The sequence below is a fragment of the Aplidium turbinatum genome, chromosome 9 (genome assembly GCF_918807975.1).
Source record: "Aplidium turbinatum chromosome 9, kaAplTurb1.1, whole genome shotgun sequence".
In the NCBI taxonomy this organism is placed as follows: Eukaryota; Metazoa; Chordata; class Ascidiacea; order Aplousobranchia; family Polyclinidae; genus Aplidium; species Aplidium turbinatum.
Genome location: NC_137480.1, coordinates 9,977,089 through 10,041,241, shown reverse-complemented (window position 1 = coordinate 10,041,241; position 64,153 = coordinate 9,977,089). Strand labels below are relative to the sequence as shown.

The window sequence follows — 64,153 nt, the reverse complement described above, 5'->3', positions numbered from 1 at the left end:
AAATGAAAACTTCGAAAACAAAAATGAACGGAGCACGTAAAAATTGCGAGATGAAACTACAGCCCTGATCAATTTTAAGAAGGCAGAGTATAGTTATATAGAGCCATAGTAGAACACTAAAAAAACTAGCTGCTGCTAACAAACTTGAAAAACTGCAGCTAAATTTGCAAATTAGTGTTTTTTTTCAGAATTAGTGATCCTCATAGTGATGCATGATTTAGAAAAACATTTCAAATTTTTTTTTTACTTATAGCAATAACGTAAAAAAATTGAGGGGTTACCGTAGTTCGCCCGCAAATAATGACGTTGGCCCAACGTTCTGTACAACTGCACACCAACATTGGAAAAACCGACTTTCTAATTCTAAGTTTTTTTGCATTTTCATTGTCCCATTACAATTGTAAAAGGAATACGATGAAGCAAACTTAAACAATTCTTCGAAGGTATCTTCAATTAAAATATTTCAAAAGTTGGCAAAACTACACTACCCTCAGCCAACCCGAACAACCGTCAGCCTACGTTGGGCCAAGGAAAAATGTTTACTGGGTTGTTAACAAACTTGCGACCTGCAAACTTGTGTCTTCTGACCTTACGACCTGTAAACTTGCGACCTGTAACCCTGCAAACTTGCGACCTTGTGACTTGTAAAGTTGTAACCTGTAAACTTGTGATCTGCTGACCTTTCTGCCACAATAAACTAACATAACTCAAGACCGTGTTCAGATTCAATCTAGGGCTAGGCTACTTGGCTTGTTTGAAACAAGTTGTTTCTCTGTCTGTTGTAGGTCACAAAACCGTATTAACTAAGCGACGCAGATAATAATCCGATCCCTGTTTGGCGCCAGTGAGAAAGATATTCTTTAACGTAGAATTTGAGTCAAAATTCTACACTGTGTTAACTCGATCTTGGCTGAACTTTGTTTCAAGTAGGCCGATGCCTTTACATAAGATTATCACCTCTCCCATTAAATTCTCATGTTGTAATTGAATATGAGCAATCATTCAATCAAGTTTATTTCTGTACAGCTCCACATTCACTTCAATGAACGAAAACAGAAAACATAACATAGCCTGTTAGCCTACTTTCATTCAATTAGTGGAAGCTATATAGCCTACATATGGAGGCGCCGAAACATAGGCCACATGCGATTATCTATAGGTCAGCCAAAGCAAAGCAAAAGATTCTTGTTTGAAATGAACTGTGATGGACATGCCTATAAGAATGGAGGCGTGTGATATTATCCTCTATCACTAGGCTCGACCGCAAAGGCAATCCGACTGTTGTCGAATATAGATGGAAATGGTTTATTAAATTGGAGCGAAATAACAATGATACTTGACGTTTTTGCCAACAGTCTCTCAAACCACAATCCCGAGTGATCAGAACAGGAGTGTGATCAAAGAAGTCGTTTTCTGAAATAACATAAAAGCACAAATCACGCATTTGCCTAAAACTACAGTACAAGGCAATAATGATTAATGTGAGTTTTTTACATTGCTACATCCATCGTGAATATGCGTCGACCTTTAGCGCTTCACGGACAGATAGTGTGAATTAAATCAGCAATAAATTCCACATAATTAAAATGTCCATACCAATTTTTGCCAAGTAAGCCGGTGAATTGCGACAACAGCAACAGTCTGAAATTCTTTACACAGGATTCCAATGCGGTTACAATTCAGCTATAACAAATGAAATTAACGCGTTACGATACGTCGAAAATACGTAGATCATGCACAATAAAGCTGTGTCATTAAGTAAGCCCTTTTACAAGTGAACACAGCGCGTACAAAACTGATAGTGATAGATATGTTCAGCTTAGATACGTCAGACTATTAACACATACAGTAGTAAAGGCTAAATTTACAAATTAGCAATCAATTTGTACGGTACTCACATGAAGCAATCTCTTTAAAGCTGCTTGCCCGAATTCTACAAATCTCGACTTACTAAATAAGTCCGAACTGGCTGACAAAACAACCCAAGTTCACAGATGAACAGAACTTTTGCCCAACGTTGGCTACAAACTGTCTGATAATATTTCAGGCACAAGTGGGCTTATTTAAGATAAATTTTTACATGTTTTGAAATTCCCAAATTATAATAAAGAAGCAACAAATCGAACACAATATTTTCGATGAATCATGGAATGTTGTTTCCGTACGCGATAAACTAAGATCCCAAGGGGCGATGATTTCAATAAATTGTTACGTCACAATAAACTTGGAGCCACCGTGTTTTGCAAGGGCATATGAAATCACCAAAATGTTTTCCAAAATAAAGTGTTTTTTCTATATAGTTTTAAGCTAAGCAACTTTCCAGTACATCAATTGCGGTTGATCAATCGCCAGGAGAAAGCTACTATGCCGTCAAAGAAGGGCATTTATCAATATACTGCCACTCGTAAACATGTGAACTTCAAAACTTAGAAAGTGAAGAGAAAATATCTTACAGGCGTCTTTTGTGATATGACCGAGGTTTTGGTCGTGACCAAAAAAGTTCGGCAGTCCACAACCTGTCCGCATCTGAAATACTGTAGAAGAAAAGTTCTACCAGGCAGTCATTTCAAGAGAAAGGCTAGCCTAAATAAGTAGGCTACTAGCCCACTCATCGACACAGGCTACCAGCAAACATTTGCTTTAACAATGTCCAATCAATGACGCCAATTCAATGCTCCACTGCACAGGCATAGGATGGTCGACTGCTTGAATACAAAGCTCACTGTAAACAGATAATAGCCAACAATTTAATACAATTGAACATTATTCAAAAAACAAAGCACCAGTGCATTATACTTAGGCCTATCTGTTTATGATATTCTGCAGTAACTTAACTGTTACTCTCAAGCCAAAAGCTCACTAATTCGTGGAAGTAGGCTATCGGTACATTTAAAACAACTGTTACAAACTTGGGCGACACCTGTCATGGATTTGGGTGACACCCGTTACAAAATCGGTGACACCTGCCACCGAAATCGGTGACGCCTGCCACAAAAATCGATGAAACCTGCCACCAAAATCGGTGACACCTGCCACCAAAATTGGTGACACCTGCCACAAAACCAGTGGCACCTGCCACCAAAATCGGTGGGACCTGTCACAACATCGGTGGCACCTGCCACAAAACCAGTGGCACCTGCCACCAAAATCGGTGGCACCTGCCGCAAAACCAGTGACACCTGCCACCAAAATCGGTGGCACCTGCCACAAAAACAGTGGCACCTGCCACCAAAATCGGTGGCACCTGCCGCAAAACCAGTGACACCTGCCACCAAAATCGGTGGCACCTGCCACAAAAACAGTGGCACCTGCCACCAAAATCGGTGGCACCTGCCACAAAAACAGTGGCACCTGCCACCAAAATCAGTGGCACCTGCCACAACATCGGTGGCACCTGCCACAAAAACAGTGGCACCTGCCACCAAAATCGGTGGCACCTGCCACAAAAACAGTGGCAGGTGCCGCGGCAGGTGCCACTGCCACAAATTTGTCACAACCTCGACTCCTTTTTGGTAGAACGGAACCCAATGAAACATTCCAAAAGCTCGAGGAACCCCTGTTCAATAACTTAATTGCTTTATGCAAAAAACATCGTTTGATTAATAAAATTAAATTAAAATATTCATGTTCAAATTTATTTATGTACAATAAAAATACAAACTGTAAAAAGTTACATTTATTCTCATAAAAAAATTCAATGAGAAACCTGAGCTTGATGTTTTTTGCACAAGTCGCAAATTAAAGTGTAGAAAATTTATCAAATAGTGGCAAACCCAATCAATATTTGATTATATTTAAACAGTATGCATATAATAATAAAATAAACTCTCGGAGTTGAATGTAAACTTGCGGAACCCCTGGACTTACTGGCGGAACCTTAGGGTTCCGCGGAACCCTGATTGAAAACCACTGAGGTAGACAGTAGACACGTATATCATATTAACAATGGCTTAATGTTAGTAGTTGCCACTACTACTTTGTACCGTACGAGTTTTAAAAAAATGCCTCTGTCTAGTAAGTAAATTTCAATTTCAAGGTTGATCTTGATCTTATTGTTCTTCAAGATCAAGATCATACAAAAAAAAGTGATCTTCAAGATCACGCCCATCTCTGTGTACCTATAAAAGTTAAAAGGTTGTTTTTTTTCAGTTGTGCTGTTTATGGTATCGTGATGTTGATAAGGTTGTGATGATCTTGAATATTATTGAAAGGAAAGGATTTTATTCTCGTTGCCACTTTTGTATTGTAATTTAGTCATAGTCACACTACCGAAACTAGAGCTTATATTATATCAAAAAATCAAAGTTTTGGACTTAGTTTCCCAATAGCACACCAAAATCTCTGAGTAGATTTTATTTAACATTCTTTGTTGGCCAGTGTAATTTAAGGAATTTGTGAATGAGACAATGTGTTTCATTTTAAAAGTAGCCTACATAAGGCAATGGCTGTAGTTACCGTATATAAATAAGGAGTAAGGACTATAGCCTCTGAGGTTATTGTCACTGTATGTTACTCGAGTATGACTTCAAGCATTTTTTTCCTGTAGATAAGGTAGGCCTAACCTCATCATCATCATCATTAATAATATTTTGAAGACATAGATTGATTCCAAGTAACTTTTTTCAGCGGTATCAATTTATCCATTACATATTTTGACAGAAGTTTTTATTTGAATAATCTAATCTTTCTAGGATTTCATTGCACTGTGCAAACCTGCTGACAAATGGATATATCTGTTCATAAAATGTCTTTGCAACAAACTTTAAAGGGAGTAGAAACAAAGATCATTTTTCTTGGTCCTGGTCCTCACAACCAGCAACAAACAGATGAACTCCGTAAACTAACAGATGTCAAGCAAAAGCTTTTGGAACAAATTCGAGGTGATTTTGTGTGTAATAATTGAAAGTTCACTATATAAAGTATTTTTTTATGTACGTATCGTATATGTTTTTTCACATGAAACAAGTTTGATAAATTGGTAAAAATCATTGGTTGTCCAGGCTTATGTTCAATGGTTGAAAAATTAGATTTAATGGACAGAAAGCCAATCTTCCATGTCAACCTTCAGCCATGCCTTTGAGCGTCCTGCTAAAGACTGAGCTACACGCTATTGTGAATTGCACCAGGCTACCGCCACTCCACTATTAAACTGTTATGATCTGAAATATGACCTATTTTTCATGCTGTGACATGGTGGGAAGCCTAAAACTTACCAGGCCCAAAACCTTTCCACTGGTGCATTATGTTTAGATAATTGCATAAATGTAAATCAAGTTTTGTACATATTGTATAATCAATAGGGCCATTTTTATTTTGACCTAAAAAAGATTTTTTTGACTTCATTTTGACCTAACAAAATTGCTTATTTGTAGGGGGCACAGTTCTACTTTGAATTGATACCAGTTACCCTAACATAATATTTTGTCGATTTTAGACCCAAACATGTTCAATAAAAGGGGCTTGTATATGATATACATTAAAAGTTTGCCTTGATTGCCATGCTTGTTGTCGCTCCAATCCAGCTTTATGAAGTTTACTTTTCCTGTGCCTTTCAACAAAATACTTTTTATCGCACTTCATTATAAACTCGCAAAAATTGCACCTTAAATCACCCCCGGGAGTTTGCATTAAATTGACCAGTAAAATCTCCACAAATCTGTCTTAACTTTTACTGAAGACGATTTAGCTTGCTTAGGCATTTTTGTATTACAGATTACAGAATGTCAGTTAGCTATTTCTAAAATCCAAACTGTTGATCTTCGAAAAGACCACGTTTGTGAAGAGGAAGTTTTTTTATAAAAAATTAAATGCGTCACAATGAATAAACAATGGACAATTTGCGATAAAAGTTACTGCTGATCCAAGTAGGCACTGTGACATATTTTCGGCTTTTATGGGTTTAAGTGTGTTGCAGTTCCTGATTTACAAAAATTACTCTCAAGATACACAAAAAGTTTGTCAAAAACCATATATATTATATATAATTTGACAAGTTTTGACTTTATTGAAAATTTTGACTTTACTGTCAATTTTGACTTTATTTTGACCTAAAAACTTCCTAGAAACAGTCCCCTAGATGCTCAAAACAATTTTATTTTTTGATTCGTGGACAGACTGGGTCCTTAAAAAATTTTGACATTATTGACTTTTGCGAGCCCTAATAATCAATCACTACACTTTCATGACCTATACTTTTTTAAAGTAAAAAATACCTACCCCGGTACAGAGGAAAGAATGAAGAATTGTAAAGCAAAGAGAATTTTGTTAATAGAAACCATCAGACATGTTTTTGTGAGTGTCATTGAAGGAAAAAAGTAAGAACTAGGAAGAAAACTGTGGTTTGACCCATGACATAAAATGAAAAAATTACTGGTTAAATAATGCAATACATACTGCATAATAACTTATATATATAACCAATAATGTGCAATAAAGTGTTTAAGTGTTTACACTAGTATTAGGGCAGGTAAACATTTTTCTCAGGCTACAGTTTGTCTTTTTATTGAAAGAAAAAAGTTGAAGTTTTGTGTACAATTTTCGGTTCATTTAATATGCATAAAAAAGAAAGTTAGATTACAGACAAATGTGCATATAAGTTATATACACTGTACTGTAAACATACTTGTAATCTGTAAGTTGCTGCAAAAGATGGAGTGTTACATCTTACATGCACAAATTGCACATGATATTGTGAGGTGTGAGCGTTCCTCTTGCAACACTTTTAATAGAAAGGGAATTAAGTGAGCGTTTCGGTGGTATGGCATAGCAGTTTGATAGTTAGAGAGAGAAGAGAGAAGTCATTTTATGATATGGGTTTGATTCAAACTCCTGCCAATTATTTTTTTATTTACCAGACAAAGTTCAAAGCAAGAATCATGTCTGGCTGAGTGCTAGATGGGTGTCACAATCAATGTGCAAGGCCTCGTGTCGGGCTGCTTTGCGTCTTGACAGAATGTGCTGTTTTCATTGTGGAATTTTGAGCGATGTGTTATTATCGGGTATTGACCTGAAGTAACCTTTGAATGAAAAATCTGTATTATGTAAGTAACGTATTTCTAGAATCGTCTGTAAGTATGCAACTCTGGAATGTTCTGTTGTTTTTCATGATTTCTGAGCGTCGTTTGTCATGACGTCATAAGGATGTTTATCAGTAAATGTCCGATTGCGAAATATTTACAGTATTATGTAAGAATCTTTTACCCTACGTGACATTCTTTAGACTTCTTTAAGCTTCTGCTTGTTGACATTTATTGCAACTTGACAGAGCAATGTGACATTACATAACCTTCTCGATGTTACTAGACCGAAACAACTTTCTATAAATACTGGTGTAGTTTGCGTAATGATTATTATTGATGATGATTATTATGAGTTGATTATGAGAGTTGTGTTATGGGTTGTGGATTGGTAGTTGGTGCAGAAATTATTGTTGATTGAGAGTTGAAGTAATCGAATACAAGTAGATGAGAATTGGTGCTGATATAAATTGTGTTGGAAATTAGAGTTATTTGAGAAGCCGTTCGTTAAAGTCGTTCAAGAAGTTAGATTATCATTTCACTAGTAGAACCATTCGACATTTAATTGACTGCTTTTCGGTTTGACCCATTAAACTACGTCATTGAACCTTTCCAAGTCTTTTTCCTGGTAAGAGATAGAAAGAAATCGTGACATTCTGGGGGCTCGTCCGGGATTAAACCGGAAAAAAAACCGAAGAATACCGAAGGATTTATTGAAAGAATAATAAATTATAAAAACGCCCGAAAACAAGATGGCTTGACACGATTGTAAATGACAGTGGCATGGGAGTGCATGAATTGAAGGAGGCTGCGTGGGATCGAGAGATGTGAAGAAAGATGACGTGTAGAGTGACCGAGAGTCGTAAACGACTGAACGGATGATGATGATGATAATAAATTAACAACAAGCTGTCAAAATGGCGGATACCGTCAAACATGAGATGATTGAAGACTTAGGGAGCATTGCTGAACGAATGAGGCTGAGTGACAATGAAAAGTCTCAGTTTGTGATGGAACAGTATCACAAGATAATGGACCAAAAAGCTCAGCGAGAAGCTGACGAAAGAGAAGATAGAAGGGCTGCTCGTGAAATAAGGAAAGCAGAACTTGAAGCTGAAGAGAAGCGAGCACAACTTTGAAGCTGAAGAGAAGCGAGCACAACTTGAAGCTGAAGTGAAGCGGGCACAACGCGAAGCAGAAGCTGGAGAGAAACGGGCGCAACGTGAAGCAGAAGCTGAAGAAAAACGGGCGCAGCGTGAAGCAGAAGCTGAAGAAAGAAGAGCGCAATATGAATTGGAAAAGTTAAGACTTGATTTAGAAAAACAAAAACTGGACATTGGTGAGCGATCTAATTCTACTAATGATAATGCTCGAGATGTTATTGTGGCGCAAGTTAGACGTCCAGATTTGCCATCATTTGTTGAAGAAAAAGATGAGTTGGATAGTTATTTGTTAAGATTTGAAAGATATGCTACAATAGCCAAATTAGAGAAGTCGACGTGGGCTACCCAGCTAAGCATGTTATTATCGGGACAAGCTCTTGATGTATATTCAAGACTTTCGCAAGAAGAGGTCATGAACTACGACAGATTGAAGTTAGCTCTGTTAAAGCGATACAATTTTACCGAGCATGGATACCGTCAAAGATTCTGTGAGGCAAAGCCTGAATGACACGAAAGCCCAGGTCAATTTATTGAACGTTTAAGAAACCTTTTGTTAAAATGGTTTGAACTTTCGGGGGCCGATCAATCATTGGACGGATTGGCAAACCTTATAGTTAAGGAACAATTCACAGATTCATGTTCAAAAGATCTTTCAGTTTATTTAATGGAGAGAAGTCCAAAGACTTTAGAAGACATAGCCAGTGTGGTGGAACAGTATTTAGTTGCCCATGATGAGAAGTTGTCGACCGAAGAGATGTTGTCATTCGATGATGACGAGGAGCAAACAAATAATTTTAAAGGAGGTGCGGTTCCAAGAGAAGTACGTTGTTTTAATTGTAATGGCTTTGGTCACAAGGCTGTTAACTGTCGGAGGAAGACTAACAGAAATCATCAGGAATCGAGAAAGTGGTGCAATCGTTGCAATAGGCAAGGACACGAAGCGAAGGAATGCAAGGACAAGTCGTTTTCTCTTTCCAATCAGTCTGGAAAGAATGAGAAAAACACAGAGGTTTATCGTTGCGATTGTGCTATAATGATTCATGAACCACAGCTTGAAGAGGGATCGGATGAAGATGATCAGTTGGAGAAGACAACGGGAAAGAAGACAAATGAAGATGTTTGCGAAAAAATAATACCTGAAGATTACCTGCCAGCAGTGGATGGAACAGTTCGAAACAAAATGGTAAAAGTTTTACGTGATTCTGGTTCTACGGGTATAATGGTGAGGAGAGATTTGGTTAAAGACAGTCAGTTAACGGGAAAAACTGGAATTGTAATGTCGATAAATAACACTTCAATCCAAGGACCGTTAGCGAAGATATATATCGAAACTCCGTATTGTAGTGGGACTGTGAAAGCGTTATGTTTACAAAACCCTTTAGTTGATCTTATAATCGGAAATGTTATTGAGAGAAATTCTGAAGTTACTTGTTATGCTTATGGCAAGAATGGTCACTTTGCTCGAGATTGTTCTGCAGATAATCAGCGACGATTTTACGATCACGAATACTACGAGCGCGAAGAATCGAGGAAAGGAGGCAGGCGACGACCATTTGGAGTTTGCTATAGATGCGGTAGACGCGGACATTTTGCCAGGGAGTGCGTTGCTGACGGCGGACATTCGAAAAACGGGCATTGCCGTGACAACCATTGCTACCGATGTGGGGAGATTGGACACATAGCCAGGAGCTGCCCTTTTGATGAAAAGGCTTGCTACAACTGTCACAGAGAAGGTCATCTGGCCAAGGACTGTCCGGAGAGGAAGTGTTTCCGATGTAAGAAGATGGGTCATCTTGCTCGCCGGTGCACTGAAGTCATTGAGGACGATGAAAACTTTCACAGTAAACGTGACTATTGTTTTGAGAAAAGCTATCGTTGGTAGTTCATGCAACGATGGACTTATGAGAATTGATTTATTGAGTAATTAATTGTTTTGTGGTGTGTTTTGTATTGATTGTGTTGTTATATTGTTTGCAACAATATTCTAAGGGGGGGCGTATGTCACAATCAATGTGCAAGGCCTCGCGTCGGGCTGCTTTGCGTCTTGACAGAATGTGCTGTTTTCATTGTGGAATTTTGAGCGATGTGCTATTATCGGGTATTGACCTGAAGTAACTTTTGAATGAAAAATCTGTATTATGTAAGTAACGTATTTCTAGAATCGTCTGTAAGTATGCAACTCTGGAATGTTCTGTTGTTTTTCATGATTTCTGAGCGTCGTTTGTCATGACGTCATAAGGATGTTTATCAGTAAATGTCCGATTGCGAAATATTTATTATGTAAGAATCTTTTACCCTACGTGACATTCTTTAGACTTCTTTAAGCTTCTGCTTGTTGACATTTATTGCAACCTGACAGAGCAATGTGACATTACATAACCTTCTCGATGTTACTAGACCGAAACAACTTTCTATAAATAGTGGTGTAGTTTGCGTAATGATTATTATTGATGATGATTATTATGAGTTGATTATGAGAGTTGTGTTATGGGTTGTGGATTGGTAGTTGGTGCAGAAATTATTGTTGATTGAGAGTTGAAGTAATCGAATACAAGTAGATGAGAATTGGTGCTGATATAAATTGTGTTCGAAATTAGAGTTATTTGAGAAACCGTTCGTTAATATCCTTCAAGAAGTTAGATTATCATTTCACTAGTAGAACCATTCGACATTTAATTGACTGCTTTTCGGTTTGACCCATTAAACTACGTCATTGAACCTTTCCAAGTCTTTTTCCTGGTAAGAGATAGAAAGAAATCGTGACAATGGGTTACAATGACTGCAATCAGCTGGTTTATAGGAAAAGTTGTCTTATGTTAAAGTGTGTACTGGTCAAAGCACTCGATCTGCTGTAGTGATCTTCATATTACAAATATGCGTACTGTAAATACTCAGTCCTCGAAATTAGCGGCGGCACTCGGCAATTGCCGTGGTAAATGCCGCCGCAAAATGAGCACATAATTAGAACAAAACTTGTTCAAAATTTCTTCCTGTGTTATTTACTCGCAGCGGGAGTTTAATCAGCAGAAACATCGCACCAAGACCTCACCTTGGACTATTTTACTTGCTGTGAACACTCACGCAGTCTTCGAAAATATTATATTTTATAGCATATTTTTACTTGGCAAGAACTTTGCCGAGGCCAAACGGCAAAAGTTGAAATGCGCCGGCAATTGCTCTGAACGTTTATTACGAAACAATTGTACCAAAACATGTGAAACGAGAAGGGAAAAGTATACTAGAGTAGTCTCTCACGACCGCATCGTTTGATTTGTTGTGATGTAGTAATACTGTACTTAAAGTAGCAATAAAGCGAGCAACGCAATACGCACGCTGTTACGTTAATTCACGTAAAATAGCTCAGGGAAAAAGTAAGTTAATTTTGGGTTGATTCAACGTTCGAGTCAGCACAGATCGATTTACAATTTTCCCGGCCGGTTATATTGCGCACTCAGACAGCAAAACCATTATTTCTACATCGATTCAACGTCTACAGACGCAAAATCAATGCCAAAATAACGAATTATGCTGCCTGGGTAACAACAATGCCCAATAAGAAATTTACGTTTGTTTTTCGACATCTAGCGACGTTGAACCATCATAAAATAACGTTAATTGCTCAAACAGGTACCGGTAACAAATTAATAGCTCCCTACGAGAAGATTGGCTCGATTTATGTTTATCCTAACATAATTTCGGCACAATTGGGATACTGCGTGCGAGCAACACAAAGTCTGTTTGATAAAGAACTAGTCGGATATCATATATAAATCGGAATCATCAGATGCTGTATCGGAGGATGAGGTTGTCGCGTCGTCACTGGAATACTTGAAGACGCAAAACTGCACGTTCGTGAACGCGCAATGCCATATGATCGGAAGCATTATTTTACTGCCGAAGAACCATTTATCCAATTTTGATCTACTTTTTTAACTTGACCCCTTAGCTTTTCTAATTCCGATTTGTTTCCGTCATAAAATTCTTTATAAATTTTGTAAAATACCACACTAACTTTTTCCTTCTGTTCCCTCTGTTTGATAACCTATAGCAGGTAAATTCTACTTTTTAACTGTATCCTTCACCATGATTTATATTCGCAACGACACCGGTAAACAATAAGCATTCGATGTAACAATAACTTTTTCGTAACAATTAAGCCAGTATTTAAAAGGTTGCAAACCTTTTACAGTTCACAAGAGCATTGTCAGCGCGTAAAATAGCTTGCGTGATGCTCTCCGCTACCGCCGTATGAAACACGAAGAATAAACGCATAAAATTTCGTTTGTTTAAACTTTAAAGCATACGGCAATTGCCGCCGCAATCCCAGGTTTGCTGGTTTGGCGACGGCAATGTTTTTGCCGTCGTAGATGGAAGCTAATTTGGAGGGCTGAATACTCAATGGGTTCCAATGAGATAGAAGGTGTTACGGAGTTCTGCTATCTTGGAAATATGTTAAAAATGCAAAATTGCACTCACTGGCGCCGTCTTACGGCCGGGGTGGTCACGCCACCCCGTAACCGTTATGGCGGGGTGGCAGCCACCCCGTTTAGGTTACATTACTTACTGCAAATAAAGTAATTTGAACGGACGTTTAAATCTTTTTTGATCATTGATTTTCGCTTCAAGTCAGCGTAAAGCAAGAGGTGAACCAATACAGTATTGCGAAGAAAATGATTGTTTTTGTCACAAGCATGATACTTGCGTAGCATCAAGCAAGCTACGTGAAGATTACGCAACACGTGACTACGAGTTTTTTCCTTGTTGTTGAACTTGCGATCGTTTTATTTGTTACTTGTCATAACTCATTGTTACATTTGTTAGGTTTACAATTGGATTTATTATTCAATAAAATACGATCTTTCCATTGTCTCCCTCAAAAATCTTTTTTTGAAAATTTTTAAACTGCTCATAATATTGCTATAAATTATGACAGCTATAAAATACTTGGAAATAAAACTATCTCGATGATTGATAGCTCCACCCCTAAATGAATATCTGTTTTCAAATTTCATTAAAAAAATGCAATTTTCGAAACTTTTTGAGTTTTATTTAAAAAGTGCACTTAGTAATGTAGCAGTTTTAACGTTCTGCAAATTTACACGTTTACATGATTCTATTCGAGGAAAGCTACACCCCCTGCCAATTCCCAACAATAAAAGCAACCTTTTTCAATTACTCAAGATTTTGCATTTTGAATTATTTTCCGATTTCAATTGGAGTGTACTGTCATCTACTTCATGCTTTAATTTCTACTTTGTTATCTACTTCATGCAGTAATATTGCGTGTCAATGCGTGACAAACTGTGAGGCGGGAATTTATTGGTCTGACATAGGAGTTGCTTGTTACATCATAGAAAAATTTACGAAAAGTCGTCCAGTAAAAGTTTTCGCCGACTTTCCAGACTCAGTTTTATTCAGCTTAAAGATGCCACCGAAAAAGCGTTCAAAATTGCAGCCCTCCATTGAGTCATTTTTTGTTGCATCTAGTCAGGATTTCAGCCAGCATGAAAGTGACCAAACGCCTGAACGAAACGAAAGTGTGCCACTGCCAAAAGACGTTAGCACGATCAGGGAAGTTTTTAGGTCTGCCATATTGCGCTATCCGCCACCCCGTGCAAAAATAAAAGTCGGCGCCTATGATTGCACCAGCTGAGCAGTGATGGCAAGGATACGTGCGGGTTGGAGAAAGAAAGAATTATCAGGCACAGTTTGTGGCAGAACGCTTTCTCGCTGATTGAAAGGAAGGTTGTACAAGGTGTGTGTAAGAAGCGTGATGTGTTATTTATGGAAGTGGATGCTGGGCAATAAAGAGGGCAGATATTAGGCGAATGCAAACGACAGAGATGAGGATGGTTTGTATGATGTGTGGCAAGACACTTCTCAACAAAATTAAACGTGATGTCTTGAGAGAGTGGACTGATGTTGAAAATATTGAAGAGTACATGCGTGGTCATCGTCTGAGATGGCTGGACGTTTTGAACGTATGGATGAGAACAATTTGACAAAGCTAGGTAGTGATAGGAAAAATGAGAAAAGGAAGACTGAAGAAAACGTCGGGTGACACCATGAAAGATGACATGACAAAAAGAAACCTGAAAATTAAAGATGCAAACAATAGAGAGATGGAGGAGTTGCTGCAGACAACTGGCCGACCCTGATGTTTTAGTATAAAGACCAGGCTTCTTTGAAGCAAAATGGATGATGGTAATGATGTAAATACTCAATGAGCCTGGTTTTGGCATGTGATTTTTTTGTTGCATATTGCAGGTATCGTTATACTCATTTTGAAGGTGTTATTAAGTTCGGAATTGCTTTTGACTTTTGTGGGATGGCTCAACAACATTGGATTGTAATAATTTGCATGTATCAGTTTCATATTTTCTTTAAAGTGTATTTTGCAATGAGCTAAAAATTTAGAGATTGTTAATACGGTACCGTATATTATTTGTCCTCTTTTTGATTTAATTGTGTAGTTTATTTCTGTTTCTAAGCTGAAAACTACTTAACAGTTGCTTCCGCTCAAGAAAAGACAACTCAGCAAGCAAATCCAGTACCATCTTCATCTCCAGCAATGCAGCAAAGTAGTCCAATGCTGGCATCAACCTCATTGTCCACGCCACATGCTGCCACAATAGCCAAGGCACAACCTCATGTTGTGTTGAGCAAACCAAGAACTCCGGTTCCTCCATATATGATTCAAACACAAGTTAAACCGGATAACAAGGTTTATAAGTGCATGATGTTGCAAGTACCAGTATTATAAGATGATTTTCGTGTGTAGAGTTTCAGCATATGAAGGCCATGGCTTCCAGAAACAAAATAGAACTAGCCTACCATTGTTGTATTAAAACTATCGAAAATGAATGATTTTAAGGAAGAGTTATATCACTCCCCTTTATTGCTTATTGAGATTAAAGCTCAGTGCTGACATTTTGAAATAGATGTATTATTGCACTCTTACAACTGTGTGTACTTGCGGCTGCATGGTGTCACAACGGATGGACATAAGATTGGTTGAGAACTTTTTGATACAGTGCTGTCGGTTTATATGCGATTTTTAAATGTTTTAAAGGTTTCAGCATTAAACTATTATCCGCACCATAGCGACCGCTTTTCGTCGTTCAAGGCAAATATCGACTTGTCCAGGCAACGGCAACGATTTTATTATCTTCACAGATTTTGAACAAGTTGAGATTACAAGAGCTGGTGAAAGAAGTCGATCCGTCGGAGCAACTTGACGAAGATGTGGAAGAGGTGAACCAACGCTGAATGCTTTGTGTCGCGGATTCTTCATAAAACACATTATGTCTTTTTTCATAATATAAATCAGCCCAATGTCGTTCATATTTGTGACTTGCATATCTATGGGTTTTTAGTACAGTAGCACCGTACCAAACTGTTTTTTTTGTTGTACTAAATTGCTAAGTTTTTCAAATCCATGATCTACTATCTCAGATAATAGCCCTTTTGAAGCCACAAGCAACTCTTAACGTGCTATCTGATCTGTGTTTCCAGATGTTAATGCAAATCACCGATGACTTCATTGAAAGTGTTGTATCTGCATCGTGTGACCTTGCCAAGCATCGCAAATCAAACACACTTGAAGTTAAGGATCTCAAGCTGCATCTAGGTTTGTTTCGAAGCTTGTCGTTTGTGGCCTGGTCCACAGATAAGTAACAGTGATGGACCATGACGTAGTGACATTCTATCGTTTATTGGAGCGGGAAGGATAAAAAGTGTAAAAAGGCAATGTACCGTTCTTAGCCTATATGATTTGTTGATCATGCCGTGATACCAATTGTTCAGTTATATAATTGTTTAATCTAAAAAACATGCTTTTGCTCCATTTTGACATGTTATGAAATAAGCACCGTAGAGATGACATCTAAAGTTCATTTACACCATGTTGTGTCACAATGCTATGTCACGTTTAAGTTAGTTTGAAACTTATTTACTAAGGTTTGATTTGATAAGTCATTGTTAAAAATCATCAACCTTTTTTTGTTAAAATATATAATGCTTTTATTTCTTCAGAAAAACGATGGAATATCACGATTCCTGGCTACGGCTCTGATGAAGTAAAACCTTTCAAGAAATCGACCAGCACTGATGCTCATAAACAGAGACTAGCTTTAATAAGAAAAGCCACCAAGAAGTGATTCTGCTGACATTCCTGTCTTTTTTTTGTAATAATTTAGGGAATACCCTGCAGTTTGGTTGACACTTAACCTGCAGTACGACAACTCCTATTTCAAATCAGGTTTTAAATATTATCGAAAACTAACGTCCTTCAATGGTTTGGTAAGAAAGTCTGAATAAACCTGCGGTGGCATTTTGTTTGAGTTGTATGTTTGAAAATGATGTACGGTAACTGAAAACATTGTTATTCTTCGTAGAATTTTGATGCGCTTTATGGACATATAATTTCATGCTTTATAAATGAAGTATTGCTTTTGATAGTTGTTTAAGGTTCTTTTTTTCTTCACTTACCATATGGCTTTTTTCATGAATATTATTATGTAACGCTATCACAATTTTAACCTCCTTTGAAGGCGTCAAATTGAACAGCCCCAAAAACTTTTACAACCTTTATATATCTGCTGTGTGAGCAGCACTGTAAGCAAGTTATAGCTATAAGCGTCGTTCACGGGTCCACGTCTTTTAGGCGTAGACAGTTAGGCGCCCGTCAAATAGGCGCGCACACTGTGGCGTCAGGATATTTAGGTGCGGAGCACTGTGGCTCCCGTTCATTTAGGTGCTATTCCTAGTAAAGTCTGCAAATTGTATCAGCTCAGCTTTGGCAAAACCTAGTCGGGGTTTTGACGGAAAACTAAGTTACTCTCGCTAGGGTGTTCAATTTCGATTATTTGAATATTCGAAATTCAATTTATTTTCGAATTTCGATTTCGAATATGACAACTATTCACCAAACTGCAAAATGTGATTTTATTAAAAGAAACGACATGAAAATTCGCTAAAAAACGCGAAAAAAAGCCATGAAAATTTGCGAAAAAAGATCACAAAATAACGTCTACAGCTCCAGGCCCATGTTGGTGTTTATGAACACAAGCTGATCGCGACATGGTCACCCGTCAGCCGGGATCTCAGTTTCGTGACGGTCAGGCCAGCTTTTGAAAACGATCGCTCCGCTGGAGCTGAGGTCGCTGGAATCCCAAACACTTCAAGTTCATTTTCACAGCGAGCGATTCACTGCCGCGACATTTCACTGCAGAGTGCAGAGGTTTCGACCCGAAAGCGACATCGAGTATGTTTGCAAGCGCATAAAGCTAAACGCACGCTCCGTCTACGTAGCAAATTATGTTGTTTTTGGGTGCATTCAACATCTGATGACATTGAATCGACACAAAATGGTAGATTTTTGCTATGTCCCAGGCAGCAAATCAGTCATTTTTAGATTGATTCAAAGTCTGCAGACATTAAATCAATGTAAAAATGACAGATTTTGTTGTCTGGTGTTGGATTGTAGCATCGCAACTCGTTCTAGTGATTATTTATCGCGAAGCTGTTGCGGTTTGCATTCAAAAAGTGTTTTCCTGCTGCCGATCGCTAGTTCATCTATTGTTTTATGTATCAATACAGCATAAAAAGTTGCCCCCACACAGAAATATGGCCCGCAGGCAGCCGGGGGCCAGGGAGGCCTCGCCCCCCCCCCTGGAAAAAATTTCGCCCCCCCTTGGCAAAATCTCAACACTTTTGAGCAACAGCTACAATTATAATGATTTTGCCCATTTAAATTTTTTCGGGCCCCCCTAAAAAAAAGTTGCCCCCCCCTTGCTCTTCGGTCTGGCTACGGCCCTGCCCCCACGGCTTAGGCGCCTATGGATTCGGTAAAAAATGGATAAAACTGCGACAAAGCTCACCCTACACTTTCTGCTATTGCACAACCTAGCTATCTTCATTCTTGAGAAATTGGCATTAAAAATGCCAACCTGGCATCCCTGGTGCAGGACTGGCCGTTGGGCCCGCGAGAGCGTGTGATAGTCACGTGATCGACGATGCGCATGCGTCGAAGTCTTTTTTCGCTTGCAAAATGCGACAAGACAGATTTCGCGCCACTCGCGTTACTTTCAACCGCGTTCAGCCGAAAGGGTTCGGAAACTTGAATAACACTATGTAACACAAAATTTGTCCTTGGGTTAAAACTATTACAGTATTTTCTGATTTAATGTGGCCTAAATCAACAAAAATGAGCATTCATAAAGTTCAAACTTCGGTTTTGACTTAATGAGATTCATTTATTGAATTTTCTGGCTAATTGTGCCTTTTTAATGCAATAGCTCCCACTATATAATATCTTTTTAAATCAATATAAAGAAGTTACATCTAAGATTACTTATTGTTGTCTGTGTTGTCATTCTAAAATAATGACGATGAACGTTGTTTCAGAGATTCTTTAAATACATAAACAAAACAAAAACATGTATAGAACGCGATTTTAATTTAGGCTACAAACATGATAGAAGACCTAAAGGCCTGAATACCCTGCTACAGGCCTTTGGTCAAAATTATTACAGAGCAAACTTATACCTCGTCACCTAAAGCACTTACAACTTATAACAAAATTGCAAAGAAATGTTTTCTTTTTAGATTGGCGATGATAGGCCTATATCATTTTTCTTTTTCATACTTTCATTGTAGGCCAATTGGCCTTTATATAGCGTTCCTCAAAAACCTGATATCTTGATTAAATCTTTCACGTTGTTTCTCTGAGGAGTCGCCCTTTTTATCTTTGAATTGATCAAGGTGAGCATGTAGTGCGTGTAGTTTCAGTGACATCCTGCATCCTATATTCTAATACGCATCCCTGCGGAGTTGATCAAAAAGCACCCTGTAGTTCTCTGTCTTGTGATTGCCCAAAAATCTGTTAACTACAGACATGAAACAGGTCCAAACTGTCTGTTAAACTTCAGACAGCATCTCGATCAAGAAAATAAATGGAGTTTATCAGTCACTTCACTTCAGATCACGTAAATACTCCAGCTTTGGTATTTGCATCTTGCAGTTTTTAAAACAGCTCTTTAATTGCTTGAATGCTCTACCCTCTGTAGAGTTGTTTAAGACCTAGTTTTACGTGCAGAGAAGACATCAGTATTTTGTTGCATCTACAAGAGGTTGTTGTTTTACATTATAAGGTCCAATCTCATAGCTGGTTCTTGGAGGCCAATTCCTCTTCTTGTAGTGAAAAACTGTGTTTCTGCTATCCCAGAGACAAAGACAGCATTGAAACTTGATAGAACCACCCTGAAGCGCCATTATGAAGGCCACTATCTTGAAATCACCAACGACCTCCCAATTGTAGGCCTAGAGGTCCTACTTCAATGCACTCATCACAATTTTGATGTTTTAATATTCTTCCTTCATATAAAATAAGTAAGCCAAAAGAATGGAGGGACACTTGTCTGCGTTACTGAACAATACAGCTGTGAGACTTCTACAGCTGTGAGATGAGCTGTCGATGAAGAGCTTCCAACTCATGATTGCAGGAAATGCCTATTTAGCCTCAAAAAGTTTTTCTATATCATGGCAGTAGCATAAACTGTCTTTAAATGTGTAGAACACTGAAAAACTTCTTTGTGAAATAAGTTGAACGCTGTCATCCAATAAGTCCCATTGGGGAACGTTCAAATATTACGTAACGCTTTTTTTCCGAATTTTTGACCCCCCCTCCCCCATGTAACGCCAACGTAACGCTTTTTCCATTCCCCCCCCCCCCATGTAACGCTTTTTCACTACGAATTCAGCACAAAAAACTACCATTCCGTACTCGAAAGCGTTGCGTAACGTTTTGCTTGAACCCCCTCCCCCCCGATGTGACGCTAACGTAACGCTTTGCATAAACCCCCCCATCCCCCTCGAAGGCGTTACGTAATATTTGAACGTTCCCTTGCTCTATTGTAGAAATGAGTAGCTCAGCATTGCACTTTGTCAATGACAATTTTCCGACACTATCGTGTATATCTTTTATTTGCGGTAGTAAGGGCACTTTTCACCAGTAACTCGGAGTTGAAGACAAGACAAACACACTGTGTAGGGTTGCATCTCGGAAAGCAGTAAATGTGAATAAATTGCTCAAGTAAGGTATGCGACTGCAAAAATGCTCAGCCTTTTTGTTTCATCACAAAAGCAAAACTTTGTAAGGCTTTGTGTCCAAACAGAATCCAATTTTTACTTAATTATACCCATTAGGCTATTAGGTAACTACCGTATTGCTGGAAGCAGCTAACAGTAAATTTTCAACGTTATGTATAATATGTATATGCCTATTTTCATGAGAAATGAGAAAAAATTCAAACTAATCTGAGGAACACAAACCTGAAGTTATTGTGGTACAATAAAGATTTTTTGTATTTTTTTGGCAAAAGCAAACAGAAAATAGCAATTATTTCTCAAGGACAAAATTTTTTTCTTTTTTTGTTACCATGTGTAATTTATTGATAAAGCTTTCGCCGACTCAAACCTGGACTAACAGCAAATAAATGCCGAACACGCGCATTAAAACAACATTTTGTGTGAAAAGCATTGCCGGTTTAAGCAGCTTCACTCACGGAAGCCATGACATATTTTTCTGTTCAATATAACATTTTGTGTGAAAAGCATTGCCGGATAAAGCAGCTTCACTCACTGAAGCCATGACTAACAACAAATAAATGCACGCGCATTAACAAAACAACACATTTTTCTGTTCAATAGAACATTTTGTGTGAAAAGCATTGCCCTACCTGCCAAGCTGATACAATCTGCAGACTTTACTACGAATAGCACCTAAATGAACGGGCGTCACAGTGCTCCGCACCTAAATATCCTGACGCCACAGTGTGCGCGCCTATTTGACGGGCGCCTAAAAGACTTGCTCCCTCGTTCACGGTGGCACTCACCTGTGTTCATTGAAAGCTACGGAGAAACTTTAAATTTGTCAATTTCTGGGGAAAGTCGAATCAATCATCGTAAAGTATCTTTTAAATAACCGATCTTTTTCATAGCGTATTTGTACATTTGAAGTGGTAGTAGATACTTCCATAGGCGTACCCCCTGGGACATTGTTAACAAACTCCGTACGATATCGTTGCACGGGTTTGTTAAGTATTTACTTATAGTGGCTGGCGATTCACGTTGGCTTACATGATACTGAAATACACGAATTGCAATTAACTTTCATTTCTTGCTGTTCACATTTCCTTTGTAATTTTCCAGTCGCGAGCAGTGGGAATGCTTGGAGGTTGAGGTTGTAACTACGCGCTATCATTGCAATGATCCCTACTATTGAGTGACGATTGAATACGTGAATTAAAAAAAGGCTCAATTCCTTTTTATCAAATTTCATTTTTTATGCTTTTCCAATTCTTGTTGTGTTCTAAATCAGGGGTCACCAAACTTTTTTCTCAGAGGGCCGGATTGCTGCGAGATTAACAGCTGCGGGCCGGATACAAATTGCGAAATGGTATACAACTATTTAGAATCTTCATTGACTTGAATTGAGCACAATAAATAACAAAGTCAGCGGTGGAATAGCAAAGTTGTGATGAAAATCGAAAGGTTGCTGGAAAAGTTATCCCCTGCTGTGGTACACTACAGGGCATCGTGCTCTTGAAAAAACATTACATATTTCCAAATTTGGCCTAGGTTGTCCCCATTTGTGGTGGCCTAATGATAAACAGCAGCGTCAGTATTTTGCAAAATGTTTGGGAACTTTTTTCCTTAACAGTTGTAGTGCAGCTGTTATTTCCGCAGCACGTGGCGGGCCAGATAAAATCAGTTCGCGGGCCGGTTCTGGCCCGCGGGCCGTAGTTTGGTGACCCCTGTTCTAAATGATAGCTGAAAAAATGTCTACAGTATTTTTTAAAGCCTAAACATGAAAAATACTCCCCTCAATATTTCTATTGATTTAAAAAAAGGTCCAACTCCAGCAATTGGGCCTCAATTTTTCCATAGTTTCTCCACAGATTTTGCACCAAAAGTGAATGATCAAATAAAACGCATGCATCTCAAATATTACTACAGTATCATAGCCGATGCGGCCTTTGATGAACTAGATGCTCGGTTCGTAAATTCTTCCAATGTTCCCTTTGTCGTGCAAGTGTCCCAAAGTGTTCTTGGTTGGCTGATTGATGTATTTCGTTGAAAATTAGATATAAATGTTGTTCGTTGCCTGCCACGAGCACGTCTCCCGAGAAGGCGACCGCTTAGACAAAGATTTTCGAATTCTTCTTTTCTGATTATGTGACCGAGAAATTTGAGTTGCCTTTGAGTTATGTTGTTCAATAGTTCCTTATCTTGATGTACATGGTTTAAAATTTCTGCATTTGTGCTGTGATCAGTGTATGAAATCTTGAGCATTCTTCTGTAAAACCACATTTCAGCTGCTTCAATGTTACGCCTAGTTTCTGTGTTGAAGGTCCATGCTTCACAACCATACTGGAGAACAGACCACACCAACACTTTGAGAAGTCGCACCTTCAGAGGAATAGAAAGCTTGCGATCCAACAGAATAGGTCGTAGTCTATTAAATGCGTCTTTGGCTAGGCCTATATCTCAAACACACCTTTCTGTAAATTGGGCCATTTTTGAATCCACGTATTCAATTGTAAACTACTTTCAAATCAATACACCTTACTTTATGATTCTGTAGGTACCGTGCTTTAACATTGGGCAATTTTCCTTGCGAATCAGCTGATAGCAGTCATGTGACTCAGCACGTGATATTGTGAGGGTTCTTCTCCAAAGATTTTTGATATATACAAAGTAAACACCACCAACGTTGCTTAGTCGGTATTGGCAAGCGAGGTAGTCATTTTTTTGGCATGGGTTCGATTGCCACCCTCTGTCATTACACTTTTTTCTTATGTTACTAAACTGAGTGCAAGAAGGATCTTAGTGAGTTCATTTACGTGGGACCCTAAAGAAAGTTGTCCTACCTTTCCTGAACCGGTGCAATGGAGGCAACTAGTTCGCGCGGAAAACTGTCCTATGTTTACTTTATGGTTCTTCATACAGAGCAGCTGACTTGCATTGCTAATATTGCGTGTAATCAGAGGTGAGCACCCGCTACTTTTAAAGTAGCGCGCTACCCGCTACTTGGGCCAAAGTAGCGCGCGCTACCGCTACCAATCTACAAAAGTAGCGCGCTACCCGATACTCGGGCCAAAGTAGCGCGCGCTACCGCTACTTCTTCCGCTACTTTTGTCTAAAATGACACTAGGAAACACTCAAGTCCCTAGTGACGCAAAAATGACCTTGAAAACGAATGTTATCATTCGTTTACGCTGTCATTTTAACGTCGTTATAGAAAACACATTCTAAGGGAAATTTATTGTTACGCATCTTTCAAAAACACGAGCATTTCAAAATGAGAGTCACTAAGTCCTGCCCGCTTTCGCTTAAGCACATCTTTTCCAACAGAGAAAAGTCTTTCCACCGCAGCACTGGAAGGAATGGGGGTGTTGTATTTAATGAACAGATGTTTAACTCGGTATTCGAAAAGCTCAAGGACTTGCTTTTGTCCGAAAAAAGGCGTCCACAGTTGTTGCTTTCTTCTGCACCGACGTTTCACGGGATGGCGCAAACACTCCAAAAAATACATCCTGATCGGAGTCATGACTGGTGTTGGTGTCACTCTTCTCGGTATCAACCTGGCTTGATGTCTCCCGCAACAGTCGAATTACATCTGTCTTGACTTTTTCTCGCAGTGCTTCAGCATCATCCGTGGAAACGTAGTGCAGAAATTGTAGTCACGACGCCTTGAAGGAGGAATGAAGACATGATGCCATAACGCATTTCATGTCGTTGAAGCACTTGTTGAATCGTTTCTTCACCCCTTCAAGGACTTTCACTTTCAACTCTTCACAGGTCACAAGATCACTGATCTCGGTCAACTTCTTCCCGCAAATTGTGATGGTTGGAAGCAAGACTCCGTAATATGCCTTGAACTCGCCCTGGAGAATGTCTAAAGCAGCGGTTCTTAAACTGGGGGGCGCGCGAAAGGTTTGCAAGGGGGGCGCGAGCGATGTCAAACTATGTGACTAAACGCATGTGACTAAGTGGATTTATTGCCAGGATAAAGCAAAAAAGTCCCAATGCCATGGGATCTCACTGCGTGATTCACCGTGAGGCTCTGGCCTCCAGGACTCTACCAGCTGCAATGAAAGATAAGCTTACAGTAATCATACGAGCCGTCAACTTCGTAAAAACCAGTGCCTTCAATACGAGACTGTTTACCAAGCTGTGCAAGGATATGGATTCGAACCATAAGACTCTCCTCTTCCTTACATCTGTTCGTTAGTTATCGAAAGGTAATCAGTTAGCCCGCGTGTATGAAATGAGAGATGAACTGATGCTATTTTTGGAAGCTCATGGGAAGCAAGATCTCTTTCTGCCATTTTCATCAGAGAAGTTTCAGCTGGAGTTGGCATACCTCGTGGACATTTTCGAGGCCCTCAATAACTTAAATCTGCTCTTGCAGGGCAGAAATACTAACCGGATTAATAGCTATGATTCCATTCGAGCATTTGTGGCAAAGCTGGGGTTGTGGCACCGCCGAATACAAATAGGAAATGCAGCTTCATTTACCAACCTAGATACTGCACTTGACAAAAAACAACTTGAACTGAAAGGTGAGCTTAAGGCTGAAGTGGAGGCTCACCTTCAGCTTATGAAACAAGAATTCGAACGCTTTTTTCCAGACTTGGGTGACACCGACCTTCCAGAATGTAAGATGACAAGAAATCCCTTTCGTGCTAACGAGGACATTCTTCCCGACGGTTTGCAAGAGGAATTTTTGGAAATAAAGTGTAACTCCACTGCAAAAGACGATTATGAAGCAATGCCACTTACTGATTTTTGGGTTAAATATTTGCACATATACAAGGGAGTGGGTAGCGTGGTGATACGCACACTTCTTCCGTTTTCGTCCACTTATCTGTGCGAAAGTGGCTTTTCTACAATTTTGAACATAAAAACAAAACATCGAAACAAACTTATTGATTGTGAAGCCGATCTGAAGTGTGCATTATCAGCTACAAAGCCTCAAATTAAACTTTTGGTTTCCGAAAAACAATTACATCCCTCACATTAATGAAAGCTAAATATAAATTCCTGTAGTCATTACACTTTAATGTTTGCTAATTTTGTAGTTTGGTGGGGCGCAAGTTTGGATGGCACGTCAAAGGGGGGCGCGGCTCAAAAAGTTTAAGAACCCCTGGTCTAAAGTCTGGCAGATAGGCTTCATCACACGGAGATATTCGCCGAAGAAGTTGACGTCAGCTAGAAAAGACCGAAACTTTGCAACCAAGCCGATTATGTAGCTGCTTGACCATGCCAGTAGGCCTATTGCAAAAAACAAACAAACATTTTTTTCAATTTAAATTAAAAAGTAGCGAATGGCGGGAGTGCGACTGAAAAAAAGTAGCGCCTCTCCCGCTACTTTGGAATAAAAATAGCGCCGCTACTCCAACTAAAAAGTAGCGTTACTACCGCTACTTTTACCAAAAAAGTAGCGCTGCTACAAAAGTAGCGCGCTACTGCCCACCTCTGCGTGTAATACAACTGACATTTACCAGCCTGTTTGCGTTGCTCTTAGACCGAGTGTTACATGAAAGCATTATAGCCGACACTCACTGAACTCCACATCTTACCTTCCCCACGGCGCTTGTAGCCCACTCCAAAGTAACACTGGAATGCGAGAACAAAGACTTCATTGCTTCCTAAGTGTTGTCGTTTTGTCTACTAAACTTGCGGGAGAATTTCCAATGTTCGAATTAAAAATATATCAGAAGATACTTCGTTTCGACGAAACAAAATCTGTCACAACTCTCAAACTACTGCACTGCTTGTAAATTTTTATCGCCAAGCCGATGTCTGTATCGAATTTATTGAATACGAAGTATTTACAAAAGAAGAATGGAGTTGGTGTGATGCATCAAGGTTCACATTAGGTCGCCATTCCAACGTAACAGTCAATTCGACGACACCGACACATGTATTTCTGTACCAGATCATGCAAAAGCGTCAGACACAAATTGTAGCTTACATTCAAGTCAACCCGTATTTATGAAATAATCCTTCACTTGGTAAGCTTAAAATACATTGACATTAAATGTTGAAAATCTTATGCACTTGCCATGATACGTGTTATGCGTTAGAAAAAGCTTTTAAAATGAACCGAACTGCTTGTAATGACAACTTTGACCAAGCCTGAAAGTCAACAATAGTCAGACCCAAGGTTGTTGATTGCAGCCACGTGTGTTTGCGTCATAGGCTATAAAAAGCGAATTCGAGCCAGTCAGGCATATGAATCCAGCAATTTGGGCCGTCATGCAGAAGACTGAATGTTTAAAGTTTGATTTAATGATATTTATCGCAGCAAGCTGTGAAAACACTGGATCAATGAACACAAGCTACACACTCCTGTGCTACATCATTAAAATATTGTGCATGAGCAGAAACGGTACGTCTCGCCACTGGATAGTATTTGAAAGTGTCCATCAGTGATTGGTGAGTTTGTCTACTTTGGAACTATTGCAGGGTACGGAAAAAGTTGTTGGATTTTATCAAAATCTTAGATCTGCAGTTAAACTAAGCGCAAAATTTACATGCACGAAATGTAAGAGAATTGGTATCATTTAGTCACAGCACTGCACAGGAATCTTAGTCGATTATTTCAGCTAGATCAAACGGCAGCAGTACGGTAATGAAAACGTTTTCGTGGTCACTCATTTTTAGTTTCAACCTCACGATAACAACCACATGTTCGACAATAAAATAAAAATAAACTCGAAGACAATAATACAACAAAACAGTGAAAACATAAAAAAGACCAGAGGCTAAGTGCACCAACAGTGGTTGGGAATAAATTATAAGGTCACTGTAAGATGTGATTTTTGTTGTCAAATGTCAACCACTGTTGGAGCACACCACCTCCCATGCAGTAAATCATACTTTCTTTAGATCATTTCAACGTCTACAGCAGACATGAAATCTATGTAAAAAGGAATGATTTGCTGGTAAGGATTGCAACATTTAAATCCTTTCAGTCCCACAACTCCTCTGTTCTGCCAAATTTGAAAATAATACCAGCAAAGAAGATAAGTGCATTCTGAAGAAAGACAGCCACTCCCGGATAGGCAGATTCTTTTGTTGCTGTGAATACATAACATGCGAATTTTAATTACCATTGCAGGCCTTAAAACTCGTATTTTTTTCCGGCAGCCATCGTGGCCTACCAAGAGCTCCTTCTCGGCGGCCAAATCTGCGCGCTTGGAGGCCAAAATACAAATAATGATAGCACACGTAAATAGAATTAAACTTGCAACAATGCTAAAATGATCACTTTGCGTTGTTGAAGTCTGGGCGACGTCCTGCAATAGAATCGTTGTACCACGCAAAAACTGCTTTATCGGGATTGTAATCCGGTATTGCGGGACCATCTAACGACACTAAGTTGTTTCAGCTGCTGAGTAAATTGTTTCAACTGCATTACCGAATGTATAGTATATACCGCCTTTCATTAAATCTGACCATTTATACCGTTATGATGTCACCATTGAGGGTGTGAAGTCACTAACCCACAGCGGGAATATTTCTCAACTATGAAGACACGTGTTTTCCCGTCGGATGTCAACTAACCTAGTTCTTCTTTTTAACAACGACTCAATGTCCGACAACATTGCATCAACATAAAAACGACAATATTGCCAGCCGCTGTAAATTAGCACTTCAGATTAACACTTTGTTAAAATAAACGTCGGGAATTACAAACAAGACTTAGTCAAACATGCAAATGAGCGAAAGTTTTTTAAAAAACTTTATTCTAGAATAGATCATTTAATAAGCGGAAAATTCGTCTTGTTTTTGTTCAGTTACGTTCGTCTAGTACTGCTCTATAATCATGCAAAAAATCGCAAACCTGAGACTTGCGGTTTCGCGTCACTGTAATTAACGCTATTACTCGCGCACAATGGATGAATGCGCGTTGGCCGAATGCGCTGGTAGGCTACAGCTAGTGATCGCAGCTGGATATATTCCATATACGCAATAGCAAATGTTCCCGCACAATACAACAGTGGTGATTATAACACGCTGACCTAATTCTGCGACACTCTTTGATACTACATCATTTCGATAGTTATTCCACGCTCATTCTATTGCAAAATTAAATAATTGGCTAGAAGAAACCGGCGGCCAAACTTGGCCGACTGACAAGGTAGCACTGGCGGTCATTCAAGCACTACTTAGCGGTCATGGCCGCGATTGCCGCCGGCTGCTGGCTTGCATTGACTCCAGCTATATATTTCGTTTTAAAAGTAACGTAACGAATGAGAATAGAGACAAAACTGCTTACCAGAATAAGCAACTTAAAGCTGTCGTACTACTGTATCAATATCACGAAACTTATGAAAGTAGGAAATTTCAAAAATATCTTTTCAAGCGTCATTGAAACTGCAGTTCACCTAATTTTAAAGTGTTGATGGACAAAAACGAAGCACGCATTGGCCAGTAGTCACCACGAACGACATTACACCATTAGAGATAAACTTGACTCACTGTTAACGACGAATACTCCAAAAAGCACCCACATTGAAGCAATCAGTGCACCAAAAGCAAGTAAAAACCCAATCAGCATCCATATTCTAGCTCCTGTAAATGGTAATATACATTATTATTCAATAAATATTCATACCTTGACAAGTAAAAGCTACTTGACCATAATTATGCAATAATACATCCTAGTTTTAAAGGAATAATATTATTAGAGGAGTAGGCTACTATATATAAATAAGTATATATATACATTGGATATTTCAAAAAAGGAAGGCCAAAAACGACATGGAGAGAAAAGATTGAATAATAACAATAATTTTATTTCAATAAGAACCTTCTGATGATCCCAATACAGGTAAAACAGTCTGCTAAGGTTTATAGGTGAATAGTAGCCATATATATCTGATATAAAAATGGGGGCATAAAGTTCAGTAAAGGCTTTTAACACCCAGCCGAAGATGAAACAAAAATACTTACCTAGAGTTCCTAAGCATCCTTCTGTGTATGAATCTCCCCTTACTTGGCCATTGGACACTGCATTTATCCTACAAAATTAGTGAAAACACAGTGTTTAAGCAAGGTGAGCAGTGCTTTTCTATATCCACAGTATTAAAAGTAGAATTTTAAGTTCTAGCACACTATTTATAATGTGCAAACTACACAACATAGTTTACACTGCAATAAGAACATTACATTTTTTATGTGAAGACAGTGCTTAAAATGATAGTGAATATTTTAACCATCCAATGTGTCACAAACCAAAAAACCAGTTCTACTTCTTATATTATACCGACGGTGCTGAATATTTAAAATAACAATAACAACCATGCAGATATACTATCATAGGCGCCTAACTATTTTTTTGGCCGTGGGGGCGAAAGCGTGTTTCATCAGCAGCAACGTAAATTCAGCAAAATGTCACGCAGATGGATGACGTAATTATGTCGTCACACTAGGATTGCTTTTATTGCCACACTCGGAGTTATCGCTACGTTCGACCTACCAGTAACTATTATAAACAAAACTCGACCAAAACACAGTGACATGCTATGCGTCTGCGTTGGCTAGCGGTTGATGGACTGCGACTCTTTAAGCTAAGCACAACATAAAGTTTAGCAACGAACTAGATTTATCAGCATGAAACAAGAGACGAAAAGGTTCACTAAAAGGTATACTGTGAATGGAATGAAAATACTAACTTGATCATACGCTTGAAAATATACCTGTTGAAAGCAAAATCATTCATGTTTACATTAATTCAACAGCACGTCACGTTGAATAAATCTAAAAGTTGCTGACATCCATAAACAGCCCTTGAAAAATAGTTGCGGAGAGACGTTTGATTAAGTTTTCGACTTGACATTGCTCCCTTTTCACTACAATATCGCAACTTATGACTGACCTGCTTTCAATTCACTGTAATACGCCCGTTTTCGTGTTGCAGCTGCAGATGAGACAAAAAAAGCGCATATTCCCGCCTTTAATCGGGTTTCTATGGCAACGGTCCTATGTGCGCCATGCAGTTTGCGCGAGTCCGTTGCTGCGTTGATTATGCCGCGTGTGCGCAATGCGGTTTGTACCAGCCCTTGTTGCGTTGGTTAGTGGTTACCTCGGGCCGAGACTTCAAGTTTATTTTCACAGCGTGCGATTCACTGCCGCGACAATTCTCTGCCGAGGTTTCGACTTTCGAAAGCGACATCGAGCCTGTTTGCAAGCGCATTAAGCTAAACGCACGCTGCGTCTACGTAGCAAATTATGTTGTTTTTGGGTGCATTCAACATCTGATAGACATTGAATCGACGCAAAATGGTAGTATTTTGCTATGTCCCAGGCAGCAAAATCAGTCATTTTTACATTGATTTCAACGTCTGCAGACGTTAAATCAATGTAAAAATGACAGATTTTTTTTGTCTGAGGTGGGATTGTAGCATCGCTACTTGTTCTAGAGCTTATTTATCGCAAAGCTGTTGCGGTTTGCATTTAAAAAATGTTTTTCTGCTGCCGATCGCTAGTTCATGTATAGTGTTATGTATCAATACAGCATAAAAAGTTGCTTCCACGCAGAAATATGCGTGGGGGCCTGGCCCCCACGCCCCCACGGATTAGGCGCCTATGTATACTATCATTAGTTCTAACTTTTTACATTTTAAAATACTGTATCTTAAAAGGCATTAATGCATTAAATGCAGGATGCAGTATATCGTTAACAATTAACTTTATGTATAACTAAGATAACTGTAGCTATGGCAGCAATAATGTGGAAAATCTGCTGTACTGTATATCCTGGAATGAAAACCATAAATTTCAAAGAAATATTTTTGTGATAAACACTTTTCAAATAGCATTACTTTTTTTTTTAAATGTTATGAAAAAAGCATTCAAATATTTGATGTTCCAAAAAAAAAAAAATTGTAAGTTTTGCATAAAGATCAAAATCAAACCTTTTGATATTATAAGTGTGTGTTGTCAATAAAGAAAAATTTATATCATATATTATATATATTGTATACTCTTGTTGTTAGATCACAGGAGGGCAAAGCATTTCACAGTTTTATTTTATGATCAAAGTATGTATATAATAGATATAAAGTTCTTTTCAAAGCTTTGATTTTGGTATAAATATTAAATAGGCTACACCACAAGTAAAAAGTATGTGTAAAATTGCAATGCTTCATTGTATGATATAGTAGTATAGATATTTATCAAACTAGTTTGAATTCATATTAAAAAAAAAAATTTCTTAAGAAAAGTGTTTTCACAACAAAATTGTTTTTAACAGTTCTAAGTATGAAATACAAATTGATTTTTGATAAATAAAAAATAGGCTGTGGCTATATTTACACTATATTATGTAGTAATAGCCACAATAGTGTTGCCAGATAAGGAATTCTGCCCTAATTTGAGAAAAGTTTAAAGCTGTTGAAAACAAAAACTTGTATTTTGGATTTTTTTGTTTAGCCTTGGGCAAAGATCAAAATCCTAATCTTATTCCTAATTCTAACCATCACCTTTATCCTTCCTAACTTTAATCCAAACTCTGGCAACACCTGATTGTAACCATGGCATTAAGTGTGGAAAAATAGCCACTTCCTAAAAATAACCATGACCAAACAAGCAAATTAAATGTTTTCAATGTTCTGTTTCAATTTATGCCCTGAAAACAATATTTTGACAAACGAAAGTAGGACTAGGTAACTTACATAAAAAATGCAAACGCCCCAATGGCACCACAGGCATGCACTGCATGAGGCATGTCACTTTCCAATGGGTACTGGATAGCTGCATCAATTACTATCCACCAGCCAGAGAAAAACTGTTGAAACAATATTTTCACACTAATATGAAACAGGAATGTTAATACGGTTCACTTATGGCAGTGCTTCTCAACCTTTATTTGTGGCGACCCAAATATTAAGGTTAAATTAATAGCGAAGATTTGGCGACCCTATTTCCAAAACTACGTTTCGCACAATGTTTTGTAAGTATGAAAAAATGAGCAACACTCACATGTAACACAATTAAACATAACAACAAAATGTCGAATTTAATTAGTGTGAGCCTTGACTTTATATTGTTTTAACAACTTTGTCAAAATTTGGAGCTGTCTTGCTCAGTGCCAATCTCGTGTCATCTTCAGACTGAAGACAATTTCTCTCCATTGTTTTGATGTGAGTAAGTGCAGAAAAACCGCTCTCACACAGGCAGGTAGTCACAAATGGCAGGAGAGCTTTTGCTGCGTGCGTGCCAAAAACAGTCTTTTCATTCTAGACTTTTGTCCAAAATTGACCAAGGGTGTTTTTTGTAACACTAGAACGGCCGAGGTGTCGAAATCGATACTTTTAGTTCACTATTTTGGGCCTTAATTGTGATCGCAACGTTTTCAACCTTTCAGTAGCTTCCCAATTATGCTTACATTTTATAGTTCAGTATTATTTTTATAAAAAATCTTTTTATGTTATCTGCAATGTGCGGATATACCTCCAACGGCAGAGGTGTCGATTTCGACATCTCATACAAATTTAATAAGATTTGTAAAGTAGAAAAGATTTTCTGCTTGAAAAAAACTAATTCAATAGTTTTCGCACTTATAGCGTTTCTCATGGTAATTGTCCAACGCTCAGCTTAATGTGTGTTATCGCTCGGCTTGTTTTTAGGTTATCCTACTGAGTTTACAAATACCTTCCACAAATCTATCAGCAATTTGCAAGAGATAAGTTTATTCATATTCGAGAGCCACTGGAAGGACTTGTTGCTAATAGCATCAACAATCATAGGCGCCGGGTTTTGAAAATTGCCGGGGGGGCAAACTTTCTAGCCGACCGATTGCTTACATTCAAAATGCTGATGTTTGTTTGCGTCTATCTGCCATTGTATATCGCCAAGCTTTATGATGTAGGCTCAGGCCTCGAAATTCACGGCGGACATGTCCGCCGTCACAGCAAGTGATGTCCGCGGGAAGTACCATCTAGATCGGTCATATTTGTCCGCCGAGAAATAACACAGGAACTAGCGATACAAATCGTCATTGCATAGCACAAACAATTGTTGCGATAATATATTTTCCAGCGCATTCTAGCGCGCATCTAGAAAATGTGAATACTGTATGATATCCTTAGCTTCCATTCAAGGAGGAAAACTTTCGATTTTTACGTTGCTTCAACGATTGATGACATTGAATCAGCGTAACAAAGGTGAATTCTTCGCTAAGAATCGATAGGAGTACAGGTACTTCTACACTAATCACGCGAAATTTAGTTCAAGTTTTACGTCACAATGTCTGGCTTTGATCTCCGAGTAATATTGATACGGCAAGGTTGGTTACTAAATTAGATTATACGAGTAGGCTATTACAGCAAGATGCAACAAAATTTGTTAAGTTTTGGTATTACAGTTAAGAAAGAAAAGACCCAAGGAAAATTCACTTTCGCTCACATGACACGCAAAAATAAACTTAAAGAAAAAAGCCTAGTAAAACTTTGCACAGCAGAAAATAGTAGCGTTAGTGTAGAAGTTATCCAACTCGTGCCCTGAGCATTGTGACGCAACAAGCCACACGACTTCGTTCGGTGGAAGTTAATCAGTTGTGTGTGACGTATTGACCAGCTACACGGTGCTTTGACTCTTCTAGCGCAAGTCGTTGGTCTGATGAAAGCCTTTCAGAGTGACTTTACTGATTTTTTAAAAAGCCTTCTAAAACCGTAGTTATAGTTCTGAAATGGCGAAGAATTATTATTAAGATAAAGTGATTAAGCATGATGATCGACAGCTAAAACTGGTGTGTCCGCCGTGAGACTTGATTTGTCCGCCGAGATAGCTGCTCAGACCGGACACGTTTGTCCGCCGTCAACAAAAACGAATTTCGAGGCCTGTAGGCTACTTCGAATTATATGCTGGTCACTTTGAACTTTAGCTCTTAATACGGGTAGATACTAAACTGAGCAAACTGCACCTCGTTATTGACACTCCCAAGAAAAAACAAAGCGAAAGAAATCAAGAAAAACGTTTTTCAATCATTGTTACTATGGTTCAACGGCACCATGCTGGCGTTTATCAGCTACCGTACTTCTGTTTCTTTTGTTATCTTAGGAGCAGCGCTCTTGTTGCAACAAGTAGATCTTTTAATTGAGATCGATCCGCAATGAAGGTCAAACTAACGCAAATATGAACTTAGAAACATTTGATTTAGGATTTTTTTTTAAATAATTTGCGGGGGGGCAGCCACCCCGAGCTAAATTCACGGGGGGGCGCCGCCCCTCCGGAGTCGGCGCCTATGTCAACAATTACACTCCGGATTGGAGCCTGCCAATCGATGAACAGCTATTTCCAACGAAAAACAGATGTCCTTTTATCGTGTTCATGCCGAACAAACCAGACAAGTTTGCATGAAATTCTGGTTGTTAGCCGAGGTTCATTTCAAATACATATGCAATATCGTACCGTACTTATCGTACCTCGGAGCTATTGAAAGAAAGCAACGAAATGGAAGGCTTCTCCCGGAGGATGTAGTGATCAGGATCACCACCAATTTACACAGACAAAGTGGGTACAACGTCACAACAGTTAACTTCTTTACTAGGGTGAATCTTGCTGGTTTACTAGAGAAAAGAAATATAACCAAAAACCATTGTTGGAACTGTTCGAGCTAACAGTAAAGTTGACTGACAAAGGAGATGACCAAGGGTGGAGGAGAAAGATTTTCCAGTACATTCTTCTACAATTCAACGAACAGCTGCATGCTTGTAAACTATCAGTGCAAAAAACTGCAAATGTCCTTTCCACTGTGCATGACAGCCCCAGCTTTGATGCAACAGAGAAAAAGAAACCCCTCTGTGATCCATTTTTATAACGAGAACAAAGTAGCAGTTGATGTGTTTGACCAAATGGCAAGAATATGCATCATGCATGCCACAAGCAAAAGATGGCCTCTTGCAGTTTAGACAAATACAGTATATATGCTAGATATTGCAGCTTTGAACTCTTGGATTATTTTTAGAAAACGTTCCGGCAGCAACATCAGCCGACGTGATTTTATCCTCCAGATTGAGAGCTTGAGAACTGCTCATGTGCTGAAACAAAAGCCGACACTGTAGAGAGAAGAGCAAAGACGACAATCTAGAAAACGCAGAAAATGTGCTGGACATTATTGCAAAAACAATACAGTTACCATTTTCCACCACTGTCGAAAAGTGGGAAATGTGATAACGATGACTGGAAAGTCATGGAGTGCCAAGGCTGCACTTCGTAAAGTGTTTGTTGGTTTGTTTGATTTTTGTTTTCCTGAATAAGAAAACTTTGTGCTATTTTTATGATAATTTTGTCTTCGCTCTGTCGAATTTTCAGATCATCGTACAGAGTCAAGATGCATTTACAGTCAAGCTTCAAACTGATCAAAATCTGGTAACCTACGTCATGATTTTCGTCTAAAACCAAAAAATGAACAGCGCAAATAGGTGACAAAAGTAATAAGTGCTTCAGATAATTTTATCACTGTAAAATAAAACGAACTCTTACTGTTAGTTTTTCAGAAAAATAAAGTTTTTGTAAAAAGTGTCGATTTCGATACTAGCGGCCGTTGGAGGTATACTTTTTTTCGGCCGTTCTAGTGTTAAAACAGTACATCAGTACACTGTGGCACTGAATGTCAATAAACTCCTCTTGAAACCCAAAAATGCTTTGGTAGTTTTTAGCAGGGTATCAACATCAATAGCAAATGGATTGTGCACCCATTCCGAATTTTGCATTTTTAGGGATAATCAAATCAAATTCTCATATCTGAGTCATTTTTTTATAAGACAAGAAATTTTATGAGGATTTTGTAATGCCATCTCTCAGATTTTTCTGATTTCCACATATGTAAAAGAGAATGTATATAGGAGCAGAATAAAAAAAAAATTATCAAAATCTGAGTTGTATTTCTCGAGATGTCACTCATTAAAAATTTGTGCTTTTTAATTGTCACGCGTCAGTGATTTCATTGTTTTTTCTTATTTCTTAAGAATAGTAGTAGGAGAACAGTGAAAATTGGTGAACTACCATTTTAGGAGTCAAGGAATTCAAAAATATTGTCTCTGAAATGATTGCTGCAAAGAAAATATCAAAAAGTTTGAATTTAAATTTTTTTAAGTAGGCTACCACCAGAGGGCGCCCCAAGAATGGTGACTAGTAAAATCATAATTTTTTTTTTGAAAGTTATTCTTTATTGATGTGCTATTCCAGTAAACATAAGGAAAACTAGGCCCCAGCTTGTTATCAGGTGCCCCAAGCCTGTTGAGTTCAGGGTATATTATGAACTCAATTCTAAAGTGCAGCCTACTGATACATGAAAATATATGCCTTTGTTTTGTGTGCTGACAACATATTTGCAAGTTAAACCATTTTCAATTTTCAGCTGTGAGTATAGATAAGCAAAAGGTCAACAATTAAAGTTATTTGCATGAACACTGAACAGCTAAAACACTTAAATATACTGGTAATGCACATCTTCAACCTACTTTGAGTTGAGTCTCATTCAGCCTATAGTTAACAATGTAGTCAAGTCAATAAGCTGTTAGATTGTAACTTGGTAATTAGAAAGACTTCTAAGATAGACTGTATATATCTGACTAGCTTGGCATTAACATTATGCTTCAAACAGAGAATGCACCTTTGGTAAACAATGATTAATTGTGAGATAAGAAGAGCTGCAGAACTTGAATAGCAGATAATAAAGAGCTCATTCTAGAAAATGCTTTGAAAATGATCAATGATTGTCGATGTCTGTTTGGATTCCAGCAAAGAAGAAGTTATTGTTAAGTTCAGTTTATTGTTTTCCTGGCGATAAACAAACTAAAAGTACATACTAATTGAGTGTCTATCAGCACAACAGGATGGCAACGAAGACCTGTAAGGTCATCTATGTCAGCTGTCATCCTAGCCTGTTGCAGGTCTGAGAGAGGTTTAGAAGATAAAGAGTGTACACTGTACATACACTAACTAAGCAATTATTAATGAAAAATATATTTGCAGATCATTTGCAATATTAATTTAAGATTACAGTTAAAATGTTAAGATCAAATGACAAGTGCTATTTTGGAAATATTTGGAAAGAATGGTGCAATGTGGAAGATAAGATAGATGAGGTAGAAAATGAAGTAAAGCTAGTAAAGGAGTTGTCAGAAGAAGATCAGGAGCTACTATGGTGGAGGTCTGGTGTGGACAGAGCTGATGATGCTGTGGTTTGTGCACATCATGAAATGCGGTTATTAAAAAAAATTTCTCAGATAAATTTTAAAAAATGCTGCAACATTTTTGAAATACATGAGGTTGATGCATCTTCAAAACCTCTTCCTCAGAGTAGACGCACAATTGGGCTTGAATTGGCAAAAAAACTGAGAAGTTTTGGAAACTTAAATGTTGTTCCAGGACAAAAGCTTTGCAGCCGCTGTTTCACCAAAGCAGGAAACATGGCAATTGATTTTGATAGTAGCATTTTTGAAGGTGAGTCGAGTGCATCTCCAATCACAAAGGAACTTCAAAGTGCAGTTTTTAATGCAGAAAAGGAAGCATCTACAGCAAACTTAAATGACAGTTTCGCACTATTGAATGAATCTCCACTGGTGCCATTGCACAGCAAACCCAAGCACCAAAAACTAAAAGTATGTTCCCAAAAATTGCAAAAATGCAAGAGAAAGTTAACGTCACAATTTGCTGTAGTGTCTGGCTTGAATCCCAATGAGCTAGAGACAGCAAACTCCCAAGACCTTGAACTAAGAGACAAAGTTAAACAACTACATAATGACAGCATGGATTTAAACAGTCTCATGGCAAAATTAAAGATTAAATTTCAGAACACAAAAAAGTTTTCTGACAAATTACAAATTCTGACCCTAATTCCTCAGTCTTGGTCTGCTGAAAAAGCATCAACTTATTTTGGTTGCTCCACGTACTCAATCTACAAAGCTAGAAATATTGAAAAAGAAGAAGGAATTTTGGGTCGGCATGATCGAAAACAAAGAATTGGTACTCCAGCTGAGATACAACAAAAAATTTTGGATTTTTTTGAAAATGATGAAACATCTCGTATGTTGCCAGGCATGAAGGACAAAGTAAGCATACAAAAAAATGTTTATCATCAAAAACGGTTGTTACTAGGGTCAGGCTGGGAACTTTACAATGTCTTTAGAGAGCAAAATCCAACACTGAAAATTAGTTTTTCCAAATTTTGGTCTTTGAAACCTAAATGGTGCGTTTCACCAGGAGCTTCTGGAACTCACAAACACAATGTATGTGTTTGTCGCATGCATCAAAACGCAGAGCTCTTGGCCTCAGCATGTGGGCTACCAAGCAAAGAAATGATGAGTGTTCTTGTATGTGATGTGACAAATAAAAATTGCATGATTCATCGCTGTCCAAGTTGTCCTGGTTTGGCTGCTTTGAAACGTAAATTATTTGATAATTTGACTACATATGATGAGACTGAGACCTTTTTGGTAGAACAATGGACTTCTACTGACCGATCAGATTTGAAAACAATGGTATATATTAAGGAGGAACTCGTTGAAGATATTATACTCTTGCTGCAATCAACAAACTGACAGCACATTCTTATATTGCAAAGTCACAAGCTAACTATTTGAAATCACGAAAATTGACATTGGAGCCACATGAAGCAATTGTTTTGACAGACTTTGCAGAAAATTATGAATTTGTAGTTCAAAATGAAATCCAAAGTTATCACTGGTGCAAGGAACAATGCACAATTCACCCCATTGCAGTTTATACTCGTGACATTGATTCAACAATATTTCAAGTCAAAGAGCAATCCTTGTGTTTCATGTCCGATGATTTAACACATGATACATCATTTGTGTACAACCTACAGAAACATCTTATTACACATGTGAAACTTCAACATCCTCAACTAACACATATTGAGTACTTCTCTGATGGCTGTGGTGGACAGTACAAAAACTTTCTGAACCTGACATACCATCACTCAGACTTTGGCATAAAAGCATCTTGGTCCTTCTTTGCCACAAGTCACGGAAAGTCACCTTGTGACGGAATTGGGGGTAGTGTGAAGCGAAAGCTGACCAACGCTAGTCTTACTGCATCTCCATCCAACAAAATTTTATCTGCTGAAACAGCATACAACCACTGCTGTCACACAATGCCTAAGATAACTTTTTTTCTCCTTCTTAAAGCGGATATTGAAGAAACACGCAGTCTGCTACAAGATAGATATATCAGGGGACAAACTGTCAATGGGACAAGAAGCTTTCACCATTTTAGTCCAAAAGAAATTGGCACAATACAATATAAACGTGTATCAGATGATGAAAATTTTGCAGGATGTCATTCATTCTTTATGTGTAAAAATGTGTATCAACTTAATGAAATTCCACCACAGACATACGTTGTTGCCAAATATGATGATTCCTGGTGGATAGGTCTAGTGAAAGAACATGACGTTATGCACAATGACATACTGATTACGTTTATGCATCCTCATGGTCCTTCACAGATGTTTTACTGGCCAATATCGGAGGATTCTTGTTGGGTTCCATTGGATAGCATTTTGCTTAAACTGCAAGTTCCAACAACAATCAATGGGAGGCAGTACAAACTCACTCAAGATGAAATGAATTACATGGCAGCAATTCAAATGTAAAGAGAAGTTATAAACGGAGTAGTTATCAATGATTATAAACTGAGGTTACAAGTGAAAAATGAAAAACTTCAAAGGATTGGAAAAACTGAGCTACAAAACAAGATGAAGTTTCAGCAAGCAGTTAGAAGAGAACACCAGTTAGACTGTCATGTTCCTAATCAAGAAAATCAGGACAACACACTTATGTCTGATTTACAGCTGAGTTCATGCTAGTTTGTAACCTGAATTGTACTTTAGAAATACAGTAAGTGCATATTTGCATTTCGTGACTTATTAAATTGAATATATAGTTGTTTTACAAGGTAGTTATCCGCTCAAGAAATTTTTTGCTGTAAAAATAAAGCTTGAACACAAACAAGAGGTCAATTTTACAAGCTACCTACATAAAAATGTTAATTGGGAATATGTATGTAATCGAACTGTGTAGTAGTGTTTGTCCTAATGTTTGTGTGAATCTTACATATATGGTCTATTATGTTTATCTGTAATTAGTGTTTTACCATTTTTTGCTGTGGTGATGCGGCACTGGATTTTTGTTCTTTTTTTATTATCATTATTATTTCAGCATTATAGCACCTTAAAACAAGCTGGGGCCTTGTTTTCCTTATGTTTACTGGAATTGCACATCAACAAAGATTGATTTTCAAAAAAAAAAATTTGATTTTACTTGTCACCATTCCTGGGGCGCCTCCTGGTGGTAGTCTGCTTAAAAAAATTTAAAATCAAATTTTTTGATATTTTGTTTGTGTTAATCATTTCAAGGACAACATTTTTGAATTCCTTGACCCCGAAAATGGTAGAAAACCAATTTTCACTGTATTCCTACTAATAGATCTTGAGAAAACAGAAAAATCAACGAAATCGCTCAGGCGTGACAATTAAAAATCATATTTTTTTAATGTGCGACATCTTGAAAAGTACAACTCTGATTTTGATAATTTATTTTTTGTTGTCCTCCTATATACATTCTATTTCACATATTCAAAAATTGTAAAAATCTGAGAGATGGCATTACACACCATTTCTTGTCTTATAAAAAAATTACTCATCTATGGATCCAAATGCCTTTCTATGACAAGCTGGACATCGTAAAAGCATAACTCCGTATCTTCCAGTAACTAATTCAAAACAGTAAATGATCCTGTTTCCTGGCATGCGATCTTAATGTTTGGTGTGGTTTTTGAAGCAATTAATTGTTACAATTCCCTAGTCTAGTGTGTACTGTTGTGTACACTTTACTGCAAATTACGAAAACTAAAGTAGTACGGTAGTTACTAGTAGGCAGTTTAAGTTTGCTCAAGAGACAGCATCTTTTATTACCACATCTTACAGCGATCCAGCCAAATGAAACGGCGACCCAGTTTTGGGTCGCGACCCAGGGTTGAGAAGTACTGACTTACGGTAATAGTTACATTTGTGTTACTAGAAAATACAGTGCTGTCATAACTATTATGCACACAATAAAATACAAGTTATTCAGAATAACTCCTGCATAATCATGTGATAAAGTTAGTTAACACCTATGACACAGTGAAAACACCTAGCTGCATGGATCTCAAGTGACTGTGCTTAAAATACATGTTCAGACAACATGTTAACAAAATAAAATCACAAAGTTACAACTACAGTAGTTTGACAGCATTAGTATGATAAAAAAAAGCTGCAATATAGACAAGAATAAGTCTTTTTACTAACATATTGTGTGATAATTGAGAATTTGATAAAAAATGATTGAAAAACACAAAACATTACCAGAATTCCTGCAACTACAGAAGCAACGGTGTTTCTTTTTTCTCCCAATTGAATACACTCACATTCACAGGTTGGACAGCGGAAGTTGTCCAAAATTCCAGCCATTGTGGGCAAGAATAAATAATGTTGAAAATTATATGATTGATTTAGTTCTCTAAAAATTTACGTAAGCTACACTTAGTCAGCTGGTAAAGAAATTTATGGTAAAATTGTCCGATGTTATACAGTGTATGACGTAACATGTGTATTTCACCAACATGTATTTACTGACAACAATACTTTTTGCAACCGTCTTATTGTCTACCGTATTACGTTAGAGGTTGACCACATTAGCCATCAGTTCAGCTCAATCAGCAACTGGTCATGTGATTGCTTCTCAAACTAAATGAAATGAAAAACTGCTGTCAAACCTTAAAATTTCTTTTGAGCAAAAAAAAATGAAAGTGATTATATCAGCAGTCCTCACAAAAATAACATAACAACATATGGGTCTGGCTTGAAAAGCAAAAACAAGATGAAAAAAGGGCTCAAAACAACTCTGGACAAAGTCAACTGCTCAATGTCCAGCAGCATTACTATGAATTAGTGTTGCCAGATGCCGCTTAATCAACATTGACTTCCAAGATATGTTGGTTTACTGCATCAGATCTGGATCTTGATTCTGCAGAATCACGGGTGCAGAATCAGGGATATCTAAAGAAGGGGATACGAAGGCTCACAGCGATTGCTGATTCTCATGACACTACAAGGGCGGTAGTTGGTACCGCGTTAAACATGCGATTCTTTTTAAAATTGCAGAAAGTTTTGTAGTGCAGCTAGTACACTCAGCTACACAAAACAGTTAGCAAGTGCTAGGTAGAACATATTTAAAGAATACTTGTTTAAAAAGACAGTTGAAAGGTTACCAGTTGGCTGTTTTTTTTTTTTTGACAAAACCTTTGCAGTTGGCTAGGTGTAAAGCAAGTATACGGGTAGTTGAAATAACAAGTGATTATGAGCATTGATTGAATATCTATACCTGGTGACAATAGTGCAATGCAGGTTGTTATAACAAAGTTTATTAAATTACTATATGTGCCAATTGTCATTTTACCATAAACAGAGATTATTTAAGATAAATAGAAGCCCTTCTATTGTCAGACGTAATAAAAGTCTTCGTATCCCCTTCTCTAGATATCCCTGTGCAGAATCATCAAAAAATGTTTAGATTAAGACTGGATTTTAAAAAACATGATCAAGAATAAATACAAAAGCTCTTGTAGCAGACTAAAGGTTCAAAATAGCATATCAAATTATTCACAATGGTGCCAGATTTTATTCTTGACATTACATGAGCCAACTTTTGCATTGTGTATATTAGGTTACTTGCATCGTTGTTTTTTTTATTTTGTGCGTTCTTTATGTAACTTAACTTTTTTGAGTAATAGGCAATAAACTTACAAAGTAATAATACTTTTGTCAACTCAAAAACATAACAAATATCACTTGAAACGATCAGGTTTGGTGGCCGTGCTTAACTATATTTATTGATGCATATACCGCAATATTAGATCCTTTCATGCACGTCTTAAACCATTAAGGTTTTGCTACCTTTTCCTTTTGTTAGTTTTGTTACTGTATTTCTTTTTCACAATATCATTTCTTTTGCATTCTGACAAAAAAAAATAAATTGAATTGAATTGAATTAAGTGAAAACAGCCAGTGCAAAACAAACATTCTCATGCAGTAACACGGTATTGTTCAATGCAATGTAGACATCATAGTTAGGTCTTTAGTTGGACGGGCAGATTTCGAGTTTGGCATCCCGTAGTGTCAAGATATCCCTGGTTTCCTCTTCTAAAACTTCCTTGTTTTTTTTTTGACGGCAAGGCACTTTATATAACTTTCTAAAATCATGTTAGAATTTCTCATCTGGCAACTTGGTTAAAAACCAATGTTGCCAGAACTCCACAAAACATTCAGTTCATCTAGATCGGAAAATGTAAAGTTAAAAAATCACTGCTAAGTGGTCTTGGTCTTTGGAGGCGTCCCGTTTTGAAGTCTCAAAAATATGGTAAGCCAGTAGCGTAGCCAGGAATTTTGAAAGGGGGGGTTTTGACCAGCCAGCGGCGGGGGGTCTGGGGGGTCTCCCCCAGAAAATTTTGAAAAATTACTTTGAATTTGGTGCATTCTGAGAGCATTTTCAACAAAAATGTGGGTACGAATATTCCTGTAAAATGGTGCTGTCCGGTGGCATAGCAAAAGGATAAGATCATGTTTTCTTGGGCATTTTTTCGGAAATAAAGCTAAGTCTCGTGTTTTCTTGTTGCTAGTTCCTGGCTGAGATGTTTGGTATTGGCAAAACTCGCTCTCTTAATGCAATTTTGTTTAAAAGTAGGCAATTTTTTTTAGACTGAAAGCATCATTCTCAATATCGTGACGTCACACGCGTGCCAAAGGGGGGGGGGTTGTAACCCCCAAAACCCCCCCCTTGGCTACGCCACTGTGGTAAGCCTATCTTTAGATTCTAGAGATAGGCTTACCATATTTTTGAGACTTCAAAACGGGACGCCTCCAAAGACCAAGACCACTTAGCAGTGATTTTTTAACTTTACATTTTCCGATATTATTGCATTGGCCTAGGCTACGTAGCCATCCCGGCTGTTTTCATTGACCGTATTGGCATCGAGAGTTCATGCGCATATTCTCTGTCTAAATATCGGTTTCAGTTCGAAAAATAGAAAGAAATTGACGTTAACGATACAAAATAATTCGAATTTAGATTTTTTCTGTAAAGCAAAAGGAAGAAAGAATAATAAAATAGCCTGCAGTTTTCAAGTCGATAAGTAGCCTAATTCCCAATTGCACTGAATTTACCCAACACTGCGTACAAGCATTTGCGAATTTACTTATTCGCCCAGTCATACTTTTTTGTAGATAACACTTTCTTCAAAAAGACATTGTTCAATTTTACATTTTCGTAAAAGTCAGAGCAGGACAAATCAGTAGCCTAATGATTTTACATGTGATAACGGCTTTCACGTTCTGCTCCAGCATCCTGCTTCTGCTCTCAGATCACATGCTCTTCATGATGGAAAAAATTCTTTCAACGGGTGCGGATGTTCCGAGTAAACAAAATATAAACTCTACCAGCTTTTGAAAGTTTGAAACGCGTATAGGCCTATTCTTTGAACATCTCGACCCACTTTTGTTCCAAAGACGCATTTTGCCAGTTCTCTTCGTTACAATGTTCAGACATGTGCCGTTTCACTGGTACTTGTTCGTCGAAAAGAGAGTCGCTGTTGATCACCTGCTTCCCAAACATTATGTTGATCTTTTCCGCAGACTCACACACTTGCACTCAGGATATTTCTTTGTTTATGTCGATCCAAAGATGAGGAAGCACATCTTTATAAGAACCATCATAAAGATCCAGATACGAATCCAGAATAGTCTCGTTGAAGTATTTCAACTGCGCTCATGAACAAATTTCAAATAGAGCTCTTGTGTTGGTTCTTCGAAGCATTTTTTGATGAGAGTAGGACAACCTTCTTGGGAATTGAAGTAACTTTTCAATCCCTCAAACATTTCAAGTATTCTTTGCAAAGTATTCTTTACCTGTACGCTACACAGCAACAACAGTAACGAGAACATGCTAATTGGTAATGTTCGTGTACCTATTATGCTGGCTGGCTGAACGCCCAAGCGGGACGTTTGGCTGACCGGTCGGGACGCCGGGACAAGACGTTAAAAAGCAGGACTGTTCCGCCTAAACGGGACGTATGGTACAGTAAGCCTATCTAGAGATAAAAACTTGTCTTACAGAAACAAAATAGCTTAAAACTACTCCAAAATTATATGAATGCTTGTTTCAAAGCAAGAGTAAATTTACTTAATTGTGTGGAAACGGGTACCGGTTATATGACTGCATTTTACCTAAAAGTCAGTTCAATGTTGTTGAAGTGTGTACTCGTGGCGTATATTCAGGGTGTTCAAGGTGTGCACTGAACACCCCAAGAAATCCAGAAAAAAAGAAAATTTCCATCGGTTGTCGATATTCTTTACTTTCATGATATTCTAACATCTTGCTGCATGCTGATTGCTTTCTTTTCAATTGCATAACTCGTCCCCTTCTAATTTTAATACTCCAACGTTTGAGGTCATTGCCTTTAATTTGTTTCGGTCATTACCTTTAAGCTGGGTGTGCACTGACAGCTTGGCGAGTGCTATTTAAAATAAACAATTAAGAAAAATGACGTCACAAGGCAGCGAAAACAGCAATGGTTTTAGTTCAACCAGGCTGTGCACTCGCTGATCTGAACCATAGAAATCCTAAGAGAGTAGAAGCGTCATTCCCATTCACGCTCCACACACCGCGATGGCACCACTCGAGTGCGGCAGCCGTCATTTTTGTTAGCACAACCAATTGTGAAAGCCTATTCAACCGGTACCTCTAAATACCCATTGTCAGGCATTGTCGAGCATTGTAGGCATTATCGGGCATTGTCAGGCATTGTCAGCTTATTGGGGGGTTGTGGAGCATTTTCAGGGGTTGTCAGGTATTGTAGAGTAGTCTAACTACTTTCAGGAATTGTTGGGAATTTCCAGGCATTGTCTAGGATTTCCAGGCATTGTCGATCATTATCAGTGGTTGACAGGCTTGTGAGGCATTGTCAAACACTTTCAGGCATTATCAAACATATTCAGGGGTTGTCGAGCATTTTGAGGGGTTGTCAGGCATTGTAGAGTAGCTACTTTCAGGCATTGTTGGGAGTTTCCAGGCATTGTCTAGGATTTCCAGGCATTGTCGCTCAATATCAGTGATTGGCAGGTTTAGTAGTCATTATGGAACATTTTCAGGCATTGTCGAACATTTTCAGGGATAGCCGAGCTTTTTCAGGGGTTGTCAGGCATTGTAGAGTAGCTACTTTCAGACATTGTTGGGAATTTCCAGGCATTGTCTAGGATTTCCAGGCATTGTCGATCATTATCAGTGATTGACGGGTTTGTTAGGCATAATAGAACATTTTCAGGCATTGTCGAACATTTTCAGGGATTGTCGAGCATTTTCAGGGGTTGTCAGGCATTGTAGAGTACCGGTAGCTACTTTCAGGCATTGTCTAAGATTTCCAGGCATTGTCGATCATTATCAGTGGTTGACGGGTTTGTTAGGCATTATAGAACATTTTCAGGCATTGTCGAACATTTTCAGGGGATGTCGAGCATTTTCAGGGGTTGTCAGGCATTGTAGAGTAGCTACTTTCAGGCATTGTTGGGAGTTTCCAGGCATTGTCCATCATTATCAGTGGTTGACAGATTTTTTTGTCATTATAGAACAATAATAGAAAAAGTGAACAATATTGGAAAGGAATATAACATGAAAATCAACACAAACAAGACGAAAACGATGATTATTACAAGAAAAGAAAATGTACCAAGTTTAAATATTACTATTGACGGAATGCTGGTCGAGCAAGTCAAAAGCTTTACCTATCTGGGACACACAATAACTGAAAATGGCAGATGCGATACGGAAATATTGAGACGTATAGAAATAGCAAGAAACAACTTCGTAAAAATAAAAAAGACATTAACAACACGCAAAATTAACATCAACACTCGAAAACGAATTGCGAAATGCTATATATGGACTACGTTACTCTACAATGCAGAAACATGGACACTGTCATCACAGATGGTTAACCGACTTGAGGCATTTGAAATGTGGATTTATAGAAGAATGCTTAAAATTTCATGGAAGGATAAAATCACAAACAAAGATGTACTATCCAGAATACAAACCAACATGGAAGTTCTACAAACAATTAAATCAAGAAAATTGAAATATTTTGGCCACATGATTCGCAATAATTCTATTCAAAGACAACTACTAGAAGGAAAAATAAACGGCAAACGAAATAGGGGCAGACCACCAAGAATTTGGACTAATGATATTGAAGACTGGTCAGGACTTAACTACAAAACTGCAGTAGAAAAATCTTACAACAGAGAAACTTGGCGTCTCATTGCCTCCAACCCTCGACGAGAGGAAGGAACTTAATGATGATGATAGAACATTTTTAGGCATTGTCGAACATTTTCAGGGGTTGTCGAGCATTTTGAGGGGTTGTCAGGCATTGTAGAGTAGCTACTTTCAGGCATTGTTGGGAATTTCCAGGCGTTGTCTAGGATTTCCAGGCATTGTCGATCATTATCAGTGGCTGACAGGTTTGGTACCGTAGTCATTATGGAACATTTTCAGGCATTGTCGAGCATTTTCAGGGATTGTCGAGCATTTTCAGGGGTTGTCAGGCATTGTAGAGTAGGTACTTTCAGGCATTGTCGATAATTTCCAGGCATTGTCTAGGATTTCCAGGCATTGTCGATCATTATCAGTGGTTGACAGGCTTATCAGGCATTATAGAATATTTTCAGGCATTGTCGAACATTTTCAGGGGATGTCGAGCATTTTCAGGGATTGTCAGGCATTGTAGAGTAGCTACTTTCAGGCATTGTCTAGGATTTCCAGGCATTGTCGATCATTATCAGTGGTTGACGGGTTTGTTAGGCATTATAGAACATTTTCAGGCATTGTCGAGGGGTTGTCGAGCATTTTCAGGGGTTGTCAGGCATTGTAGAGTAGCTACTTTCAGGCATTGTCGGTAGGCTAATTTCAAGGCATTGTCTAGAATTTCCAGGCATTGTCAATCATTATCAATGGTTGACAGGCTTGTTGTTAGGCATTGTCGGAAATTTTCAAGCATTGGCGAACATTTTTAGATGTCAGGGGTTCTCAGACATTGTAAAGTACGGTACTTTAGATTCTTTCTGGCAGGCATTGTCGGCAGTGGCGTAGCTAGGGAATGTGCCGCTCGGGGCGGATTCAGATTTTGCCGCCCCTTCAAGAAAAACATGTGAAAACAGGCCCGGATTTAGGACGGGGGCAAAAAAGTTTTTTGCACGGGGGCCCCGATCTAAAAGTGCCCCGGGCCCCCCATCAGCTAAATCCGGCCCTGTGTGAAAATGAAATGCGTTTTTTTATCAGATTATAATCAAAATCAAAAATCGTAGTCTGAAAGTGCCGCCCCCAGACGTGCCGCCGGGGCGGTCCGCCCCTCCCCCCCCAGCTACGCCACTGATTGTCGGACATCTTCAGGCATTGTCGAACATATTCAGTGGTTGATAGGTTTATTAGGCATTGTCGAACGTTTTCTTGGGTTGTCGATCATCACCAGGTTTTGACAGGTTTGTCAGGCATTGTCGATAATGCCTGACAACCCCTGAAAATGCTAGACAACCCCTGAAAATGTTCGACAATGCCTGACAAACCCGTCAACCACTAATAATGATCAACAATGCCTGGAAATCCTAGACAATGCATGGAAATCCTAGACAATGCCTGAAAGTAGCTACCGGTACTCTACAATGCTTGACAACCCCTGAAAATGCTCGACAACCCCTGAAAATGTTCGACAATGCCTGAAAATGTTCTATAATGCCTAATAAGCCTGTCAACCACTGATAATGATCGACAATGCCTGGAAATTCCCAACAATGCCTGAAAGTAGCTACTCTACAATGCCTGACAACCCCTGAAAATGCTCGACCATTCCTGAAAAAGTTTTCCCTGAGCCCTTTTTGAGGCGATTTGTGCAGTTCATAGCTGCACAATAAGGCATTTTGTAAACAATTTGTAGCACGTATATCAACTTGAGAAAGCTCCAGCGGTGAATACCATGTGCTAACAAAGATGGCGGCTAGCAAGTTGCGACGGTGCCGCGTAAAGCGCTCTATGACGCTTCTACTCTCTTAGGATTTCTATGATCTGAACACCTTGGCGCGTCATTGGGGTATCCCAGACAATAGCAAGTTTTAGCTTGTTGGATTAGAGTTTGAGGTGATCAGAGTTGAAAACAAGATAAGATAAAATGTTTTTTATGCACCAAGTGCCAGTAAATTAGGACTAGCTTGTCTGAATCTGATCTCAAAGACCTCAAAGCTTCTCAGCACTAAAGAGAATACATACCTGCTTGCGTTCCACACAAGGACAAGAAAGACTGAGCTCGCTCAGCTTGCTTTCAATAGAGAAGGAACTTTTGCTAGAACTGAAGCAAAAGCAAGCTTTCTACGACGATGTACCGGTAATTCAAAAATTTATTGCACAAACAAGAAGAATCGAATTATGCTATAGAAGAATTTTTCTTCTGTAGTCGAGGTGTTAAACATTTTCGTTTTTATTAATAGTACGGCGGATAAAAGTACAGCCGACCAACATAGCAATCGACTTTCTTTTCTTGTTTATTATCGAGTTGCTTTGCTATTGTTTTTTGTTTTAACTTTCACCTGTTTGTTTTTAATTCGCTTGTACATTTCTCAAGGTGTTGCGACCGTGCCTAATCCTTGCATGAAGTAAATCATTTCCATCTCGAGCACGCTTTACCTTTCGCGTTTTTTCAGACTCCTGCTGTGTTATGGCAAGTAATATTGTTCGTTTTGATGGTCGGAAATAAAAACTGAACTGAAGTATGTGACTTTAGAAATGCAACTTAATGTTTGATATTATTAAGTCTTTCATTCAATAGGCGCTGTCAAATAAATATCTATTTTGTATTCTTCTCCATTCCGACAACATTAGTTTTGTCAGTTCTGTTCAGAATTTGTGCTGAAAATGCTCTCAAGAACGCACCAAATTCAATGTTAATTTTAAAAATTTTCCGGGGGAGGCCCCCAGACCACCCGCTGTTGCTTTTCCGTCACTGAACACCCTGTCAAAGTGGTCACGGTACGCCACTGGTGTGTACGCCTCAGTTGGTTAGCGCGTGACTTCGTGAACGAAGATTTTTCAAGATCAAGCAGCGCTGGTTTGACTTTCGAGGTGTGCTCTTGAGCAACACATTTTAATGTCAGCTCTCCATTAGCGGCATTTAATGGATGGAATAATTCTCCGGCAACAACACTTTAACAATCAGAAAATTTCACTCTGTCAATCTCGGTAACCGATCCTGCGTCAAAAGCCTCTACATTATGTAAAATTACTGTGAATAACCTATCAAGACATCATCAGTCCGAGGATAAAGATTCAAAACCAACTAACCAACAAATATCTTTGGGCAATATTTGTCATTGGTTTTGACTCTTTGCCTTCGGACCTCTTACCTATTTCATCCATTGGGCATCGCTAAAGGTAACCAGTCGTGAAAATCCGTTTAGTTCAGTTTGTTTTTATTTCTGACTATCGCTACGAAAGACAATATATGCCAAACATAGCAGAGGTCTAGAAAAAGGTAGAAGGAACAAAATGGGGACGTTATAGCGTGCATGATACCAAAGCAGGACAACCAGTTTAAAATACGGCGCGGTTGCTACACCTTAATTGGAATTTGGAAATTTAGAATAAAAAAAACAAAAAACAAAGAGAGAGAATAAGGCAAGAATTACACAAAAAAGACAGTTGCTGTAGGGCCTATTGATCGACCTTGACGCAAAAAGTGCTGATGGTCTTGAGGGGAACGCTCTTGAAGCGTTAGCTCATCACAAAGAGCAAGATAGACAAAGAAAACCCCTGAAAGAAATCCTATCTCGGGCAAAGCCATTTCAGAACGCAACGCATCAAGCCTTGCAAGACTAACCAAAACGATACAGTGGATATTTAATAAAACAGCACAGTACTCTAAGCAGTTCGTTGAAGGCTTTTGTTAAAGTCACGTAGATAATACTGGTAGGCTAGTCAGTTGATTGTTTCCTGTTTAGTCGTAATCGTAGCCTATTTGCAATCCGTAGGCCCAGGCCGCCGCAACAGATGGAGATTGGTGTGCTACATGCACGTAATGTTGTGAGCGCTCTTCTCAAAACATCTTTTATAGCGTTGATATAGCGCAGTAGCCTACATCCCGAGGCCAAACCAACGTTGCTTGATATCAAGATTTTTCGTACACAAACTGCGTGCTTAACTAATATCATTGCAAACAACTTTATTACTGATGAAGTGGCAAAGCAGTCACAATCTCTGACTCTACTTTCAGAAGACAAAATCCACAATTTTATTAAGTTATATCAGTGGCCGACCTTTATCTATTATGGACCGGTTTTTAAACTAAAATTTTTCACCTCATATCTTTATCAACACTAAAATAGGTCAAACTAATTTATTGTTAAGCAATCAGTAAGCAAGGTGTTTACTTCTGAATATTTTTTTTGTATTTTGGTTTTTGAAGAGCCCTTAAAACTTTACCAGTAGGCTACTATTCCTTAAATCCACTGCTGAAAACATGCGTTCGCAATGCCACGCTTTCGGTTAATAACAAGGAATGGAGCAAGCGAGAAACTTTTGCCAAAATGTAGCCTACATGTTTTTTCGATTTTGTTTTTTGCGGGACACCTGACCAAGTGTCCCCTCCCTGGGTCCGGTACTGCCTTGATAGATATGCAACAAGTAGGCTACGCATAAGTGCATGGTTGCAAATGCTTTCCTGTAATCAGTTTATTTTATGGCTCAAAACTCTTGGCGGCTATTTTAATCGAGTGTTTTTGCGGCCTGCAAGAAACTTTTTTGCGACCCACCACTGGGTCGCGACCCGGTGTTTGGAGACCCCTGGGCTATATCATATCCAGTAAAACATGCTGTGGAATCCGTTTGAAGAAATGTCCCTTTTTGACACGTTGTGTTGCTCTCTCTCCGCTGCCGCTACTAAATCAAGAAACGAACTTTACTTTTATTTATATTCCAATATTCCCAAGTTGAAGAAGCGTTAGCTTGCAACACTGCAGTAGATGTTGTTGAAAAGACTTTCAAACAAAGGCAATCCCAACTTTTTGCTAACAACACATTAAAATTGCATCACCGGTAGCATTGAAATTTACGTTGATACAATGTCGTCCATTGTTGATATTTTGTCGTTCTCAAACAAGTAATTTACGTAAGAAACTAACAACGGATAACATCAATTTCATGTAAAATGACATCAAATAAATAAATGACATAATCTCTCAATCACTGATCCTTGTGCGTGAGATAGATATAATTATACGCATTATCGAAATCAATGGCGATCTTCAACTTCTGTAAAAGAGAAAGAAAATAATGCAGAAATTTTTTTTCCACTCTTGGAGTACTTTGCAACCATTTTAATTGTTTGCGTTGTTTATTAATGGAAGACAAATGTTAAATGAATTAGGCTATAGCAGCCAAGTTACTAAAACACTTATGATGATATTGTCGCAAAAATTGACGTTGATTTAATTTTTATTGACGTAGAATTAATCACATAATAATAAACCTTGGTGACTGTAAGCTTCCATAGGCTACAACCACTAGAAGCAAAATGTTTTAAGATTTTCGGTGAACATGTTACGTTAGATAACGTTAATACAACTTAAATAATTTCCACCTTATTATCCAACCTATCCAGGGCTTCCATCAACTTGGCTCGTTCCCAAATGTTTGGATGTCTTGACCCCCCATCACCATCATCGAGGCAATCTCGCATTGTTACCAGCTCCTCGACTTTGTTTAGCACCTCGATGACGTCACTGACAGATAGGAAGTTGACATCGAGACGCAACCGAACAATCTGGACTCAAATAATTGTGATTCAACAATTGAATCGGCCTAATAATTGTTGCTTGTGACGTTTAGTTTATTTGAGAAACTTTAATAAGAATGGTCAAAAAATTCATAAGTTACTGCAAACTCGTTAGGACGCGGTGATGAAACAATGTAACAAACGATATTAATATAACCATAGATTTAATAATAAATGCTAATAATACTACAAAAAGTGCTCAATGACAAGCAAAAAGCCAAGCAAAGCAAATTACATCAAATTCAGTTATTATTTTCTTATAACCCTTACAGCCTGTTTCACCCTTTATTGGAGATCATTAGAAGGTCCTGAAAATAATAATAAATGGGTAATAGTTTAAAAAATATTAAATATTATAACCTTCATATTGTCTGCAAAAAAACCTTCAAAATTATTAAAAGGGCTACCACCAGCAGATGCCACAAAAACTTCAACCAAAACGTCAATTAAATAGGATAAACTAATCCAAATAACAACATTTGTGTCGTTGCAATTAAACAAAATGCAATAAACCGCTAACGCAACCTGTAGAAATCAAAGTAAATTTATGCTATTTTAAAGTAAGGTTATTTGAGTTTAAGGGCTGTTACGGCATTTGTTGGTGGTAGCCTTTTAATGATTCTGAGGGTTATTTGCAAACAATATGAAGGTTATAATATTTTCTTCTTTTCTTCTATTGAGGAAATGAAGGTTATAATATTTGATGATCTTCAGCAAAGGGTGAAACAGGTTGTAGAGGTAATTTTGAATTCGCATAGTGGCACTGTTGAGCCGGTTTCTTGCAATTTCTACCTTGCTGAGTCTTTTATGACATCACAACTAAGCTTTGGAATTCAAGACTTTCAAGGTAAAAAGTTCAAGAAATTTGTCAGTTTTTGAATTTCTTTTGTAGGGTATATTATAAAATTGAACTTGCCCTTGTTACACTTGCAAGTGTTGATTGTTGGCCTATTTTTACGAATTACAACCGATGAAATAAAAGTTTTTATTTTTCTCTTTCTTTTCTAGGTTTGGTGGCTGTGCATTTTTAAGACAGTGTTTTCCAAACAGTGTATTATATCGATGCTTATTTAAAACCTTTCGGTTTTGTTATCTTTTCCTTTTGTTGGTGCGAAATTCGTGTATTTACCTTATCGTTTTCGACATGTTTGCCACCAGCAATGAAATGTAAACTAAATTGAATTGAATTATTAGAAAATAGTAACTGAAATTTGATGTAGGCTAACCATAGATCATTGCAATTCAACATTGGTTGGCAAGGCAAACATGACTTACAGATCCAGGCATCGATTTGATCGCATCGATCCATGGCCGAAACTTGTTGGAAGTCATTTCGCATCCCATCAGATCAAGGAACCCAACTCGCACTGGCATCCACTTGAGGAATGATGCCACCGCATGGAATTCATTCTGAGTGTTGGAGGATTCCATCTTTATCCTCCCTCCATCAAAATAACTTCGTGCAGTCACAGTCACTTTCTCGGAGTTGCCTTCTCTCAATATCTTGCTGATGGCGATGATGAAGCGACCATCATAGCGACCTATTAATGTAGGAATAATATCAATCAAAAGCTTTAGTTAATCAGGCTGTAGTATAAAACAGTGGTTCCCAACGTATGGGTCGCGACTCAAAGTTGGGTTGCCTGATTATTTTTGGGGTCGCTTGTTTTTCAGGCATATTGTATCCTGGGCAGAAAAAATAACAATAAAAAATTTTAAATGTGAAGAAATCGATAACAAAACTGGAAAATATAAACACAAGTCATGAAGCGTTTCATGTCGAGACATCGGAAAGCTTTGTAGCATGTTTACTCAGAAAGGTATCACAGTTCCAAAGGTGCTGTGTTGGTTTTAGCACTACACCAACATCGCTCTTTTCAGGGGCATAGAGCTCTTGAAATAAAGTATCTTTAACCTCCGCGATGACATTCATTGATTTTTCGCTTTCTTTTTTTGATCTCTCGTTCTCAGTACTGCTCACGATATGAGTAATCACCATTTGGCGAGCTTCTTCCACTTGTAGCCTATTCCTGGGAGCCATTCCAACAACGCGAAAGTCGGTACGTCGCGCTGGCCAGAATACATTGTGAAACGAGATTTTCCATGAAAACAAAAAATGACGCATAGCGTGTGACGCTTAAAATCGGCAAAATAATTGACGGCGCTATCATAGGCTAACTGCTTCCATTTATTGATGCCGATCTTAACTTGTTGCAAGAAAATATTTTTAAGGAATACTTCAACAGAATACCACACTTAATGCCAATTCTTGGATAATAAAATCGTTCATTTACGAAAGGCTTTCCACAGAACTCAAAGATTTAGTTGATCTCTCTTGCAGCAAGTTAAGATGGGCATCAATAAATAGAAGCAGTTAGCCTACACTTCAAAACTGCTTTGATATGTTTTTGTGAAATCATAAATCCTTTTTTTGTGAAATCAAATCTTTCAACTTAGGGCTCAACAGGCAATTGTATTTGTTGGCGGAGCCTCCTCTTAGGCTATCTTTTAATAGTTTTTGATTGAAATGTCACGTCTTGTGCTTTTTGTATTTTTGCTTTGTCTGTGCCACTATTTCGTGTTGTGCTTCTGTCCATCTTGTGTAATCTGCTTGCGTCCTTTTCTGAACAACTCATTAGTTTTACCTCTCAAATACTTGACCCGTTGTGCTGCCTAATTTTTCAGTTAGCCTATCATTTTGTGTGAACTAGTTAAGCAAGTTTCTCAAATATTTAGATTTGACCATATTTTTGTTGTGATAGTGTATTATTCTTTAGCATTTTTTTAAAAGTAATTTTCTAATAGGCTTGAAAAGGGCTGTGTGATTAGCCGAAAACGTTAGCTTATTGTTTTTGTTTTTATAATGTTAGATGTAGTGTCGTGGCTGACTTACAGTATGTCTGTTTATGGTTTAAAAAAGTTAGCTCTTTACCCAAATTGTATCATAAACAAGCAGAAAATCAGAAAAATTATTTGATGCAACTTCTTTTTATGTACTTTGATCTCAGCACTAAATTAATCAGTCAACAAATCAAACAGACACAATTTTAAAACTTTTTTTGACAGAACACAGTTTAGAAAGGCTTCTGCGAATTTGAGACCACTAGCCTACATTGTTTTTCTGATACTTTAGCACCACATAGGCTACCTTTATTTGTAACTAGTGGCCTATTTGAGATAACTGTGAAGCTACTAACTTAATGCAGTCACCCAGCTACATAGTTTAGCCTAATTGGTAATGGCTCATTGTCGGTTGCTTATGATCTAATTCTTACTGACCACACTTTAGAATGTACAACATCTTGGTCAAACCCTGAAAATCACTGATTGGTTGATGTTCATTTTTTCTAAGAGAAAAAACATTTTGTAAAAAGGATCTATTATTTATTGTGACGAAATTTAATGCACCCTCATGTAGGCTACCCTTTCGTACTGGTGCACCCCATGCAAATTTTAATGCACCTAAGGTGCCCGTGCACACCAGTTGAAGAGCACTGGTCTAGTCCATCCCAAAAATATACCAAATGAAGGATTTTTGTTTCTGAATTGAAGGTGGAGTAGAAAAAGTCCAAGAATTTTTTCAAGAAGTAGCCTACACAATTGCAAAATAAGATTTGGCGGCACTAGACTAAAGACGCCACAAAGATCATTATAAGCTCTCAAATCCTTGCATGGACAATTTATTCCTTAAAAGAAATCATAAAATGATGAATCTACACAGCTATGCAATCTAAGATTAACCCTTTGAGGACCATAAACTTTTGAGACGTGGTTTATTGAAATATTGATGATTTTTATTACGAGTTTTTCACTTTAAAAAGGCATTTGACAAAAAAATTCAAATAGAAGTTATACGCTGTGGTACACATGTGTACTACCATTGGCCCTTAGGGTAATGTTTTAGTATCATTACTGGTATGGTTTTAGAGACTCTGATGTCCCTACAGACAAAACAGCTCTTGCCCTAAACATGTCAGAACCAACCACAGAGACGTAGGCTAGACCAAAAGGTGAAAAAATAATTGAGCTGTCGTGTAGAAAAGTCATATGAAGCTACTATAGTCCACTTCAATTCAGCAAATTCCTGCTCGCTAAAAGAAGTGGGTTTTGTTGCTTTTGATGTGACGTCGGAACCACGCTTTTTCCACTTTTGTTGCATGGTTTATTTATTGTGCTTACAGACCTTATATCTACACTTCATATTTGTTGCTAGAACTATTGTTTCCGAACCTGGTAACTTTATTCACTCGGTAGTTTTACAGTTTTTGATGGTTTTTAATTTGAAATTTGAACACTTTTTGAAAACAAAATTACTTCAAAACAATGCAATATTATTTTTCAGACCTGTATATACTGTAGGCTACAGGCTACTCCAAAAATGATAAAACATATTCAGCATAGAAAACTGTGCTGACCAGATAAAAAAAATAGTCTGCTTACCTACAGCAACTTGCCGAGTTTTGTTATACAGCTCTGAAATAAATACTTTCGGTTTTTTCAACTTTTCACCTGAAAGAAATCACACTCCCATGAAAATTGTGGCTTGCCATCGTCACCTTTTTAGATCTACAGCCTAAACATTCATTACCATAGTTCATGCCTTCACTAGATCCAGACTAATTCCAAAATTAAACTCTTAATTAACACACAAAAGTAAAGAATATTTTACCTGGTGAAGGTAGTCGGGTTTGCTGGGAAGGTGGTTCGAGTGGTAAAGCACGAAATTCTTCTGAAGGTAACTGCTGGTAGCTTGTAGAGCTTAAAGAACCTATGAACGTACAAACATGTCTGCAATTGCGCCTCAATTCGCAGAGCAGATTTTAAAAAAGCTGACGGTAAGCTTTATTAAACAGTTTGAGTGTGAGTACAACCTAATACCGGGTTTAGGTATGTAAAAAGTAAGGTGAGTTCCATACTTGAATCAAAGGATTCAAAGCATCGGGTAATGAGAAGATAACGTTCTCTCATTATACTCAGCCTTCGCCACTGAGGAGAGGAGGGTGGCATTTCCTTTCTTCCGACCGCCTTTACTTCAGCAACTACGCTCACCCAATTTATTACACCCTGGGTATAGAGATGAGCGGTGTTTTTCAACAACCAGCATAAGCCGAGAGTCGAACCAGGATTGCATAATTGGAAAGCGAGCGTCTCACCCGCTGCGCTAACCCACCACTAAATTGTATGTAGCCTACACAACCAATAAAAATAACGCAATATTGACTTTTCTGTAGTGGATTTTGGCGTTTTCAAATGTTTATGGTGGGAGTAATTTATAAATTTTATCATTCTAACGTAGTTTTGTAACCCGCTTGCGCTCCTGCTGGATCAAAGGTTCAACTGAAAACCTCATATTTTCAAAACTAACAATTTAAAATTGTTTCAAAAATGTTGTTTTGTATTCCCAGACACCCACTGTGTCTGGTCGATCTGATATAGATCTAGGCAGATCCGTACCTGATCTCATACAGATCTAGTCAAATCCGTAGGCCTACCTGATCTTGTAAAAATCTGGACCAAAGAAAGGAGCTTTCTGGGTTGCTTGTCAATGAAGAAAAAAAATCTTTAGTCGTGTCTTTGCCCAGCTCAGATATCAAACAAGACTGTTTATCAGCAATAAGTCTGCCAACAAATCACTGGTTTAGGCTTCAGTCACTGCTAACGTTTGTGTTACAACTTAATATATTATCCGAACATGTTGCTATTGAAGGCCACCCCAGTTCGCAAGCGATTGAGCTTCACCCAAGCAGTTCTGCTCCGAATAGAGCATTGGCATTACGAAGGACTGTGAATATGAATTGGTCTCACGACTTCTTTCTATTTTCTGTTCCAAACTTCGGAAATGTGGAAGTCAGAGTTGTAGATAGCTGCTGCATGGCGGAAAAGGGAGGTTGAGATTTAAAGCACTGGAGCCTTTGGAAGTGTGAGTTTAAGGCAATGTGGTTGAATTGATCATGCCTTGACATAGCCTAGCTTGTAAAATCGGACTACGTAGGCCTACGTGATTTTCCATAGGCTGCGTAATCTAGCTGGGGCAATGCCTGATGGTATCTACAGAAAGTCAGTAGGAGTTGAAGCAGGCAACCCTTGATTATTTTTGGTCTCCGACGTTTTATTCGTAAACAGTTCTTCGTAAAACAATTCTTCGTAAACAATTCTTCGTAAACAATTCTTCGTAAAATTAATTCTTTGTAAAACAATTCTTCCCAAAGCATTTCTTCGTGACGTGCATGCAATTGAGATTTGATGTATACGAAGAAATGCTTTACGAAGAATTGTTTTACGAATTTCATTTCACCAACAACTGTTTACGAAAAATTGTTTTACAAACAACTGTTTACGAACAATTTGCCTATAACCATTATTTTTATGGTGCTGGTGTTGAAGGCAATGCCAATTTTAATAGTGTGTACTCTGCGGTACCAAGCGGGAAGCAAATTCAGAGGTGCTGTAAACAAGTGCAACAGCACTTGTACAGAGTGTGGAAGTACTAGAATCTCAGGTATAGGACCGTAACTTCTTCAGTTGGGGGGCCGGAGCAAACATGCCCCACTTTTTTTTTTTAAATTTTTCAGTAAAGTTTCGTGCAACGCTTCTATCGTTTACTTTTTCTTCATTGCTCATATATAACTCACGCCTCGGCAAGATGAGCGAAGCTTTCATGACCTCGAATTTGCTACGATAAATGTTTCCAGTCCTTTTAAATCTGTTGCACTACATGAGTTTAAAAGTGTGTTAAAACTTAAAAACTCCTGGAGATGCATTTTCATGATTAAATAATCAGCAGGGTTGCCAGCCCAGACAGTAAAATCGGTCATTTGCACAGTGTCTGCAGATGTTGAATCAATGTAAAAGCGAGTGATTTTACTGTCTGGGCAGTAAACACAATCCATGCTTGGTGAATAACAGAACCAACATCTTTATAATTGTAGACCTGATTGCGTCATTTAATACCTGTAATTTGTTGAAAACGAACGAACGTTTTCGAGAGGATCTTTAATAAATGTCCTTTACGTTGTTTGCCATCTGTTTTATTAATCTTTGAGTTGAATGTGATAATGGCGGAGGTCATTTTTTTGCTTGCATCTCGCTCTTGTTGAAACTGAAACGTTAACAAGTAGAGCCGATTTCATCTCTCTATTGTTGACATCTTGCAGATCCTCTTCATTATCAAGACCGAGTAAAGCTACACGGTCATTACTACAATTTTCTTGAACAAAAAATATAAGAATAAGTCTTGTCCTGTGATTGTGATTTAGATTTTGCGTGGTATAATTGTCATTGTCACTGACACAATTTACTGAAATGACTTGATTTAATGTTTTTGGTTATATCAGCCACAAACTCAATTGTTGGGAGTTTTACTGTCTCAGCTATATTTTTTTCTTTCCAAGTTGTCTCTTTTGTGCTCTGCGTTGAGCTCTTTTCGTATTGAATTGTAGTCAACTGGAGTTTCATATTATAATATTGTTTTAACAAAAGTTAGACAACGGTGAAAAAGTAAATACAATTGCCAATAAAATTATTAAAATTAGAACTTAATATTTTATAATAAAATGTAGCAATGCTTAACTACAGGACCCCCTTCCCTGGAGCCCCTGTGCTTTCCACCGGCTGCACCGGAAGTAGTTACGGCCCTGATTGCACGATGTTCCAGCTAGGCATCTCAGCAAGTTGTTGCTCGCTGATAGATTAGCATAGTGACTGTATGTTATCTGCTGGTTGAGCTTCACTCTTAAGTAGGTGGGACACGAGTTGTGTAGAAAAGGGTTTCCATTAAGAAAGACTGACAATCGGCGTGTGGATTTCCTGTTGCAAAGACGAAAAGGTGTGGCAGTACTCTGTGGCTAGGCTCAAATTCAGCCTCTACATTCCACAACCTTAGAGAGTCTGCGATTCGGGCCATGACGTCTGGAAGTGCTTCTTCTATCGTATACCAGTATTTGTCAAAAGAGAGTGGTGCAGTTCATCAGCAAAAATAACAAAAAATAAAATGAACAGTTGAAAAGAATGAACAAAGTCTAATTGTTTGTGTAGTCCAGTCTTACTTGGTCCAGGATGGAAAAATGGTTGCAATTGTATCGAAGATTTAGCGGTCCTTTCAGATAATTCTGAAAAAAACCCACAAATGGTGATTAAAGTTAATTACAGTGTTAAGTAAAGTGACGTTTATTGCGATAAAACGAGACTTAGAGCTAAAGTTTGATATTTTAATTGAAATTGCTGTAAACCTAAAAGTTAAATATTTGGAATTACTAGTGCTCCACAACTTTTAATAAAGAAATAAAACATAGTAACTTTAGCGGGTTTAGCATACTTTATTTCACACAAAATATAACATAATTAAATAAAATAAACTCAAACGTTTTCGACACGTACGTGTGTCCTCATCAGGAATTAAATCTGCAATACATAAAATGAAAAATCGTAAGATAAATTTGACTATGCACTGTAACTGTAACGACACTCTGGACTGAAAGCACAAACTGAACAAATGATACGAGAATGATTGCGAGTAAATTATGCGGTGGGAAACAGATCACGTGAGGTGTAGACTACAGGCATTGGACAAAACAATTAGAACACACACAAAAGGAACGATGAGCCACAGGCGAATAACTGCCGGTTGAGAGATGGATTGTTACGTTTGATTTTTAAGGCTTCCATGATCTTAGTCTGAAAATCAGATCTGCCTCGAGAGATGATTTTAAATTGGTCGATCGAGACATTGTCATCGAAAGAGCACATCCCCTCTTGTGAAACGTGCACTGACAATGTCTCGATCGACCAATTTAAAATCATCTCTCGAGGCAGATCTGATTTTCAGACTAAGATCATGGAAGCCTTAAAAATCAAACGTAACAATCCATCTCTCAACCGGCAGTTATTCGCCTGTGGCTCATCGTTCCTTTTGTGTGTGTTCTAATTGTTTTGTCCAATGCCTGTAGTCTACACCTCACGTGATCTGTTTCCCACCGCATAATTTACTCGCAATCATTCTCGTATCATTTGTTCAGTTTGTGCTTTCAGTCCAGAGTGTCGTTACAGTTACAGTGCATAGTCAAATTTATCTTACGATTTTTCATTTTATGTATTGCAGATTTAATTCCTGATGAGGACACACGTACGTGTCGAAAACGTTTGAGTTTATTTTATTTTTAATTATGTTATATTTTGTGTGAAATAAAGTATGCTAAACCCGCTAAAGTTACTATGTTTTATTTCTGTATGGTTCAACAAAGCAAACTCTCTACCAAAGCTTTATCAACTTTTAATAACAACACAAAGACTTGATAGCTTTCAAAACGCATTTATCTTTTATTGTGACGTGAACAGAAGTTTGAAAACTGTTTCATTTTAAGTTTGTGTTTTAAGCAGCATAAATACACTTAAACATAAAATAATATAAGTAATTTTTTACTTGAAAATATTGTTTTCTTGAAATATTTCAATTTGCTTATTAACTTTTGAGGTTTTGACTTTTGAAAATCAGACGAAACATTCTGGGAAGATGATTGAGTTTGATTTGAAGCATAGGGTTCTTGAAAAACGGAGTCTTGCAAGAGATCTGAAAAACGAGCTGAAACAAGAACAGTTAACTAAGGAACCTCAGTATGCCAGGATACGAGACCGGGTGTGCTGAGAAACAATTATAACATTCATCAAAAATTGAAAAGTACGCTATTCATTCAAAGACTAGTTGATGTATTTTGAAATGTCAGCACCAACTGTCTGTTAGATGTTTTATGTAGACCAAACTTGCAGCACTGCTGGGCATAACCGTACGAGCCAGGGGGGCAGCTGCCCCCCCTGTTGTTTCAAAACGTCGCGAATACGGGCAAATTCTTGCAATTATTAGGGCAAAAATTGATATAAGAAAAGCTTCAAAATTGCATTAAATAAGAAAAACTACAAATTAATATCTTTTACCTATCAAACTAAGTACGGTACAGCCTCTTATTTGCACAAGAAATGTGCCGCAAAAATTTTCATTTGGCACACCCATAGCCTATTGATGTATTGTATGGTGATCAAACTGTAGTACGAAACGCATTTAACCAACTGCATCATGCCAATTTGGCCACCCACCAAAATATGTCTCTATAATGCTTTTGTGAAACTGCCCAAATTAAAACACAAAATTTGCTATAACTTACCTAGCTAATTTTATTAATTTTCACAAATGCATGGTGTTGATTTGGGCAGCTGAAAACATGACATTATCTGATGAAACTGATTAGTCTGTTTATGCAACTGCCCAAATTAGCGTGAGGCAGTTTCCCCAAAATGAACAAATTCATTAATTTTTCCCATTTACATAACTGTATCGTTTAGCTTTGGGCAACAAAAAAATATGAAATTATCTGATCATAGTCTATTTATAAAACTTCCCAAATTGGCATGATGCAGTTGCCTCGGCATCAAAATTTAGGTACCCGGTCAGTTGGTCGACAGGACAATTGGTCGAGAGACAATTGGTCGACAAGACAGTTGGTCGACAGGACGTTAGGTCGACAGAACGATTAATTTTAGGGTTAGGGTTAGTTAACTAACCTTAACCCTAACCTAACTCTAACTCTAACCCTAACCCTAACCCTAAAATGAATCGTCGTCGACCTAACGTCCTGTCGACCAACTGTCTTGTCGACCAATTGTCATGTCGACCAAATGTCTGTCGACCAATCGACCGTGCACCAAAATTTACAGTCTTTAATTTTTTTCATACTATCAATAAATGCATCATCCTGATTTGGGCAACTACAAAATATGAATTTATATAAATCTGGTAAATACTTTTATAAAACAATTCGGGTGGAGAGGTTACAGTACTTTTTCAACTATAAACGGACATAGCTAAGCAACACCACAACATTTAACAAAAAAATGTTATACCTGTTAAATGTAATGTTAATGTTGTAGTGTTGCTTCGCTTTGTTTGGTTACTTTTATAAAACTACCCAA

General features: G+C 38.1%; 3 protein-coding genes and 1 pseudogene across 3 annotated transcripts; 2 read left to right on the top strand and 2 right to left on the bottom strand.

Annotated features, from left to right (window-relative positions):
- The first annotated feature begins 4,687 nt into the window (after window positions 1–4,687).
- On the top strand, window positions 4,688–17,610 carry LOC145777331 (transcription initiation factor TFIID subunit 12-like). Its single transcript, XM_082588689.1, has 5 exons — window positions 4,688–4,880; window positions 14,689–14,903; window positions 15,356–15,433; window positions 15,695–15,809; window positions 16,214–17,610. The coding sequence occupies exons 1-5, from the start codon at window positions 4,724–4,726 to the stop codon at window positions 16,336–16,338; spliced, it is 690 nt and encodes a 229-aa protein (XP_082444815.1). The 5' UTR covers window positions 4,688–4,723; the 3' UTR covers window positions 16,339–17,610.
- Window positions 17,611–18,850: 1,240 nt separating this feature from the next.
- Window positions 18,851–20,239, bottom strand: LOC145776666 (uncharacterized; annotated as a pseudogene).
- A 4,273-nt stretch (window positions 20,240–24,512) lies between these two features.
- On the top strand, window positions 24,513–26,390 carry LOC145776665 (protein FAM200C-like). Its single transcript, XM_082587896.1, has 2 exons — window positions 24,513–24,954; window positions 26,335–26,390. Exons 1-2 carry the CDS (start codon window positions 24,513–24,515, stop codon window positions 26,388–26,390), a joined length of 498 nt encoding a protein of 165 aa, XP_082444022.1.
- LOC145776987 (transmembrane protein 50A-like) lies at window positions 26,048–41,814 on the bottom strand. The gene is made up of 5 exons (XM_082588248.1): window positions 41,634–41,814; window positions 31,933–32,045; window positions 29,210–29,277; window positions 28,736–28,828; window positions 26,048–27,331 (listed from the first exon to the last, which is right to left on the bottom strand). The coding sequence occupies exons 1-5, from the start codon at window positions 41,736–41,738 to the stop codon at window positions 27,222–27,224; spliced, it is 489 nt and encodes a 162-aa protein (XP_082444374.1). The 5' UTR covers window positions 41,739–41,814; the 3' UTR covers window positions 26,048–27,221.
- Window positions 41,815–64,153: the final 22,339 nt, after the last annotated feature.

Excerpts from the sequence above, each read along its gene's own strand:
- LOC145777331 (XM_082588689.1), top strand. The coding sequence starts at position 4,724 with ATGGATATATCTGTTCATAAAATGTCTTTGCAACAAACTTTAAAGGGA. Across the intron at positions 4,881-14,688 it reads GCTTTTGGAACAAATTCGAG|TTGCTTCCGCTCAAGAAAAG; the intron begins GTGATTTTGTGT and ends ACTACTTAACAG. Across the intron at positions 14,904-15,355 it reads AAGTTAAACCGGATAACAAG|ATTTTGAACAAGTTGAGATT; the intron begins GTTTATAAGTGC and ends TTATCTTCACAG.
- LOC145776665 (XM_082587896.1), top strand. The coding sequence starts at position 24,513 with ATGAGAGATGAACTGATGCTATTTTTGGAAGCTCATGGGAAGCAAGAT. Across the intron at positions 24,955-26,334 it reads CGAGGACATTCTTCCCGACG|AAAAAGCTTTTAAAATGAAC; the intron begins GTTTGCAAGAGG and ends GTTATGCGTTAG.
- LOC145776987 (XM_082588248.1), bottom strand. The coding sequence starts at position 41,738 with ATGGCTGGAATTTTGGACAACTTCCGCTGTCCAACCTGTGAATGTGAG. Across the intron at positions 29,278-31,932 it reads GGGGCGTTTGCATTTTTTAT|GATAAATGCAGTGTCCAATG; the intron begins GTAAGTTACCTA and ends CTAATTTTGTAG. Across the intron at positions 28,829-29,209 it reads AGGATGCTTAGGAACTCTAG|GAGCTAGAATATGGATGCTG; the intron begins GTAAGTATTTTT and ends TACCATTTACAG.